The sequence below is a fragment of the Sarcophilus harrisii genome, chromosome 4 (assembly GCF_902635505.1).
Source record: "Sarcophilus harrisii chromosome 4, mSarHar1.11, whole genome shotgun sequence".
NCBI lineage: Eukaryota > Metazoa > Chordata > Mammalia > Dasyuromorphia > Dasyuridae > Sarcophilus > Sarcophilus harrisii.
In genome coordinates this window covers 115,995,571-116,067,659 of record NC_045429.1, presented here as the reverse complement: position 1 = coordinate 116,067,659, position 72,089 = coordinate 115,995,571, and the positions used below count along the sequence as shown (strand labels likewise).

The window sequence follows — 72,089 nt, the reverse complement described above, 5'->3', positions numbered from 1 at the left end:
TATGTACATTTCTAAATCAATTTACATTGATATACATATTTATATGTATATATATATAAAGCAGTGCCTCATTGCTTTATGTACATGTGCATATTTCTTGCATCCTAAATTATTGGGAATTTTCAATGCATATCTTAGAATTATACACAAAAAATACAAAACACAAAAACTTCAAGGGATATCAAAAATCATCTAAATGAAACTGACTGCAGATAAAGAAACAGGGTCAGGGGAGATTAAGTCAGTTGGACATAGTTACATAGATGGTGAGTGGAATTAAAATTAATCTTTCCTGTTTTTAGAACTGTGATGTAGACGATAAAGTGTTGAACCTAAGGTCAGAAGATCTGAGTTTAAATCTAGCCTTAGATACTTACTAGCTCTGTGACCTTGGGAAAATCATTTAACTTCTCTTGCCTCAGTTCTTCATCTATAAAATGAAGACATCTCAACTATCTCACAGGGTTGCTTAGGCCATCAAATGAGAAAAAAGTTGTAAATCACATTGTGAATGTTAAAATGCTATGTAAATCTAGTTGTTTTTATTATTACTATACTGCCTTTCTAATATGTCTAAACAAGAAGACAGATTAAGAAATTAGAAGGCAACATCAAGATTAGTTTTCATCAGCCATTTTCATTCTTTTTCTTTTCTTTTTCTTTCTTCCTTTCTCTCTCTTATTCTTGCCTTTCTCTCTTTCTCTATCTCCCTCTTCTTCCCCCTTTCACATCTCCCCCTCCTCTCTTCCCTCTCTTGTTGAGCACTATATTCTACTAAAACTTCTAAGTTTTTAATACAGCAACTATAAGCTTACTAGTAACATTTCTCCCCATCTTGTACTGACATTGATTTTTCAAATCTAAGTGTAAGATTTTACTTTTATCCCCTAATAAATTTTGCCTTAAAATGGTAGGGTCATAGATTTAGAATGTAAAAAGACTGTAGGAGTTTTTTTCAATGCCCTCACTTTATAGATGGAGAAACTGAAACTCAGAGAGTTTACATTACATGCAAGAATGCATGAAACTTATGTCAAGGGTGAGATTTGAACTCAGGTTCTCTGCTGAGCAAATGCTCAATTCAACCCAATGTGTTTAGATCTATTTATGTCCCAACTCTGGCATCCAGTGTATAAGGAATCATTTATAAATTTGATTATCAAACTATCTTTATATGGGTAAAATTAGGAAGTCTTTGTCATTGAATCTCCAAACAGGACTTAGAAACAATACATATAGTCTGGATATACACTCTTCATGGTCAGCACTTAATTATTCCCTCTTGGGAATTGTATCTTCCCTAATTAGACCATAAGCATCTTGAACTTGGATGCCATGTGTTAGATAATACTTCTCTATAAGCTATGGCACCTGGAATACATTATTGGGAAGATAGAATGTATCTCATTATACTCTTAAGTTAAGTGATTGACAAAAAATACTTACTCTTACCCACAGCATCATGGATTCATTAATAGATCAGCTTTAAAGTGTTCTTCAAAGAATTAATCAATGTCTTTGATATTGAACTTTTGGATCATTTAAGCAATGATATGTGACACTTCATGACTACTAAAAAACATGTTTGCCAAAAATAGGTTATTTTGATGATATCCCTTTCTCCATCCTTCTCTCTCTCTCTCTCTGTCTCTGTCTCTCTCTGTCTCTCTGTCTCTCTGTCTCTCTGTCTCTCTCTCTCTCTCTCTTTCTCTCTTTCTCTCTCTCTTCTCTCTGTCTCTCTCTCTTCTCTCTCTCTTCTCTCTGTCTCTCTCTCTCTCTCTCTCTCTCTCTCTCTCTCTCTCTGCCCCATCTGTCTCTATTTCTGTCTATCTGTCTGTCTCTGTCTCTCTTTTTTTCCCCCTCAGCCATCCTTGTTCAGTGTTCCACCCCATTAAGGTTAATCTTCCTCTTTAGAGAACAGGAAGCCTACAGTTGGCTCCTTGTCCTGGCCACAGTATGAGAACCCTACCCTTTACTTTAGTTTTTCAATTTCTCCAACCTATCCATTCTGCCATAGGGTAATTTCTGTTAAGACATCTGTTTGCAGATGTTTTCAAGATGTGAAGTCCCTGGTGACACCCATTATTACCTGCACATTATCTGTTCTATGTGTATACTTAATTTATTCTCCTGGAAAACTCCTTGCTAATGTAACCAAATAGCATAAATCTCTCCACAAATGTCATTAGTTTGGGTGAAGTTCAGGACTAGAAGACTATAGGGACTGTGTTAGCTCCACCAGATTGCTCTGTTTACTCTTTGTGCCAACCCAGTCAGCAGTAAGTGCATCAGAGCTTCAACAGTATCTTTCAGACTTTCTAGCTAGAATCTTGGACCAAAACAAGCCAATGAAGTTTTGTTCATATTCACCCTTGCAGAGAGACTACTAAATGGGCAGAACATGAGAAAATACGAGGGGAGTTCTCCCAGAGAAGCATTTCACCCAAAGGCAACAGGAGGTGACTTCCCAGCAATATTTTGGCATTCTATTTCAAAACAGCACAACACTGAAGAAGCCAAAGCCTTTCTCAAGGAACCCAAAATGTGTCATTGCTCAAATTAGACAAAAGGTGGCAGTAAGCATCCACCATTCAGTTCCTCTCAGCTCAGAATACCTTTGCAATGTTCTGTTCCTTCAATTTGCCTGCTCCTAATACAGTGTTACCCTACCACTCCTCTGATAAATCACAAGGGTAAAATTGGTTTTACTCTTTGTGGTGATCCTTTAAAAAGAGTGGGTTTTAGATGATGTATGGTGTCACACATCCCTCTGGTCAACAACAGTCTGTCAGGTGGATTATTTGGAGTTTTAGCAGAGTATAGGCCATGGCCAAGAGTGAATCTATAACAGAGAACCTTGTCCTGTGGAATCATCCCTGATGGAATCCAAGTCTTTAATTCCACTCTGGGGTTTGCTTCTCTCCATTTCATAAACCATGAAAACACAGCTGGAGTGGGTTTACGAACTCTGGAAAAACTGTGCCAGCATTTTCACTGGAGTACTAATTCAAGGATCAGGCATTGTTATTTCCTGTTTCATTGTTGTTTGTAAAACAACTGAATGGTAAGTGGATTGTTTCAAATTCACCCCCCCTAGATATTGCTGTTTACTTTTCATTTTGAGGGATGGCATGAGTTTGGGTGACACTGGGATAGCAAAGCCCTGTTGAACTAAGAAGACACACATCATTGGGAAATGAAATCAGTCATTGGGTCAGGAAGAGTGAAGATAATGTTCTGAGAACTAGGTGAGGGGATAGGGGACTGGATCTAAGAAACAAAATACTTGAACTCAGTCCTTCCATCACCACCACCATCATCACCATTATCAACACAAATAATCTTTTTGTTCCCATTTACTTGTGGCATAGTCCTAAGTCCTACTAAGTGAGAAAGAACTGTCCCTTTGAAATTTATCTTCTTGGACCAGTCCCTCAATAGATTGAACTAGAGAACCTTATGGTTCATTTTCATTTCTAAATCTATTATTCTATGATCTTCTTGGTAAAGGATAAATGTACTGGGCCTAATCTAGGCCAGACACCTTTGTTTTTTAATGCTTATCTGACAAAAAGAGGATAGCAGGAAATAGGAGAGATTTCATGATACTTTTAATACTGGGACAGTTGAGTATGAAATATGATCTCTGAAGTGGGTTGGGGTCCCTTTTAGAAACTGTATTTCCTATTGATCTGTGACTCCTTTCAGATTCCCAGCTCCTCCTGACTGAGGCATATCCTCCCCAGACAAAGTTGTCCTTCCTGGATGCCAGGGTCTTTGATTCACAAATCCTGGTCAAAAGCATGCCTTTGAATTCCAATAGGAGATCTGGGCTTGTCCCAGCCCCCAAAGGATTCTGAGCCAACTTGGGCTTTTCCAGCCCCCACAGGTTCTGATCTGCTCTGGTTGTCCCAGCCCCCATTCTGACTTGCTTGGGTTGCCCAGCCCCTACTGGTTCTGATTTGCTGAGGTTTCCCAGTCCCCACTAAGATAGCCAATATAATAAGTGTCCATCAACTAAAGTCTTTGCAGATGGACCTCGGTGGTGCATTCAGCTATCAGGACTTTTTGTCCACTGAGAACTGCATTCCCAGTGCAAAACTTCATTTTCCATAGATTTGCCACTATAGAAGTCAGTCTGGTTAAACTGATTTCTATCTAACAATAAATTTTCATTTTGCAACTAATATTTGGGGATGAGTGAATTCTTTCACTCCTAGAACCTGTGGCTGATTTAATGGGGATTCTTCAGAACTCTCTTATAGCCACTAACCTCTAGACCACTAGGAATCTAGACCACTCAAATAACCTCAGTCTCCAACATACTATAGAAACACTAGTTACTCTTTACCAGAAGTTTAGGCTTTCTTCTATCAGTGATATTAACTCAAATAAGAAAGGTGGGGAAGGAGAGAGGTGTTATATGAGTATCTTTTCTGGTCTGTTATCTATTGTATTTTTATTTATATTGTTAAATAATTCACAATTACATTTTCATCTGGTTTAATTGATATTTGATACCTCTTTTCCACACACTATGAAATGGATTGAAGAAGTATAAAAACCTAAACAACTGGTTATTTAGTTTTGGTGACATTACACAAATGAATCTATGACTAAAGTTGTATTAAGTAGGTTCTGACTTTTCTATGTAAACAAAGGAACTGAGATCCTAAATTGAAAGGCACAAATTCTATAGATAAGATGTGAAACCTGCAATGACCTGATCTATGTGACAGACATGGACCTCACTCCACAGGAACATCCAACATCACTCACATAGTTCTGTTCTCTACTCATATGGATACTATCCTTTTCCAGGTTCTCATTACTTCTCACTTGGACAATTGCTATGACTTTCTAATTGGTCTTCTTGTAATAAATCTTTCTTCTTGTCAATACATTTTTTTTTTTTTTTTTTTTTTTTTTGGCTAAGGCAATTAGTGTTAAATGACTTGTCCAACATCACACAGCTAGGAAGTGTTAAGTGTCTGAGATCAAAGTTGAACTCAGGTCCTCCCGCTTTCAGGGCTGGTACTCTATCCACTGCGCCACCTAGCTGCCTCAATATATTTTTAATATACTTTCTAAACCAATATTCCTAAAGTTCAGACTTTGACCATGTCACTACTCTCCTCAAGACTCATCAGTGTCTCTACATTGCCACTAGGATAAAATACACACACATATAATTGGCCTTTTCAATCTGACTATAGTTTATCTTTCCAAGTTAATTATACATTACTTCTTTTTTACAAACACTGTATCCAAAATGCCCTACCTGTAGACATTTCTAAGGGAAGCAACTTGATTCTTTGTTTTTTTTTTTTTTTTTTTTTTTTTTTTTTTTTTTTTTTAGGGATGTCTGGATGCTATTGTTTCTAATGAAAGGTCAGAGTCAGAATCTTTGTTAAATAGAATCAATTATCAGATATCTGCAGTTGAATTATCTATACAAAAGAGTCAAACTCTTCACAGTCCCTGCTAGCAATACTTCTGCACAGCAGAACCAGATTATAATGTGATTGGGAAATGTTTAACAAGATAAATAAAAAACAATATAACATAGATAATGCTAATTTATAGTTTCCTCAGTCTGTTTCTATTTGAGTTTGAAACCACTGATTTAATAATAATGGCTTCTCTTTGTCATTCAACACACCTGATTGCCTTCCACCCTTGCCATTGCTGATCCATCTTTAGAAAATGTAAACTGACTTTTGTTGTATACCAATAGTATACCACATTTATATACTCATAGTTTAACTCAATTAATATTTATTCATCATATACTATGTGATTTTAAAATGTATTAGTTGAACAAAAGGATAACTTTTTTTTTTTTCTGGCAGGAAAAGAGATGTAAATTAGTGAATAACCCATGGATTCATTTAGTATTCTCCCAATGTCCAGAGAAAGCAAAGGTAGCTCCCAGAAGGTAGGAGACTCCTCCCCACCCCCATCCATGGTCAAATGATAGAAGAACATGGTCAAGAGCAACACAGAATGGCTAGGTAGTCATTTAAACTGGTGGAAGGGAATACCCACATGATGAGATCATAAACCTATTTAGGTGTTTTGAATACAGTATATGAGAATCATGATTTGGGAGGTTTAGTGGGTAAAAAAGTACAACATAAGATAAAATCCATGAACTTGAGGAGCTTTAAAACTGGTTATGAAAGCTATTTACTAAAAAAAGATTTATAGTTCCAGATCTTGGTTTCTAAGAAAGAGAGCTTAGACACCAGCTGGCCTCAGGCACTCATTTTTATAAATGAGAAGAAGAGATGAGGAAAGGAGGCATTATTTACATAAAGCCACACTTCCAGTTAGTTAGTAGTACAATAATCTGGGTCTTCTACTGACCTAGACCATTACACTTCTTCCGACAATGAACTATCCACTATCATATGCTGTCTTTTATTGCTGGTCAAGAGTCAAATGCCAAACTAATGGTAAGTGTCTAGTATAATTAGGAATAATCTGTCCAAGCAAATTAAAAAAATCACATTTGACAATGAAATCTAAATCTAAATAATTTGATTATCCATGTCATGACTACATTTCTTGGTGAAGATAGGATAACTCTATTAGAGTATATGTTTGTCATGACTAACACTCTGATCATATTCCCTGATAGGTTTTTTAAGAAATAAAAATAAAAACACACGAAAGTTGAATTTTCCTCATTTATAGACCCATCAAAGGAACTCTGTTAAAAAAAAAAAAAAAAAAAACTTCCCTTAAGATTGCACATTTCAAACATGCTATCTTTTGTAGTTATGGCCATATATAATTCTCCAGTTGTATACTGTCCACCCATATAAACACATGTTATCAACATGCTCACCCTCCTACTACTGGTGATCATCAAGTCTTGTTTCAAACATAAATACAATAATAGGACAGGGGACACCTGTGTTAGCTTTCCTATCCTCCCTTTCTCCCTGACTGCCATCCCCAGATGATGAAAGGATTACATTTTTTGAAGGTAAAATTCTTTGTTGACCAGACAGCTCCCCTAGCACCAACCCCAAAAGATCAATTTCATGTCAACTTGTTGAGATTGATACAGAGGCCACCTGGGCATCAGCTGTCAGGAAGCCAGGGGCTTTACCTTCAACATCAGGCAGCTATCAAAATAGGGGGGGAGGGGGAGGAGAGCCTATCAGCCTTAATACGGTGCACATTAGAGAGCCAAAGAACTCTCTCAGGTCTGGTAATGTTGCCTTTACCATTTGTCAGGTGTGTAATCAACCTGGAGACCCAGAATAATGGAGCCTTTGTAAAATCCTGGATCAACATTTTGAACAATTCAACTACTGTGTGCAAGTTAGAGATCCACGCCTCCCTTAACCTCCTCCCTTTCCTTCTCAAGAAAAGGCACGTTAAGTCCTACTGTCTCCCAATACCATTACATCAATAGATACCTCTACTTTTCCCCAGATGACAGCTTGCTAAGTAATACCATGAGCGCTCCTTTAAGAGTTCATGTATAGCAACAGCTGTTGGGGAAAGATTTTTTCCGGATGGTTGAATGGTCATCTTCAATTTCAGTACCAAAACCTTGGTGGGGGCGGGGTGGGGTGGTAGGGAGAGAGAGGGGTTTTGTGAGAGTATCTTTTATGTTTGGAGCATTATATCCTTTGCTTTCCACTTACTTTGATTTCTGACTTAAAAATGTGAAAACCATGCATAATTTAAGAAATTCTAAAGCAATGACTCTCCCTATCCCCAAGAGTCCAAATCACTTTCTTTAATCACAAGTATGATTTCACCTTGAAACTACATGTGTCCCATGTGAACCTTTGAAAAAATACATTGAGAGAACAGAAGAGCTCTAATGTTTATAAAGTACGATCATTTATAAAACAAAAAGGCTTGGAATGATATTTTGGTCCCTCTATTCTATTTGATTCTATTTTTCTTTTCTTTCTATTTTTCCTAGGTTCCTCACATCTGTTCTCAACCAACCAACAGATTCTACAATATCCCTGAAAGAATTTCTTTCTTTTGCCCTCATTGGCCCTGAGGGAAAAAAAAAAAAAAGATTTCCTGCAAATAGTAAAGATTACCTGTTCAAGTGTCTGAGTCAAGGCTCTAATAACAGGTTACATTCATCTAAGATTCATTGTTACAAAATTATTTTGGTTACATTATTGTACTTGGTGCTCACAACAACCCTGTGAAGTGGGTAGAATCAGTGTTTTTATTCCATTTTTACAGTTGAGAAAATGAATCTCAGAGTGGTATAATAACATAGCTAAGATAACATAAATGAAGCATCATGGATCTAGCTACAGCATAAATGATTGCCTTGTAGTTGTATCTTTTTTCTTTTAACCCATGCTGCTATAAAACTCACCACAAGCAAAGTTCTCTGAAACATTGAGCTAATGGGACTTCAGTAGGTATCACAGAATTGAGTAATTGAATCTGACTTTAGTCTAAGATACATGTCTAAGGTACCAATATAATTTACTTTTGTTTTTTCTATGTTTATGAGAACAGTTTTGTTGAGCCCTCAACCTCTATGTAGGGAAAAAAATTATAATACATTTGAATATCATCAGGGTACAATCATTCTTTGAAACCTAAATGCTACTGCTTATTTTTTTGGTATGTAATTTGCCTCATCTCCTTTTGGACCAATGTTTCTTCATCTTTGGAATGAGGCTTAGTTTTATTTGTCTTTGCAGGAGAAAGGAGGCAAGCACCCATAGGAGCACTTATATAATGAGATTTCAAGGGTTCCTAGAAATTCTGCTTCCTTATCCATGATTAGGAATGATGATTGAGATGCAAATACCATGATGGAGGGATAAACATTAAGAGTACTAGATTTGGACTTGGAAGACCTAGATCCTAATTCCTGTTCTGTTATACCTCTCTGACCTTGGACAAGTCATTTAATCACTGTTTCCTCATCTATAAAATAGGAAAGTGCTTTTTAAACTAAAGGATTGTGTATCTAGAGATGAAAGGGACTTTAGAGGCTATTTATTCCAACCTTTTCATTTTACCAGTGTGTGAGCTGGGATCATAAAAGTTCACTTAGTTGCCCAATATCACCAAAGTAGTGTTATTAATGAGTTTGAATTCTGGTCCTGTCACTGAAATTCAGCACTTTTTTATTCTTTAGGGAATGTATGACTATTCAGTAAATTTTCTACAAGTTCAAGTTTATCTTGAGTTGGTGGTAATCATAGTCAAAGATACTTCATTTAGCATTCAGATGCAAAGCAGAGATCAGTGTAGTACTGAATAGTGAGCTGACTTTGAAGTCAGAAGAACCTACATTCTACTATTACTTCTAATACATACTGACCCTGGAACAAATCACAGCCATTAAGTAAACTTCCTAGGACTTACCTACTAAAAATCTATATAGGTTAGGGAATTTCTAGTTATTCCTTTACACCCACCTAATAAACCAACTTTTGTTATTTCATTTGTTCATAATTATGTAGCTGCCTGTTCATGGAAAGATTTCAATCTTTGTCTAATGAGACCACTCAGTCTCATTAGTTTCCCCAAGCTTCTTTTCTTCTATTTTGCTGTCTTGATCTATCTCTTGGGCATACAGACTTTGTCTCCATATCTATTTACCTATCTATCTATCTATCAGCCTATCATCTCTCTTTTTCTCCCTTTTTCATCTATGTATTCATTCATCTATCTCCATTCATTCTCCAGGCTGTGCATTTATATATATATATATATATATATATATATATATATATATATATATATTCATATGTCTATCTATCTACATATCTAAATATGTATTTGTGTATGTATATATCCAGTCATCTGACTAAGTATCTATCAATCAATCATCTTTTTATCCATTCATCTATCTCTGTCCATCCACCCACCCTTTAGTTTGTTCTTCTGTTCATCTATATATGTATCCATTCATCTATCTCTATCTATACATGTATGAATTCAGTCATCTGACTAAATACTTATCCATCTATGTCTCTCTCTCATCCATGTATACATCTATCTCTGTCCATTCATCTACCTATCAGTCTATTCATCTGTTCATCTATGTATGTTTCCATTCATTTATGTCTCTTTTTATGCATTCATGTATCTATATAGCTAGATATGTTTATATCTATATATAATAGTTATATATAGATATACATAGAACTAGGAAGATAAATATAAAATTGTTTTGAAAAGAAACCAGTTGAATTTATTAAAAGTATACTAGTATAATGTATACTGTCATTTTTTTTTTTTTTTTTTTTTTTGCTGAGGCAGTTAAAAAAATAGTCATTTGACTGAATTTAGTCATAAATACCTTGAGGAATGCAGCTATCATTAAAAAAACAATAACAGCAACAATGACTTTGTATGCTCAAAATTTGGCATAGCTTCTTATAGGGAAAAGATCCTTAATAAATATTAGTTGAAATAAATTGAATTGAAAAACAGTGTAGATATAACCACAGCATTTTAAAAATCATAGTCTTCTGATACCACTTCAAATCCATAAACCAACTTTGATAACTCAGGTGTTCATAACTATGTAGTTGCCTGTGCATATCAAGATTTAGACTTTTGTCTAACAAGACCATTCAGTCTTAGTAATTTTCTAGTAATGGAATTGGAAAAGCAGAACATTTCCAGAGATGGAAATTTGCTGGCTCTACATATATTAGTATGTGTACCAGGTACTCCATTAGGCACTGAGTATACAAACACTAGAAGAAAAATAATCCTCACCTTCAAGGTGTTTACATTTTTCTCTGATTATGGGTAGGTGGTGATTTTTAGGCAACTGGATGATACAATATAGTTAGGAAGACTCGAGTTTAAATTTGGCTTAAAATATTTACTAGCTGTGTAACCCTGGGTAAGTCATTTATCAATTTCAACTGTAAAGTGTGGATAATAATAGCATGCAGCTCTCAGGGTTGTTGTGAGGATAAAATACGATAATATTTGTAAAAATGCTCATCACATACATAGTAGGCATTTAATTAATGCTTATTTTCAAATACAAAGGAAAGTTTAATTCAAAATAGTGAAAGATGGAAAAATCATCATGGTTTTCATTAAAGGAAGTTTAAAAATAAACTCTAGGAGGTGTAAAAATCATTTGTCATGAGCTGAGAATACCTTGAATTTATGTTTATATTTTAAACATATCCATGGTGTCTTATTTGGGTTCTACTATGCATGCCCATGTGGTACAGTGGAAAAAATATCGAATTTGGAGTCATAGGACATAAGTTTTAATTCTAGTTCTGCCACCTTATCTGTATGAACTTGGTCAAATTGTATTATTTCTTTGAGGAGAAAAATAATTTATATCTGAAATGAGGAGTTTGCTTTAGGTGACTTTAAGGTCCTTTTCCAGCTCTAAATCTATAAATCTATAAACATATGAGTGTTACTGAAAAAAAAAAAAGCAGGTCAGATATGTCAAACATAGTCACCCAATAACAAATGTCTCTTGAAGTTGCTGTCAGATCCTGAAGTTCCCTAGAATAAGACATTCTGGAATGCACTTAAGCATTCATTAATCATCATAATGACTGTATTATCGTAACAATTGAACAAATTCCCCATCCCCCAAAACTAGTTTTATGGAAGGACAAAGTCCAAACTTTTTCATTTGAATAATATTGCTATTTCAGTTTAACCAGTACTAGTTGTAACACATAAAAGATTACCAGATGCCTTGCAGTTCTATTAGGAATTGTTTATCTTCTTTCAAGAGAAATGAGAGAGAAAGTGAGAGAAGAGAGTGAGAGTTAAATTAAAAAGTCAAATATTGTGTTTCTTGGGAGGCCCTTCACGGTTTATTTTCTAGGAGAAGCCAGAAAACTAACCCATCGTAAACTTTCTGTTTTCTGGCAAAAGAGACCAAAATTCTAACAAAGTTGAGGTTTCCCTGCTGACTGTGCATGTACTATAAGCATGTTTTCTAAATGTCAATATCAAATACTGTCCTATGGAAAAGAGAATTAACTCTTAATTAATAAACCAACCTGAAATTACTCTGTTCATAACCACATAGATGCTTATGGATCTATGGTAGTCTTTAGCCTTTGTCTTCTGAAAATGAGGTAACTTAATCTGCTTGGGTTTCTTACGATTTCTCTCCTATTTTCTGGCTTGAGTATTCTCTTGAGATCATGACTATGCCTTCATACTATGATGTCAATGACATCTATGCTTTGAAAAGAAACTATTGTACTTAGTGAGACAAGTGGTTATTTTGAAGATGTCAGAGAACTGAATCAAGATAGTTATAAATTATTTTTAAAAAGGATCTGTCTTTTAAAAAATACATATCTTTTTATTCTCAGGACCTGGTATAGTGTCTTGCCTGAAATAGGTGCTAAAATATTTGTTGAATCAAATAGAATTGAAAGGTAGTTTGTGTGTAGACACAGCCATAGAGCTGTATCTGTGATCTCACTTCAAATAGTCCATACTCCTGGGATGAACTCCTTGGTTCTACCTTCCCCAAGAAATTCCCTAAAGTCCTAGATTTCTGGTTAGTATTCTTAGCATCTTTATAAATTTTTTATCTCTTCTCAAACTACAGGGTGCAGAGCTGGGTGAAAATGATAAGAATGAGGAAAAGAATTTTTTTTTTGGCCTGAATCATACCTTTTAGTCTCAAAGAACTCAATGACAAATTAATATTCCAGAAGCCTGATGAGGAAGCCTGCTACCCAACTCCTACAGAGATATGATGGATTCATAGGGCAGAATAAGACATATTTTTCTGGACATGGCCAATGTAGGAATTTATTTTGCTTGCCCATGCATATCTGTTATAAGAGTTTTGTTTCTCTTTCTTTTTTCCCAGTTAAAGGTGGGGATAAAGGGAGAAAAAAAACTATCTTTATAAATTAAAAAAATAAAATATCAAACTTTAAAAATTTGACATTTCATATGATAATGACAGGTTAAAATAATGCTAATCTCTTAGCCTCTGGAAGCACATTTTGCTCTGCTTCAGAGTTGGAAGCATAATTGCTTATAATTTCTTAGGATCATAGAAGATCTGTGAGGAACTTTTAAGATCATTGTGTCTACTTCACATATAATAAAATTTAATACCACCTCAGGCAAGTGACTCGCTCAGTATCATACAGGTAAGCAAAGCAGGGGATTAAGAATAGCTGTTTTCTTATCTGACATTCAGTGCCCAGGAACTGAGTGCTGTTTTGAGAGTGGTATATTAAAACATTCCTTTCCAAAAAGCAGTAATGAAGGAGCTGAATGGTTATTTCTGGTTTACTAATTACAAGTGAAAAAAGGGATTTTGGATTAATTGTTGAGTTAGAATTTGATGTGCATTCAAAAGGAGTTAATAGGCCAGTGAGCTTCTAAGTATATTTCCTGCCTAGCTACATTCAAACCAGGAGGCAAAAAGTGTTTAAGCCTCCAGGTAGGGAGACAAAGCTAAATCCAGAAATCTACTCTTTACATTTTGGTCAATATTAAGCCATAATGCCCTTCTGTTATTTCTGCTCCTATTTTGTCTATTCTTTCCTAACTTAAGTAAAGGAGTAGTAGAATTTGGGTCCTGTTGAACCCTAGTCTGACAATGTACAGCGTTGGACCCAAGTGACTGAGACCCAGTCCAGAAGTGGATTGATCTTGTGGTCAAGGTGTCAGGTCCTACAGAAAGGAGAGATCTGTCTTTTAGTTATTATATTGTTACATTAAATAGCTATTATATAATTACATTAAAAATTAGATTTAGTGGGGGCAAATTTTGGGCAGAAACTACATGGAATTTTGAGTCTAAATGACTCCAAAGACGAAGGAAGTAGAGTGTTGTTCCCTTAGAGTTCAGAGAAAATGTTTGTTCTTATACTCTTGCTATATTTTCTCAGTAAATATCTCTTTGTAACAAATAATGAATATTAGTTGATTAGGCAAAATGAGGTCAATAATCCTTAGGGAGTATTAATGAGATAAAGGATTGACTATAACAGTCCAGCTCTAGAGAGAATGCTGGAGAAGTGCTAATATTGTGGTTCACAGAGAATGGGTAATCTTTCTTCTAGTGCACTCTCTTTTTGTGTTATTGTGCTTATCTTGTCAGCCAATTAATGTGGTTAATGTGGACATCATAGCTCTGAGCCCTCATTTAGTTGGAAAAATTCACCTGCTACCTCATTTTCTATATTTTACTGAACCTTCCTTACATGATATAAGCATAATGATGTCAGTTTCTTACTAAAACAAATAGATATGCTTAGCTATATATAGTGGTTTTTTGTTTTTGTTTGCTTTTTTGCATAAAATCAATAGAGAAAATACATAATAAAACATCAACTATGTGACTACAAAGATATTAAGTCTCCCTTCACAAGGATACAAGAAGGTTCCAAACTCAAAGGATATGATACAAAATTTCCATGTTCCACTATCCAAACAAGTATACTCAAAGAAAGAATTAACAAAATTTCCTAATGCAGCCAATGACACACTGGACTGAGCTACTGATCTCCACAAATCTGGTCTGAACTGTCTGGAAGCTGTCCAGATCTTGCCATCTTCTTAAGCCAGAGTTATCCATTGTTTCCTGTCACTGGCAAGAATTTCCAAATGCTTCTAAGCATGGTTGCCTCACCACTCATAGAACAAATGACTCAAACACAAACCCTAAAAAGAATCCTTTATCATTTCGTCTTCTAATCTCTGACCTTGAACTCATTTCTTGTGACCAGAGTTATCTCACTTCTCCCTCAATTTCTTCCAATTGGCACTTGAGATTGGCTGTTGCCTTTGGGAAAAAGAAACAAAAAAGTTGAAAGAGACTCATTTAAATGTGATCTGCATTGATGAAAAGAGTCCCCACATTTTGACAAAATCACAACTCCTTTACATGTAATAATGATCATGAAATATTGCAAAAGAATTGGAATTTCCCCTTTGAAATATGTCAACGATCTATGATGTTTCATTGAAATAGATATTCTCTTTACCAACAGAGACTGCAAACTTTCCATATTGCACATCAGCCTTTAAGTTACTAAAAATAATTTTTTTATGAGTCTCCAAATTTAATAGATTGATCCTTGAATATTAGACATGTTGTTTGAAAGTAAACCCATACCCAAGTCTTTCCATTTTGGTAAGATCTGCCAGCATTGTGGTTTGAATTCATGATCATGCTTGTAAACCAACCCTTGGTCACTTTCATTTTACAAGTACTTAGATTAAGATCTTAGTGGAGACCACCTTGCAAAAAATAAGACTTTGTAGTAGTTAAATTCTGATTCTTTACATTTTTCAGTTCTTTCTCCAGGGGTCTATTCTTTACTCTCTGGATTTTTCTACCTCTTCCCCAGTAGATCTTCTCACTTTGGAACTATCTGTGGTCCTTTTCTTGATTAGTGAGTATCTGGACCACTATTTCATGTGCTACCTGGCCATTCTCACTTCATTTTTGGCTCCATTCCTCACTCTCCTGACTCACCTTCTCAAGTAATGTTGTTCCCTTTCATGCCTCCTTTTTAGTTATTTTATATATTGTCTTCTTCCATTAGAATATATAAGAAGAATATATTAGAATATAAGCTCTTTGAGGATAGAGGATGTCTTTTTTTCTTGTATTTATATGTCCACTGCAGTACATGGCACATAGTAATGGTTTAACTAATGCTCTATCTATCTATCTATTTAGCCATGCTTCAAGAAAGTGATGTCATCAGTGTGGCTACTCCTGCAATGCTGATCACAATACAAGTCATAATGTTGCTGCTTTGGTATATAGAGCTTGTGAATATTTAAGAATGAAAACTTTCATTTTCTGACGGACAGCCCTTGGATGAGCACACAGCCAAAACAGTTCGCCAATAGCAGATATGCAGTCCATTGTCAGGCCTAGAGCTTGTTGATTGGCATAGCCTTGGAGAACCCAAGGCCATCTCCATAAGATAAAGCATTAGGATAGAATTTTATTGGAGTACTGTATTTTTCTAATATTGGCAAGGAAAATCCTTTGGCAAAGTCATGTGGCAGAGCTTTTTGGAATAAACAGAAATTTGTTATACTCCAAATACAATGGACTCAATTCTTCTATGTAGGAGGGTCTTTGCTATGTATTTTTTTTTGCAGCAAGGAGAAAAGGAGTCTCAATATGTTTCCTTCTCTTTTATCTGCTTCTTAAATTCTTAGAATAAAGTATTCTTTCCTTTGCAAAAGGATAGGATTTTTTTTTTGCTTGCCATTAGTCATAGAAAATGCAGTTTACAAATGAACATTAATGAGGAATGAATATTAATTAAGGATTTCTAATATATAACTTCTCATGCATGTAAATTTAAGGATGAAAATTCTCAATTTTTTTTTCAGCTTATCTCAACGTTTTTCACTTTAAAATTGTTTTAAATTTATGGGATGAGACAAGCATTTCTATAATGTAGTTTAATAAAAAAATGATTGCTCATGGAACTACAAATCTGTTATCTCAATATATTGAAGTTCTGTTTGACATAATTCAGAGTTTTTAGAGTGCTACTATGATATGTTAGGTATAAATGTTACATTCTTTTGATACTTATGTTCCTATTCCTTCTAATTCTCTAGTTAGTACCCTAATAAAGGTTAATTAAACTTGTACCAACTTGAGCAGTATGAATATCATAGTACAGTTATGTAATTTAGTCACAATTCTATGATATACCTTACATTAGATGAACTCATGGAAAACTGAAAGGAACCTTAGAAGCCAATACCTACCTTAACACATTTTGTCCACAAAATATCCAAGTGATATTCTAATCTTTGCTTGAAAACCAATGAGGAAGTACCTATTTAGTCCAGAGGCAGTATGCATGTAAACTTCCAGATAACTTGAGTTGTCAGGGAGTTTTTCTTTATAACCATGCAGTTTTTTCCAATTATCCGTGACCCCATTTGGGGGATAACTGGATGGTTTGCCATTTCCTTCTCCAGTTCATTTTACAGGTAAGAAAACTGAGGCAAATGTTAAGTGATTTGTCCAAGGTCACATAGCTAAGGAAGTGTCTGAGGCTAGATTTTAATTCAAGTCTTCCTGATTTCAGGCCTGGCATTCTATCCACTTTACTATTTGGGTGCCACTTTATCACTCAAATCTGTCTCCTTGAAATTTCTACCAGTGCTGTCTGTCTTTAGGATTGTGAATCCAGTATCAAAGGGAACTAGGCTAAAACCAGTTTCATTGTAATAAATAGTCCTCCAAATGATTGAAGGCAGATACTAAGCTCATCTCCACCTTCTTCAAGATGTATCTATCTATCTATCTATCTATGTGTGTGTGTGTGTGTGTGTGTGTGTATAAAAATATATGTATGTTTGTGTATATAAAATGTACACACACATATATGTAGATAGATATAGAGATATATCTATTTCTATCTATATGTATGTACTCTTATACATAGTATAAAATATTTGTTAACTACAAAGAACATATGAAGAAAGATGCTATCTGTATTCAAAGAAAGAACTTATGAATAGAAGTATGTATAGAATGATTATACACATACATTTATACTTGTGTCTAATGATAGCTATCTTTAGGGCAAGGGAGAAAAAGGAAAAGAAGAAAAAATGAAAAAAATTACCTGATAACTTTCTTATATATTTACAAAAAATAACAAGTTGTATAAAATAGATTTGCAGTTTCATGTGTAATCATCTTTTAAAAATTATATTATGGAAATTCTTGTTTTATTCCATAAATTAAAAATGTAAAAAAAAAGATCTATTCTATTGTCTTGGTTTAGCAATCCTACTTCATTTTTTACTCAAAGTGAACAATGAATAAAGGCTAATAGAAAAAAAAAGCATTTTTTAACTGTCCATTAGGGGGAAAAATAGGTAGAAGAGCCCCAACAGACCAAGTGATATTTGTTTAGTTACATTTTTTTGACACATGAAATAAAATCAAAGCTTTTCTCTTTCTAAAAGAAAGTTTTGGGTTTAGGAAAGAAGGCTATTGAATTATAAGTTACTATAGCTGTTTATGTTTAGCATTAGAACCTGTAGAGTAGAAGTCTTGATTAGCGATCTCCTCTAGGTATATTGGCTAGTTAATTAGTTATTTCCATGCATTATAGTTTTATTCCCTGATCTGGTAATTTATGGGCTCTTTATTTCAACCTTTCAAAGTTGCAGAGCAAAGATGTTTCATAAGAGCTAAAAATCAGTTTTCTGAATGACTGAATAGAACAATAAGAGTTTGTAACAACTGGGACACATCATTGCCTTCGTCAGGGGATAATGGGAGCTATAGAAAGGCCTTTTCATCTTCAAGCAAGGGTCCATTATTTCCTTGTATCTCTTCTGTGCTTTATGAAAAGGTTTGTACAGTAAATAATGACTGACTATGCAGTCGCTCTTTCTTCCTCTGCCAAGCTCTTTTTAGCTTTGGCAGCAATTTTGTTTTCCTTGTCATCATCTAATGTCTATTTATTTTGCGTTGCTACAAAGCCAGTGAAATTCCCTCATAAATCCCAGGTCGCAAAGATGAAGAAGGAACTCGATTTCTTTTTATTAAATGTCTCCAGTGTCCTCCTCTTTTTCTAATTAGGTTCAAAGTGGTCAGTGGCTTGAGGAGCCTCGGGACAGGAATTGAATTCACTGGAATGGTACATCCCCAAGGCCAGGCCACTTTTAATTAAAGGCCAGGTATTGAAAGCCAAACGCTCACTGGATGAACTCAGGGCACCACTAAAAGTTCCCTTTCCTAGCTGGGTGATTTGACTAAATTCCTACCCCTCCCTATGTATCTCCCTCCCACACACACATACAATAAGCATTAGGTATTCATCCAGAGCCTGGAGATATTACTCACCCGATGGCTGTCTGGGGCTGAAGCTTTCTTTTGTCAGCATTGCCACAGCATGAAGGTGAGAACAAAAAGCCTTGAAACTGAAGGAAAAGAGATAAAAGGAAAAGCGTACAGAAGAAGAGAGAGTCTATTAAACTCCTCTGTCAACTCTATTTCTCCCCCTACTTGGCCAAAGGCTTGTTCTAAAGATGGATCAGCCTTGGCATATGTACAGATGGTACTAGACAGCAGCTGGGCTTTGCATCTGGGTACCATTTAGTAGCAGATAAATGTTTTCAGGCTGGTGTCTCCTCCAATTGTTGAAGATCGAGAGGGAAAGTGAAAGGCCCACTGATTTTTCTTCCCTCTGAATGCTGCAAAGCTAAAACCAGCGCCTCCCCTTGCCTTTGGCTACCTGTCAAAATCTCTGCCTATTTGGAAAACAAAAAGGAGAAAAAGAGTTGGTTGGGAGGAATGGATGATCAGAGATAGTGGTACCCAAACACAAAACATCACATGGAGCGAATTAAAGGTTGGGCTTGTCCGGCACAGATTTCCCACATTGTCTTTCAGTATTCTACTTACAAACTTTCTGACTACCAGGCAAGATGTTCATCTTCTGTGTGGGTTTTGGAGATGGAGAGGAAGAAGGATTTGGGAAGAGAGTGGGTGGGGAAGATGTCAAAGGCTATGTTTGTACAAAGATAAAACAACTTTTTGAAAAGTTTAAGATTCATCAGAATGACCAATTTTAAAAAGTGTTTTTAAAGAAATCATTTTGTCTATATGTGATGCTAAAGGACCCAAATCAATTATGTTAGTCAATTCAGTTAAACAGGCAGTCAATTCTCAAAAGGAATGATAATAACAAACAATTATAGTAATGTCAGTCTGCTTAACTGATATTTTATAAACAAATTAAAAATATACTGTGCTTTTTAAAATTCATCATTTTTGAATCAATTGCTTTTGTGTTGGCTATAGCTTGATAAACTTTATATCACCCTCAGTACATAGCACAGTGTTCTGATAGTCAAATATCAAGGAACAGCTAGCTGGCACAGTGAATAGAGAATTGGCTCTGGAGTCAGGAGAACCTGAGTTCAAATGTGATTATAGACACTTAATATTTCCTAGCTGTGTGATTCTGGACAAGTCATTTGCTCCCAAATGCCTCAGCAAAAACAATCATCAAGCATTAATTACCTATCATGTGTCAGATACCATCCATAGGAAATATTTGTGGATTTAAAAAAGCCACATAGACAACAACCAAATTGATCAGGCTACTTTGGAAATTTTTTGTTTTCTATAGTCATGGTGAGTTATATAGTGGGAAGAGTACTAGAATTGGAATGGGTAGAGACCTGGGTTCAAGTTTCCATCATTTACTAGCTATAAATTTTACTAGCTGGCCACTCACTTTATTTCTCTGTGTTTTAGTTTCTACCCAAAAAGATAATTTCTACAAAATGGTAGTAATAATCCCACCTATATCTTTTTGGCTGGGTCTCTGATTTCACTGGTTCAAGGAGCTTCTCGTTGGGATTCTGTCAAAAAAGGCAGAAGCAAAGAATCTCTTTTTCAATTTAGAGTCTTAGTTTCCTAGGTGCATTTGAAGATTAAATGACTTAGCCAGAATCACATAGCCAACATGAGTCAGAGGTAAATAATTAAGAACTAAGGTCTTGCTGATTCAGAAGTCAGATTCACTATGCATGATGACAAACTGCTTCTTATTGACTTTCATTATGAAAATCTCTTTAGTTTATATATGTAAAGAGCTTGGTACACCTTAATTTTTTTTTTAAACCAAAAGGCAGAGGTTGTTTTTCACCTCCTTTTTCTCCTAGTCAGACTTGTAACTAATTCTCCTGAGCAAAATCTCTAATGATATCAATAACATAAACATTTTGTCCTCATGCTCTGAGAAGACACAGCTCTTGAATTAAATGTATCCTTCAAACCTTCATTGTCAAAGAGGTGACTTAGATTGAATAATCATTTGTAAATAGTTCTTCATATTTTTCGTGTGGAGAGGCTATGAGTTTACTTCATTCAGGGAAAATCATAATGATAGAAGTCTTTATCTACTGGGCTTCTGTTGACATTTTTTTTTTTTCATTCCAGGTGAAGGGAATGGTATTTCTCCAAAGTTAAAACCTTGAGTGTTTCAAAGGATTTGAAAGGAATTTTTTGATTGAGAAAGAGATGTCAATATCTGTGTAGTTGTTGGATCTTTTTTTCCCCTGGCAAATATAGCTCTATTGTGATTGCCAACATGGAAAATTTCCATTATTGGTTAAACCTTGCTCTTTTTCTAATTCTTTTGAATTTGTTATTTTGCTCCCCCATCCTGGGAGAAATACCAATTTTTTGTGTCTATTGGTTTGCTTCCTATAACTATGATAGAAGTCCATATAATTATGCCCTTTGCTTTACTACCCTTTAAACCAAACCATGTTGATGAATGTCTAATGTTTCTATAAATTCATCAGAATATAATCAAGCTTAATTCTCTGTCTCCTTTCTCTCTCTCTCTCTCTCTCTCTCTCTCTCTCTCTCTCTCTCTCTCTCTTTTAACTTTGTTCAGTCCCTTCAAATATCCTCCCCTCAAGCTAAATATTTACCTTGTGCTTGTAATCTGTGAATCTGTAAGCATTCCCTACCATTTAATATTTTTAAATTTTCCTCATTACATGTAAAAACAATTTTTTAACATTCTTTAAATTTCTTTTTTAACTCAAAAGTTTTTTTCTTCCCTCTTTTCCCAGTCTTCTCATTGAAAAGACAAACAATTTGATATAGGTTATGCATGTGTCTGTCAGCCTTTTCAAAGCACAATGAAAATTGTATTGAGTGTTTTAGGAGCAATGATTAGACTGAGGCTAGGTTTATATTCCAACATGCAGGGACAATATGTGGAGCGTAGGTAATGGTCCTCTCTGTGTTCAAAAAACAAACTAACAAAATCTTGGCAATTATTTCATGGGATCTGGCTATTTGGGGAAGATAGGGAGATTTTATTTCACTGAGCACTTGCTTGGTGGTCTATAGAACACTTTATGTTCATAAGTAGTAATAGTGTCAGTGACTGCTTCTCTCCATGATGAGTTGATGTTTTCAAAATTTACATAGTTTACTTTCTGGGAGGTTTCTCCCCCTCCCCCATTCATACCCCATTCTCTCCACATGCAATAGAGTGAGTTTCTGGGATAATAGAACTGGGGAAGAGGTAGGTACTGGAAAGCCACTGCCATTCTGCTGTTATATTCCCTAACTCCCTTTGGATGCCTCTGAAAGTACATTTTCTTTGCTCCTTCTTTATTTTGGTTGGTTGGTTCACTGAATGTAACTGGGTGTGTCCTCTTCTCTTTGCTAGGAGTACAGGTGAGTACAAGTGGTAAAAGTATTGTTTCTGGAGTCAGTTTCCTAGGTGCATTTGAAGATTAAATGACTTAGCCAGGATCACACAGCCAACATGAGTCAGAGGTAAATAATTAAGAACTAAGAGATAAATAAGCAAGAACTAAGGTCTTGCTGATTCAGAAGTCAGATTCATTATGCATGATGACAAACTGCTTTTTATTGACTTTCATTATGAAAATCTCTTTAGTTTATATATGTAAAGAGCTTGGTACACCTTAAATTTTTTTTTTAACCAAAAGGCAGAGGTTGTTTTTCACCTCCTTTTTCTCCTAGTCAGACTTGTAACTAATTCTCCTGAGCAAAATCTCTAATGATATCAATAACATAAACATTTTGTCCTCATGCTCTGAGAAGACACAGCTCTTGAATTAAATGTATCCTTCAAACCTTCATTGTCAAAGACGTGACTTAGATTGAATAATCATTTGTAAATAGTCCTAAATTACCTAGAATCCTGCCTTGAAAAAGACATGGGGAGATACTGAGTACAAGGCTAAATCTGCGAGGTGATACTAATGCCAAAGCAAGCAGCTCTATGTTCATGTCACCCCATCCTTTAGTGACTGGCTGAACTGTTTTTGGATGCCAGATTTTGATGTTAGATGTAAAATTTAAAGGGACCTTGGAAGTTATATAGTCTAACCCCCTCATTTCCTTAGTAGGGAAAATGAGATCCAAGAACTTCCACAGAGTGATACAAGTCATAAGTGGCAGTCCTGGGATTCAAACTAATCTTCTGGTATACAAACGAGGGCCCTTTCCATTTGGACTAAGAATGATTGTTTGTTGCCCCTTTAAAACAGATTCTATTTCTAGGATAACACATATTGCATAAGTAATTTTGATCTTGGAGTGGTTTTTGTTGTTGTTATTGGTTCCTTTTTTCTTTAGTTATTGAGAAACTTCTGAAAAATGGAATAAAGATAGCATTTTTCTTTCAAGTTAGGCAGAGCAAAATGGTGGTGATCACAGGGAAATCACAGAGATTTACAGCTTAAAGAGACATCTAATCTAAACTTCTTTTTTATAGATGAAAAACTGAGGCCCAGAAAAGTAGTAATTAGTAATTCTTCAACATAGGGCAGCTAGGTGGTAAAATCAATGGAGTATTGGGTTTGAAGTCAAGACCTAATTTTAAATCTGGCCTTAGATACTAATTATGTGGCCTTGGATAAGTTATTTAGCCCTACTTACCTCAGTTTCCTCATCTGTAAAATGAGCTGGAAAAGCACAAAGCAAACCACTACATATCTTTGCCAAGAAAGCCCCAAATGGATAATGAAGAATTGGACATGACTGAAAATAACTGAACAACAGCAACAAGTCCTTTAGCCTATGAACTGTGTTCAAGAGAATCCAAGAAAGAGAGAAATGAGTTAAATTCACCTTTTCATAGACACTGATAAGGGCGATGTATTGAGCATTTGCAAATGAAAGGGGGCAAATTCAATGGAACAGCTTAACTAGAATTGCTATTTACATTGGACCTGTGTCAGAACTGACTGTGTCATTTAATGCCAGTGGTTTGGTATCAAGTTTTATGTCCTTACTGGTGCATTTTTACATGTACCTCCTACATTTTTACTGGTTCTTCTCCCTCTGTTTCAAAAACAAAGAAGATCCTCTCTGTTTATTGTGCTAATTCCATAATCATGAACATAAGATGCATCCTAACCTTTCTACATGGATGGCTGCAAAGTTTTTCACCCTCTAGATTGCTTCATGATAGAGATGGCCTTTATTTCACACTAAAAATAGTTAGATTCACTTCAGAGGCAACATCCAAACAAATTCTGGGTGCTTCTAAATTTGCATGCAGTGTTTCTGTAGTAAGTTATAACCAATCACTACCTCTTTCCCACTCACTTCCATCCCCCCACCTCAGAAAAGCAAATGAAATAATTGTTCTTGGTGTTCAATCTTTTTAACAGTCACTGGGCTGGAATTTTTTTTTTTTTGAAAATGCATTTATAGGGTTGGAAAAAATAGTAGAGGATTATCTCTCCTATAAAAACCAACTTTTAAATCTAAAGTTGTATTTCTTCCAGACTAATACTTTAGTTTATCTTTGATCATTATAAATTCTTCTTCTTCTTCTTCTTCTTTTTTTAAGGAGCCATGGTTGAGAAAGCTTTTGGCAGTTTGTTCTATTGGAGCTTAAATGGCCTTATTTATTGAAAAATACTCAAAAGTAAAAATCTAAAGTGCTTCCCATTAAACTCGTCTGAACCCACCAAGATAGTTGCATGTAACTATGTGTGTAAAATTATGGTCAGAGTCGAGTAACCACCTCTGGCTCCAGATCTAACTTTCCATGCCTCTTTGAGCCAAATGCATTTGCTTACTCAGATTTTCACTTGAATCATAATCTTTTTTGGGTGACTCTAAATTGTGAAGAGGTGGTAGGGGGATTTTAGGGGGATGGGAATGAGAAAAGGCCAATACTGGTAGGAGGGAAGGTGGGAAGGTCTCTAACCTTTTCCATCTGGAGAAATAGATCTTCAAAAATGGATTTTTAAAAAATCTTCCAGCAGCAAATTATTCTAATCACAGTATGGAAATATTGTTTCATTATCAAGGGTAGAGACAAATTATTTTGGAACAGAAAAATGCTGTATTTTAGAGCCAATTGGTGTCCTAGGGTCTAGATGACAGGGATGCAATCATGAGAACATAAATTTTCTTGGGCTCTCTTCTCCCATAGTGGGTAGGAAGAGGCTGCATTATGGAGTCAGAACCACACTAAAGACATTTAGGGACATTGTCACTCCCAGCGCCCTCCCCAAACAGTTGCAAGTTAATTTGGTAGTTCTGTAGGAGTCTGTCACTTTTGGTGCTCAAGGCAACTGTTTCACTCAATGTGCCTAGGGCAAGCAGCACCTATGGTATCCTTAAATACTTTCTTAAGGAAAACACAGATAGAATAGGAACAGGAAACTCAGGGAGAGGATTGGTACTATGTGTGACACACAGGTCTCCATGGGCAGAGACTCTAATATACCTTAAATATGCTAGTAGGAAGGCTACTTTCAAGGTAGGGAGCAGGAAGGACTTTTCCAGAACTTCCCTTTTAACAATGATTTACTCTTTATGTATTTTTACACACCATAACTGTTTCTATGTCCTCATACTTCTATGTTATGGACCTCTACATTTTCATATGGACCATAATCATTACTAAGTTGCTGTTATTGTATAATTTCTTCATATAGTCCTGATGGCAACTCAAACAAGGCAGAAAAGTATACTGATGAGAAAAAACCAGCAAGATCCAAGCTCAATCTTTCCTCAGCCTTTGCTGGCTGTGTGACTGTGGGTAGTACATTTAATCCCTTCATATACTAGAAAACTCATTAAGGTCCTAAGTTATAGACTGATGGCCAATTTGTATTACTAAAAGAAATGTTTACTCTTGAAGTTCTTTACATCAATTAAATCATGTTCTAGTCTCCCCCCTTCCCCCCAAATAGTTACTTTATAGGGATGTTGTGAAGATCAAATGAGATACTTTATGCAAAACTCTTTGCAAAACTTAAAACAATAGGCAAATATCAGCTATTATTATTCATCTCTGGATCTTTATATGACTACTTAATTCATGTATTTCTTGGACCAGGTATCTACCTCAATATAAAAGGATCTTTATGGTCCCCCATATTGCCTTAGAAAATCACAAAATCACATTATCTATGTAGGATTGTGTTTTTACTTATTTTGTTAAACATTTCTCAGTTTCATTTAAATACATTTCTATGTTTCCCTGAATTCTACAAATTTGAACTCTATCTTGGATCTCATAGGAAATTTGGAGTCCTGATGGTACAGACCATTTTCTTTTCTTTTCTTTTTTAATGGTAGAAGTTTCATTGACCTTTTAAATTTTATTTTAATTTTTTTAATTATAGCTTTTTATTTTCAAAATATATACATGGATAATTTTTGACATTCACCCCTACAAAACTCTATGTTCTAATTTTTTTCTCTCCCTCTCTCCACCCCCACAGGCAGCATGTGATCCAATATATGTTAAACGTGCAATTCCTCTATACATATTTCCACAAATATCATGCTACACAATAAAAATCATATCAAGAAGGAAAAAAAAGAGAAGGAAAACAAAATGCAAGCAAACAACAAAAAAGAATGAAAATACTATGTTGTGGTCCATATTCCATTCCCCCGTCCTCTCTTTGGGTGCAGATGACTTTCTTCATCACAACACCATTGTAACTAGTCTAACTCACTTCATTGTTGATGGTACAGACCATTTTCAAGGTACTTTTTCTCTCCCAATTTTTCCTAACTTTCCTTTGAGGACCCAGAGGTATTCTTTTGATACATAGATTCCCAGATTGTAGGAATGTTTTCCCCCAGCACTGAGAACTCTGGCCAAATCATTTTCCAGGTTCTATTAACTTGACAACTAGAGAGCACCACATCCTCTAGAGCAGGAAGAATAGAAAAAGGTTGGGGATTGTTATTTGAAGAACCAATAAAGTTTCTTCATTTCTCTCCCATGTATTTTATGACTGAACTATTGGAACATAAAGAAGTAGGTGGAAGAACAGATCTTCTATTTAATGTTGTATTATTTTTAAGCATAAAGACTCCTCCTAAAAAGTTTGTATTGTGAAATATTAAGTGTTTGGCATTTCTTGTTATTTCACTTTATAATTTTTTTTAAAGCAGGGACAACTTCAAATTAGGTTATATAAGCTGTAAACTTTCCAGCATATCCCTCCTTTGTCCAGTCTTGGAGAAAAATGATCACAGAGGAAAACTTAGTCAGAAGCAAGATTATTTTTATCTTCAAAGGTTCTAAAGAACTGACCACAGATGAAATGGAGTGACACATTCAGTGCTTAAGACACATTTAATGCTTTCTTGGGCTCTTAGGCTGACAGGAACTCTTTCTATGGTAAAATGACTTAGGCTATATTTCCTCAGTGCTCAGCCAATCAACCAATCAATCTGTTCTTGTCAACAGAGAAATTGGTTGACTGAAATTTTCTACTTTTTGTCTGGTGACTTGATATCAAGTTGACAATTGGTGTAGAAATATGAGAAATGAGACTGTTGTCATAAGACTCCAAAACAAAAGTCATAAAGGACTAAGTCAAATGATGTTTACTTGCTTGGTTTTGAGCAGAGTTACTCAACAATGAATGAATGGAAATAACATAATAGTTGAGAGAAAGAAGGTACTGTTCTTTCCTGAACTTAACATGCCATTCATCTTGTATAGCCCTTCCTCATGCCGTATACATTAACTACTTATGTCCATCTATTATTGCATCTTATAATTTCTGGCTTTCATCAAGGCTCAACCTGAGCCCCACTTCTTACAAGAATCCATTCCTGGTTTCTACTCTCTGCATTAGTGATCTATCTATAAAATTATTTTTATTTACTTCTCTATATGCTTTAATTCTACATATACTTTACTTTGGTAGAATGTAAGCTCTTTAGGTACAGGAATTCTCCCCCCCTCCTCCCCAAACTCCCATCCCTTTCTGTCTCTGTCTCTCTTGTTTGGTTAACTTTGTATCTATCCACAGATCTAACATAGCGTCTTGTACATAGTAGATGCTTAAAAATGTTTAGTTGAGTGGAATTTGTAGGAAGCAAGATACTTGGTCTTTCTACCCAGCAATTGAAAATCAAATCATTGGTATAGTTTTCAGGAATAGCCCATAGAGGATTTATGCCAGTTTCTACTTTACTATATCTATTATATGGAAGAAATAAGATAGAAAAGTTCAATATTTAGGTAGATAGGCAAAAAAGATAGATATAATGGAAATCATTTTTGGTCTGGATGAAGTCAGTGAATTTGGTAATCAGTTGGAAAAGAAGTCCCAGTTGAATCTTGGCTACACAGCACTCAACTATATGTATTTTGGGGTAATGACCATATAATGGCCAATACTAAGCAGCTTATTCTCTAGCAAAAAAGAAAAGGCAGGTTCAGAAAACAACCATGCAACAAAATAGAAGCATTTTACTACTTGTGTGTACTTGGACATAATACTTAAACTCTTTTGGCATCAATTTCTTTAACTCTAAAAAGTACAATAACTTTATTAGATGATCTTTAAGGTCCCTTCCAACTCTATATCTATTGTATTGTTGTTGTTGTATTGTTGTATTGTATTGTATTGTAGAGTTGATATTGTGTTGATGGATTGATGTAATAAATCTTGTTTTCAAGAGGAAGAGATCATCAAGCTGTGGTTTAAGGGGAATGCTGTAGTTTGGTCGGTATAATCTAGTGGGTAATTGAAAAATTGATCTTGCATTCTGAGTTCCTTTTTCCAATCTATCTACATTAAAAGTGCAGTAGTATATTTAATTTCAGGAAAATAGAAATTTTAACATGTTAACTGAAAACTGAAAAAATGATAGGATTGTAAAAACTCGAGAAAAAATTATTAGCAGTCATCCAGGATTTTTACTATTCTTGCCTCTGCCAACTCATAAAAGCTTGAGAGCTAGGTGATTATTAAATATTCAATGTGAGCATTTATATTTCAGAAACCAATAAATACTACAAATGAGGGCTTGATCTATTGTTTTGTTGATTGTCTAGATTTTTAAAAGTGATGGAGAAAATGTTAATAATGCTGATTCAACTTAAAAAATTTTTGCAAGAAAACTATGAGTATGGTAAAATGGCCCATTTCCCAACATGCTCCATTTAGTGATCATTCAGCATTTTCATGGAAACTTCAATTAAAGAGGAACCTACTATCTCCTAAGGTAGCCCATTTTATTTTATAGATTAAAAAAAACTGAGACCCAGAAACATTTAATGACATGCCCAATGCCACACAAATAGTAGGTATCCGGGACTTCCAGAATCTGGGTCCCTTTAAAATCCTGTAGCTCTTACTCACAGCAAACAATGTAGGAATTTCATGTGATGCATCAAATAAGACACACATTTGATCAAGGAAAGTCCTTTTCCTCTATCAGAGCACCATGGCAGCTGCTCAGAAAGAGAACTAGATCCAGAGGAGAAGACCTAGGTTCAAGTCCAGATTCTATAACATATTACCTGTATGACTGTAGGGCAGTCTGGGCTTTAATTCTCTATCAGAAAAGTGAAAACATCGAACAAAATGATTTTTAGACTTCCTTCTGGCTGTAAAACTATAATCCTGATTCTATGAATGAACAATCTGCCCTGAAAGGAAGTGATTATTTGTGTGTTTTTTAAATGATTTAATTATCAAGCTTTTTAACCAAAGAAAGTTTAAATTACATGTTTATTTAGAAAACTCTAGATTGCAGGAATGGGTCAGACCACAAAAATGTATATATTTCTAAACATGGGGATGCCCAGAATGTGGAATATGTGTATTTCATTGTCTGCCATGTTGGGTGGTTTGGGTTCCTTTTTCAATCTAATCACTTTAAGTCCTATTGAAATGAAGAAAGTTCCCTGGGATGATTTATTGGCTCATAACTGCACTCATTTTTTTTCTTTAATGCAACTCTAGTTCCAATAGTTTATTTTTACTTGTGGTCAAACCATCTTTAGTATAGTTTACCATTGTGATGCTATCTTTAGTTATATTAATCCAGTATTGGGCTACCTTTTCTATTCTACCTAGGATTACTGTTATTATAACCAGGCAAGTGCCTTCTCTTACTTTAATTTTCTGCTTTCCTGTCTTAGGGCATGGAAACCAACTTCCCTTCATAGGATATAGACACAGTAAGGTATCCTTTGGAGTAAACTACAAACATAATTTCCTGTTTTCTTGATATAAAACATGAGTATAGTAAAATGATCTAGTTTGATTATTTAGAGAGGAGGGGAATCAGGATAATAATCCTCCTCCTTCTCCTTCTTACTAATGATGATGATGATGATTATATCCAGAATTTATTTAATGCTTTAGAATTTGCAAAGTTCTTAAGATTTTGTCAAATAATAATGGTTCAGGATTCACTGATAATTCAACATATTCATAAATAATTGTAATTAGAGTAATGTGCAGCTTGGGGAATTAATTTTAGGTGGCAGTGGTGGTAGTTGTAAATTCATGATCTTAAGATGGTAAAGTGACTGAACCCTTACCTGAGGACAAAAGGAGTGGCATATGACTTCTGGTCTTCTGGTACACTGCCACCTTGGCTCAGTAGGGAGTTAGTTAGTAGCCACTTACCTGGGGAAACTTACTAAGAGTAAAAAGAGTAAATGTGTTTGTAACAAGTTAGATTTTAGAACTATAAGCTCAAAAACAGTCTTTTGGCCTGGGTTTCATGACCTAGGCTACAACTGACATGGGCATTAGGGTTCCATTAGTTTGAGGGACTGGGAAAATAGATTTTGAAGGGTTGGAAAGGGCTGCTCTGGCCAACCAATTTCATGTTGATAGAATTAGAACTGTTTTATTACCTAGGCTAGGAGAAAGACTTTAAACAAGAATGAGCAAAGGAAAATAGGCAAATATCCTGCAATAATAATAATAGCAAATCTTTATGCTGCCTCCTGAATGTTATAGTTGTAAAAAGACTAAATTAAACCCTAGGAAGTATTTTAATATATGAAATATTAATCTTTAATTTCTTGGCATTCTTTTACCTCTATTCTATTTCCCTGTATTGATTAGTCAATCTCTAAACAACTGAAACTGCCATTCAGAATTTCTTCTCCAAATCCTCGATATATAGTCCCCTCTAGGGAGACCACATGGTTCCTTTTGTTCCCATTGTCAGGAAATAGTGACCTAGGGGAAATGTTATAGCCTTCTCTTTAGATGGACTTGAATTTGAGAGACTCATCTGTGCGTGGCTAAATAGAGTATACACTTGAAATCTGAAGATGATAGCAATTAAGTTTTGAGACCTAGGTTTACTGGTATGTAAAGTCTGGGCTAGCTTCCTGGAGGCCTCAGGATCAGCCAGAGTCAGGATAAGCAAAAGTCCTTGGTCTTTAGGGGGAGAAGTGAAGTAGATGGACAAAACTGCCAGGAGTTTTGCCAAGGATCCCTCCTTGATTCTAGAGTCCAGAATCTCCACACTTTTCTCCTCCTTGTCCTGCAGCCAAGTACTGTTCTCTCACTTCTCTCACCCACCCGCTAATCCTTACCTACAATTCTCTTAACCCCAAACATTGAGCCAGCATTTTTGAGAGAAGAGAAATTCCAAACATATGCTATTAGAGTTATTATCCAATAGGTAATTAGCCTTAAGTGCTCAGTTGTCTGATTCAAGAACACCTTTTAAGAGTTTCAGCCCTTTACACTGGTGGAAAAAAAAGAAAAAAATGGATTTTGGGAATAGAAGTTGGAGGGGACAAATTTGTGCAATCTTATAGTATTTTGACTAATGATTATACTATGTGTTCCAAGGATTTCAGAAACACACACACACAGGATTTGGTATCAGAAAAAGAATGGGCTTCATCGTTTGTTAACTGCATAGGCATGTCATTGGGCATCTTAGGGTAAAGATGAGTCATGATTATCATAATAAAGCTGTGTCCCTACTGTCAATGGGGAATGCAGGAAATAAGCATCTATTAAGTTCCTACTATCTTCCAGACACTGTGTTAAGTGTTTTACAAATATTATCTCATTAAATCCTCACAAAACCCTGGAAAACACGTATGAGTCTAATTTGACAGTTGAGGAAACTGAGACAAATAGATATTAAATGACTTGCCCAGGTCACACAGTAGTAATTCTAAGGCAGGATTTGAACTAGGTCTTCATGATTCCAAATCCAAAATTCTATTCACCGAGATACCTAACTACCAAGAGAGATGTTGGGTGGAGTTAAATTAAATCATTCATTCATTCATCCACTCAACAAATATTTACTTAGCTTCTACATCATACAAGACACTGTGGAGGAAAAAAAATATGAATAGAACATTATTTTTGTCCTCAAAGGCTATAGAAAAGCTCCCAAATGGTCTAGAGTAATCTTGAGTCTTTTGGAGTTTTCATTGCCTTTATATTTCTGGCCCTTTTGATTGGATTGACAGCTGTTTGATGATAATCATAAAGATTTACAAAACATTTTATTTGTCACCCAACTCCCATCTGTGGTTCCAAGAAGCTGTAGCATGTACAGAAGCCACATTCTGGTAAACTAGAGTGACAAATGAGCTAAAGCAGGTTGAAGGTAACTGACAGACCTCAGACTTGTCAGTGAGTTTGAAGGATGTCTACCCTAAGCTTGTGAAGACTTTCTCTGACAGATGAGGCAGATGAGAACAATTTGTTCTCCAGGTGAATTGTTTGCCAGGTGAAACAGGCACTGTGAAGTGCTTAGTTTTTGGTCAGACACTGAAGATACAACGGTTATCCACATATCTAGGATCCAGTTGTCTTGATTTTTGTTTTGCTACCAAACTTCAGTGGCTTTAGAAGAAAGTAAGGTTGATGCCTTTGGACAACTCTGCTTCACTTAAAACCAATTCATTTGCAAATCATGAGATCAATCTCGTGAAGTCATTGGTACTCTTCAAAAATAAAGGACAAACAACAGCAATAAAATGAGGGAATTCAATCTGATGGAACCAAGGTCCCTAAATTTATGATTATGTCAAATTGGAATAAATGATTCATAGAATTGAGGCAGTAAGAGAAATATTTCTAGTGTCTGGTGCTTGGAAATTTCCTAGCTGGACTTCATAGGCTGCCCCACAAAGGTCAAAATATTTCAAAATAATGTTACTTCTGGATTTTGACTTTTTAGCCTTCATTGATGAATGGCAAAACTTCCCCAAAGATTTGTTGATAAGTAGTATTGCCCATCATTCCAGAACACAGAAACCTAAATTTAATATTTGATGTGAGGGTGCTAAAAACCAGTTTTTTTTTTTTTTTCCAGTAAATACCATTGATTTTGTCCTAGAAAATATTGTTTGAAACATCTCTCTCTCTCTCTCTCTCTCTCTCTCTCTCTCTCTCTCTCTCTCTCTCTCACACACACACACACACACACACACACACACTGCCAAAGCAAAGGCATCCCAGCCATATCTGTATGATAAAGAATTCCAAATTAATGAGCTTGCAGAGCTACCAAAGAGTACTGTCAGCAGTTTACAGGGTCTGGCTGGATTTTTCTCTTAGTTGGGTGGTGTATACAGTGTTTGTGCACCAGGGCTTGGCCAAAAGTAGAACTTTAGGAAGGAGTTTAAACAAAAGAAAAATCTATGTTACTATTTTTTTAACCCATCCAAACCCAGCTTTTAGAAGGGAAATAAGAAAAGAAATAGAGAACTGGGCCAAGAGAGATAGCTTTGTGGGTAGTTGGTTGATGTTTTCTTGCAACAAAAGTAAACAAAAACTAGTGAGCCCTGAGCAACTGTTTCAATAACTTTATATATAGATTTTAGATTTTAGTTTCATAGGTAGGATGGATACAATGGGATTTTACAGATAGCAGAAGAAAAGATAAATGTTTACCTATCTCCAAAATAGTAGTAAAAGGGGAATTTCTGCTTCAGGTAAAATGAAAAACTGATCAGGAAACACTAGAGATAAAGATGGAATTTGCAGAGTAACCATTAACACTAGTGTCATAACTGGCTCGTTATCTTAAATGCATAGAGGGAATAAAGTTATGCTAGAAATTCTCTTATCATTGATCAAGTAATCACCAGGATTCATGTTTGATATCTGCTAAATTCTTCATGCTCTGTCTAGTTATTTGACTTACTGTCTTAAGGAAATGGCCCCTAAATTGGAAAAATTCTCCTGTTACATGAATTGAGTTACACTTAGATTCCAAGACAATAGTTCTACCCTCCAGTGATATCAGGAACATTTTAGTTAGGGCAAAATAGAACAAACAAGGCCAACTTTATTCTGCTATACAATGATGACAGATGACAAGTGTCAACCAGAAACCTGAGATGCCACTGATTCCTGGAATGGTAACTTCTATTAGTCAACTGGATAGATCTTTATGCATTGTGTCTAGACAGGAATGGGACTATGATATTCCATGGACTTGAGTTTAAGTGAAAGTCTTCCAAAGGTTTAGCATTTCACATTCTTTGGCTAGGTGAGACTGTTCTAGAGGAAGTCAGACCATTGCCCAGTGGCCTGTAGGACAACTTGCACTTTTCCAGAGTGGAGTGTGAGCAGCACAGATTTCCATTTTTGGAAACTAAGGCCAGTGGTGGGAAATCATGAGTGCTTTGAACATCTTGCATAATCCTAGATCCTGGAATCTCTTTCAACTTGGATTGGCTGTCTTTGTTTTGGCTTCATGAATGGAAGGAGCTACAACATGGGAATCTGGGAAGACTCTACTCTTGGATTCTTACATCCATGAATATGCAGAACAGGTTGTGACTCTACAGTTTCCAAGGTTCAACAAAGATATTTCTGCTTCAAAGCTGCCAGAAGAGCCTTTGTTTTCTTTTCATTAGGAAACTCAACAAGCATTTTGGATCTCAACTCCTTGTATCCCCCCTGGCCAGCTGGAAAATACCCACTTGTTGCAAGGAAACACCAACTAATTACCCACAAAACTCATGTAAGAATTCTCTTTTGACCCAATTCTCTGTTCCTTTTCTTATTCTCTTCCTAAAAGCTGGGTTTGGATGCTTAAAAAATAGCAAAACAATTTTTGCTTTTTAAAAAACTCCTTCCTAAAGTTCCACCTTTGGTCAAGCCCTGTTGCACAAATAATGCTTACACCACCTACTTAAGAGAAAAATTCAGCCACACCAACCCCCGTGGGCTGCTGACAGTGCTCTTTAATAGGTCTGCAATCTCATTAATTTGGAATTCCTGATAATTCAGATGTAGCTGAGATAGTTTTACTTTGGCATTATTTTAAAAGAGAGAGAGAAACTGTGCAAATAATATTCTCTGAGATAAAATCAATGGTAAATTGGTTTCTACTACCCTTAAGCCTAGAGAAATCTATTTGCATACAAAAAGGAGTAAACTAACTTTCTACTTATCAGCAAATATTTTTTACAGCAGTATGAATTAACATAGAAGTAAGTTTAGATAGAGTTTTAAGAGCCTGTATAGACCAATTAACACTGACCTATTCAATAACCATATCTTCCCATCTATAGGAAAAAAAGTACTTCTGGTCACTGAGGGGAGTAGGCATTTTGCAGAAATACATGCAAACCAGCTTTCACTAATGTATAAACAATTGGAAATAAATCCTTATTATCAATCCACTTATAGGAAGTGAGTCAGCAGCATCTTCTTTATATTAATATGGCTGATGAAAACTCATAAATATAGAGTGCTCTTTTTAAAAACAATGAATTCTAATTTATTTAGGTTACCTCTCCTATTAGAATATGAGCTTCTTGAGGTTAGGAATTAAAAAAAAAAAACTTTAATGTTCAATATAGTGTCTGGCATATAGTAAGGCTTAATAAATACTTGTTGATTGATCAATTGATTAATTGATTGATTAATTAAGAAAGTGTTATCTTCACAACAACCCTATAATGTAGGCATGGTAAATAGAGAGCAAATGTAGTAGATAGGAACTAAAGGAGGACTTTTTTTCCTTCTAAGTTCTGAGTCATTACCCTTGTGATTTAGGATGAATACCTTTTATAAATTCATAAGTACAGTATTCCTGTCTTTTTAAAAATAACTTTTTTATTTTCAAAATACATGCAAAGATACTTTTCAACATTTACCCTTGCAAAACCTTGTGTTCCAAATTTTTCTTCCTCCCTTCCTTCCACCCCCATCCCAAATGGCAAGTAAGTCAATATATGTTAAACATGTACAATTATTCTATGCATATTTCTACATTTATCATACTGTTCAAGAAAAATAAGATGAAAAGGGAAAAACAAGGAGAAAGAAAAAAGCAAGCAAACAATAAAAAAGGTGAAAATACTATGTTGTGATCCATATTCAGTCCCCACAGTCCTCTTCCTGGATGCAGATGGCTCTCCATCACAAGTCTAGTGGAATTGTCCTGAATTACTTCATTGTTGAAAAGGACCAAGTCCATCCCAGTTGATCATTGCATAATCTTGTTGTTGCTGTGTATAGTGTTCTCTAGGTTCTACTCACTTTACTTAACATTAGTTCATGTAAGGCTCTTCAAGCCTTTCTGAAATCATTCTGCTGATCATTTCTTATAGAACAATAATATTTCATTACATTTATATACTGTAACTTATCAACCATTCCCCAAATGATAAGAATCCACTCAATTTCCTGTTCCTTGCCACTACTAAAAAGGCTACTATAAACATTTTTGCATATGTGGGTCCTTTCCCCTTTTTTTATAATCTTTTTGGGATACAGATCCAGTAGAGACACTGCTGGATCAAAGGATATGCACAGTTCAATAGCTTTTTGGGCAAAGTTTCAAAAAATTCTCCAGAATGATTAAATAAATTCATAACTCCACTAATAATGTATTAGTGTCCCAGTTTTCCCACATACCCATGCAACATTTATCATTATCTTTTCTTGTCATTTTAGCCAATCTGAGAAGTGTGTAGTTAGTGGTACCTCAGAATTGTCTTAATTTGCATTTCTCTAATCAATAGTGATTTGTAGCATTTTTTCATATGACTAGAAATGGTTTTAGTTTCTACATCTGAAAATTGTCTGTTTATATCCTTTGAATGTGTATAGTCTTTTAATGAGCCATGAGTCCACCTAATCACAAAGTCATCCAGACGATATTTCTTCCCTACGCCTATTATAATGAGAAACTTCGCATGAGAAAAATTACCACTTTTGTTTATTGGATTTTCAAGAGTATTACTAGTCCAAATATCTACTCTGAAACTCTCCTTGCTCTGACTGTTAACTTCATCCATGGCTCATTAGAGATTTTAGATATTTTCATATATAATCTGCAGTATTTGAACATATGATGTGTCTGTGATTATGAACTGGGGTAACTTCCACTGTGGGAAATCTCTTTAGTAGATTAGTCTTAGGAAGCTGTCAGGACAGTAAGTTCAGAGATTTGCTTAGGATCATAGAATTAATCAGAATAATCAGGGTTTAAATTAAATTCTTCCTGATTCTAAGCTAATGACTCTATAGTTATTTATGATAGCACTTCATTATATTTAATAAGGGTTTTTAAATTTATGTATGGAAGGATTTATTTTTTTTGTTATAATATTCATTGTGATATTAAGAAGAAAGGGATCTGATAGGAAACCTGTCCCTTAATCATACTATGTTACTATGTGAGCAATGGATTTTAAAACAGGAAATAGTATCAAGGCTCTTGAAACCATGACCATTGATTCTTTCCAATATGTGATAAAAGCTTATTAAAGTTCTTGAATAAAATAAAGCTAAATTTCTTAAAATAATAAGATAGCAGCATTATAATTGGGAAAGAACCCTTCATTTGGACTCAGACTTGGATTTAAAACTTAGTTCTACTACGTATTACCTGTGGGATTTAGGACAAGTCGCTTACCATGCTTCTCATTTGCAAAATGAGGAATTTTGGCTGGATCCCATACAGGATCTAAGTTCCCTTCCATCTATAAAATATCATAAATTTATAACTCTAGCTTTCAGACTTTTCATTTTTTCATGCTGGATCTTCAGTTAAGTTGTCTGAATTTAGAAAACTTGTCTGGATGCTAAGGCAGGGAGGAAGGTATTACAGTATATGCATGTCTAATGTGGAATAGGATTAGCACATTAAAATGATATAGGAAAAAAGTAACTATTTCCCGGGCAATAGTGATGACAGGCAAGACAGTTTCAATAGATGACTCATTTGGGAAGCTCCATTGGTTCAACTGCTTGTCAGTCTTCCAGTGGGCTGGCCTGTACAGCTAAGGTCTTTGTTGTATAATTATATGGCTATTTCAAAGAAATGGAAACTTTTGGATAAAATGAGTATATTTCTGAGGCTATATAATAATTTACATATGACTTACTTTGAATAGCTATCAATTCAGCTATATTTAGAAAGGTTTTCTTAATAATTTTGCATCTACCTGCTAAAGTTGATAAAGTTCTTAAAGATGAAGAACTATAGCCAAATAGTAAGGGGAAAATATGAAAGATAGGAGATAAACTGATCAAATAAACACCAATTTGATGTGCAGTAGTCTATTGAAAGGAATGCTGGATCTGAGGACTTGAGTTCTTCTGGCTCTCTTCCTAACTTTGTAAGTTCTTGAGAAAAATCACATGATCTCTCTGTGTCTGTTTCTTCATATATGGTTGTTATTTTTCATTCTTGAAGAGAAGCAAAAAGATATTGCTATGTTGGGATCAAGCTACTGTCTGACTATGAGTGATCAGATCAACATGAGCTTGGAAGGCTCTACTACATAGTCCGTATGAACATTTGGATTAGAGTTGTCTCTAAATTTGTACGTCTCACATTTCTTTTGGACTATAGCAATTCTGCTTCACTTATAGAGCACAATGAATGTGGGCATCCACTGCTAGGTGATGCCAGTGTCTTCCTTGTCTCATAATCAATTATAAAGTTCTTCAGAGAGATCTTGAGAATGTCCTTGTATCACTTCTTCTGACCTCCATGTTGAGCAGTTGCCTTGTATGAGTTTTTGATAAAATAACCTTTTAGGCAAAAGTACTTTTGGCATTTGAATGGGGTCTACTGAAGTTGTGTTCTCTGCTGTAGAGTTTGAATGCTTGATAATTTAGATTGAGAAAGGATTTTAATTTCAAATATCTTATCTTGCCAGGTGATCTTCAGAATTTTCCTGAGACAATTTAAATGGAAGCAATTCAGTTTTCTGGCATGGTTCTAGTATACTGTCCAGGTTTTATAGGCATAAAGTTAGTGCAACAACTCTGTAAACCTTCAGTTTGGTAGGCAGCCTAATACCTCTCTTCTTCCACACTTTCTTTTAGGGCCTCTGAAATATTGAGTCAGTTCTGGCAATTTGTGTATCAACCTTATCATTTATGTATGCATACTTGAAAATGCCAAGATAAGCAAACTTATCCCTAGCATTTAAATTTCTCCATTTGCAACAACTAACGGTCCAACATATGGATCTCATGGTGCTGGCTGGTAGAGAATCTGTTTTCTTTGTGTTAATTGTTAGACCAAAATTAGCATAAGCATCAGAGAATTAATTCATACTTTGTTGCATCGCAGCTTCAGAAGATACATTGAGTCATCTTTAAACAAAAAGTCACCTGGGAACAAAAAATTATATACTAACTCTTCCTTTATTTTATCTTGGGTAGTCTTTTCAAGTTAAATGATTTATCTGTCAGTATAGTAGCTGGTTTTGATGCTGTTTTCATCTTCGTTGAAAGTATCTGACAATATAATAGCTGAATACATCATGCTAAAAAAGATGGGAGCAAACACATAGTCCTGCTTGCTGCATTGAAAGGGTTGTACTATATGATTTCTAAGATCCTCTCCAACTCAACATTCTACTATTGGGGTGTGTGTGTGTATGTATGTGTGTGTGTGTATGTGTGTGTGTGTGTGTGAAGAGTATCAAACTTGGGCCAGAAGTCTTGGGTTGAAATCTCAGTTTTACCATTTGCTATTTGTATGTCCTTGTGCAAATCACCTTATTTCTTAGAATCAAAGTTTCTTCATCTGTAAAAAAAAAATGAGAGCTGGGTTTGATTATCTCTAGACCAATGATACTGTGATCCCATCTTATGCAGCCCACTATCTGGAGAAAATAACCTAAATTATTGTTAGAAATCAAGCGAAAAGCTAAAATACAGTATTTCAATGAATTAGTCATACTACATGACATGTAGTAGCTGTGAAGCCATTGATATCACATGCCATTTCCTCTTTTTCTTTCTCCTTATACTCTGTAATGATTTCTCTCTTCCCTTTTTCTTGTCCTACTCTGTCTATTCACCTCTTTCTTCTTGTTACCTCCTTCCTTCCTCATAATTAGCTACGTGGTAGGGTAGTTAGAGCATTGGTCCTTGGAATCAAGAACTGACTTCCATCCTTACCTTAGGCACTTAAAAGTTCTATGACACTGATTGTCACTTAATCTTTTTCAGCCTTAATTTCCCTATCTGCAAAATAGGAATAAAAATAGTAGCTATTTTATGGAATTGCTGTGAAGTCAAATGAGATAACATATGTAAATTGCTTGTAAATTTTAAAGTCCCATACAGATAATACAGATATTAACTGCTAATGTGACACATAATTATTATTGCCAAGTGAAACTGATGATCCACATTATCTTCATTTTATTAAGAATCAATAGATCTCTCTGATTTTGGCCTCAGAAACTTCTCTATGTATTATTTTGTTTCTCAGAAAACCTATTTTTCTTTCACACAATTTCCCCTCTTCCCCTCCCCTCCCCAGAGTAATAGTGAGAAAGGAGGCTCTTTCAACCATTAGAAGTTTGAAATATCTGGTTGTATCAGCATACAGCATCTCCAACAGTGGTGGGTTTTCCAAGAATGAAATCACTATTACACCAAAGAAAGCCAGTTGGGTGTGTTTGTATTCAAAGCACTTGTGCCTATTAGTTTCATCAGTTCATTTATGGGTGAAATTTACAAAGATTTCTTGCTATAGGTATTTATATATATTTTAAAATCCATCAAAATTTCACAGAACTAATAAATCTAAGGTATACTGTATGGTTTGTGAAGTAATGAATAGTTCTCCTTGAAAACTTTTCCTAGTTTTATAAGCAATCTAAAGAGGTCAAACCCTGTCCAGCAGTCTTATGCAGAAGATCAGGGTGACATAGGGACAATACTTTGCTTTGAAGAAGAACAGACCAGTTTGTTGTATGATTAATGTTCTGTCCCAGCAAAGGGAGATCTCCAACCCAAATGGTTCATTTTGTTATATGAGGTGTTGAAATAAAGAAGGGGAAAGATCCCTTGGTCTGATAACACCAATCACATAGACATGACTCCAAAGCCCTTGGGGGCTACCAGGAGTTGAATGAGTAAGGTTATGGACTACAATTTGTTTGTAACTCTATTCTCCCATGTGGTGAAGTGCCAATGCCTCATTGTGGTGTAGAGGTGACCCTGGGCTCTTGGAGGCTGTTCCAACAGAATGAAGCCTCTGGCAGGTCCCACCTGGAAAGAAACTTTCACTCTGTACTCAGACTGTTTCTGCTGTCCAAAGACCAACCTTGTGAATATGAAGAGTTGTATCAACAATATGCTGGCTGCTAGGTGATGAGTTATTTGGGCACAATAACCCATGAGAGAAAAAAAAAACTTGGCATTAAAATTAACAAGGAAGTATTATTTAAGTACCTACTATGTGCAAGATGAAAGAAATTCTCCCCCTTCATATTTATTTATTTATTTAACATTTTCCCCCAATGTTACATTAAAAACCCCAAAATTGTTTTTACATTTGTTTTAAAATTTTTTGAGTTTTAAGTTTTCTCTCTTATCTCCACCACAATTAAGAAATCACATGTGAAGTTATGCAAAGCATTTCTATAATCAAATTGTGAAAGAAACAGATTTCCCACCCTAATGAAAATAAAAATCCTCAAGAAAAATTAACTTAAAAGAAAGAGAGATAGAGAGAGAAAGAGAGAATGCTTCAATCCCTATTCAGACACAATCAGTTCCTTCTCTGGGTATGGATAGAATTTTTCATCACAAGTCCTTCAGAACACTTGTGGATGATTGTACTACTGAGAATAGCAGTCATTTACAACTGGTCATCCCAGAACATAATTATTCCTTTGTATACAGTACATTTCACTTTGCTTGAATTTATGGAGAACTTACCAGGTTTTTTCTTTATGAGAGCATCCTGCTGATAATTTCCCACAGAACAATAAAATTCCAACACAAACATATACTACAACTTATCGAGCCATTCCCCAAATGATGGGCATTCCCGCAATTTTCATTTATTTTTTCCCTGAGAAGAGAACTGCTATGAATATTTTTTGTACATATAGGTCATTTTCTTTTTTTTAAAATCCATTTTAGTATTTATGCTTAATAGTGGTGCTGTTAAATCAAAGGAAATGCATGAATTTATAGCACTTTCATGGAAGAGATTCTTAACTGTCATATTACCTAGGCAATATTAGTTGCTACTTCTTAGACTTAGTCCCAGATTTATTTTTAAAGTACATAAAGTACTTTTTGATATAACTTCCACTTTTTCAATAATTTCTTATTTATTTATTTTCTACCACTTTCTTTTCTTTTCTCTTTTTGAACTTGGGAACATAAAGCTTTCTCTTTTATGTTAAAATGTATGTTAAATTTAATATATGTATACATATTTATACAGTTATCTTGCTGCACAAGAAAAATCAGATATAGAAAGAAAGAAAGAAAAAAAGCCTGAGTAGGAAAACAAAAATGCAAGCAAACAATAACAGAAAGAGTAAAAATGTTATGTTGTGGTCCACATTCAGTTTCCATAATCCTCTCCTGGAGGTAGATGGCTCGTTTCATTACTGAACAATTGGAACTAGTTTGAATCATCTCATTGTTGAAGAGAGCCACGTCCATCAGAATTGATCATCGTATATAGTCTTGTTGTTACTGTGTACAATGATCTCCTCGTTCTGTTCATTTCACTTAGCATCAATTCATGTAAATCTCTCTAGGCCTCTCTGAAATCATGCTGTTGATCATTTCTTACAGAATAATAATATTTCATAACATTCATATACCATAAGTTATTCAGCCATTCTTCAATTGATGGACATCTATTCAGATTCCAGTTTCTAGCCACTACAAAAAGGGCTGCCACAAACATTTTTGCACATGTGAGTCCCTTTCCCTCCTTTAGGATCTCTTTGGAATATAACCCTAGCAGCAGTAGGTCAAAGGGTATGCACAGTTTGATAACTTTTTGAGCATAGTTCCAAATTGCTCTCTAGAATGGTTGGATTTGTTCACAGTTCTACCAACAATGTATCAAGGTCCCAGGTTTCCCACATGCCCTCCAACATTCATCATTATCTTTTCCTGTCATCTTAGCCAATCTGACAGTTGTATAGTGATATGTCAGACTTGTTCTAATTTGTATTTTTCTGATCAATAATGATTTGGAACACCTTTTCATATGACTAGAAATAGTTTCAATTTCTTCATCTGAAAATTGTCTGTTCATATCCTTTGACCATTTATCAATTGGAGATTGGTTTGATTTCTTATAAATTTGAGTCAATTCTTTGTATATTTTGGAAATGAGGCCTTTATCAGAATCTTTGATAGATAGAACCTTTATCAGAACATTGTAAAAATGTTTTCCCAGTTTATTGCTTCCATTCTAATTTTGTCTGCATTAGTTTTGTTTGTAAAGAAACTTTTAAACTTAATATAATCAAAATTATCTATTTTGAAATCAATAATGATCTCTAGTTCTTTGGTCACAAACTCCTTCCTCCTCCACAGATCTGAGAGATAAACTATCCTATGTTCTTCTAATTTGTTTATAGTATCTTTCTTTATGTCTAGATCATGAACCCATTTTGACCTTATCTTGCTATACAGTGTTAAGTGTGTGTCAATGCCTAGTTTCTGCCATACTAGTTTCCAATTTTCCCAGCAGTTTTTGTCAAATGGTGAGTTCTTAACCCAAAAGCTAGGGTCTTTGGGTTTGTCAAAGTAAATTTTTATAATTTCTTTTTAAATATTCTCTTTTTCAGTTGTACTGCTCTACTAATTCTTTCCTAGATATGATCTCCTTTGCATATGGGCCCAGTTTTTCACCCCTTACACTCCCATTACATTCTAATTTTACCTTCACATTATAGAACTCCTACTTGCCTTCACAATACAGTTCAAGAGCTTTATGAAAGCGTGTCTTTCCCCTCAATAGAAAATGAGGTCCTTGTGGGCAAAGACTGTATTTTTGCCTCTTTTGGCATATCCGGTATTTAACATGTATGCCAGGAATATTATATGGTACTTCATAAATGCTTGTTGACCAAATGATTTCTCTTTCTTTTCCCCACATTTCTTGTTGAAAATATTTTAAATATGCAATTTCCTTATCTGTGTACAAGTTTTATTCCCTTAAAAGATATAAACTGCTTGAAACAAGGAATGATTTTTTAAAAAATTTTCAGTTTTTAGTATCTAATTCAGTGCTGGGTACATAGTAGGACTTTAAATATTTTTTAGAATTTAGTTGAATTTCATTGAATAATCATTTTTTGACTATTGAAAAACTTATAACTTAGAATTACTTTGGAAAAATTAGAATTTGTACACTTTCATTTAATGAGTAATTGATTTTTGTATGTTCATTTTTTCTCCCAAGTAGATTTTCTTAAGAAGCTATTCTGTCAATTTTTTCCTTTTGCATTAGGTACAGTGCTGGACACACAAAACACTCCTAACATGTTCATTATTGGCTGATTGATTGCTGGCATGATTGTCCATGAAAGCTGAGGGTTTTCATTCCAATGTGTTGGGAGAGGCAGTACTCATTGTGGGCAGGTTCCTGGATCTCTGAACATATATCTATAGCCAACAGTATCTCTTACTCTGAAGGGGATGAAAAAAAGTCCATGGAAAGGGAACAATTGCAAGGCAAGTTTTGACCACTGTAAGGCAGAACTTCCCCTGAGAAATGTCATTAATATATTATTTTTTATAGGTGGGCTTTGGGCAATGGAAAAATGGGCTTACAAGCACAGTGAGAGGTAGGTGAATCCCAAGTAATTTCTCCCTCCTTATTTCCATGAAAACCTGGAAATATGTCATCCCTTTGCTCCATCTGTCTTTTCCACATCGATACTGGCAAATCCCAGATGAGAGAGCCACATGCCAATCCCAAAGGTTATATGTGGCTATTTCCCTTCTTCATAAGGAAGTGGTTCAGCCAATCATTGGAGCTGAACTGCTTCTAAAAATCACCTTCACTAAGAAGAGTGTCAGCAAATGACTAGAATAGGAATGGAAACTCTAAAAATCAAATGTAGAACAGACACAGCAATCCCCACCCCACCCCCTTTTTTTCTCTGAGAATAACAAATGTTTGGAACAGACTTCCAAGTCTAACTGTAAGCAGCACAGAAGCAATTAGATGCTGTCCTAGGAGAAAGAGCTTATTGGAAAGGAATGGCCTCAGTGGACTAAATTGACCTTCTCTTGTTCCTAGTGTTTCTTACATTCATATGAATAATGAGTGAATTTGAAACCACTATACACCAGGGCATTACTCTCTCTGGTCTTTATGTTCTTCATTTGTTGCTTCCATATGCTAGAGTAATTCTCCACAACATTCAGTCCTGGTATATTAACTGCCCATTCTGGGTGGGAGGGGAATGTTGGACTTATAAAACAACCGATAAAACAGTCTTACTCTGTAGTTTGACACAATGCACTCTTCCAAAATTGACCCTAGCAAATAGGATTACGTATGTAACCTCTAGCTTAAAGACAAAGGCTTTTGAATCACCAGTTATGTTCAGGAGCTGGCCGATGTACAAACCTCACAATAAACAACATGTTCATTTCTAACTTACTATGCCAGCTGCTTTTGAATATTTCTCACTCAGTTAGGGATTAGTCTATGAGGAATCTTCCCACATCTTGAGAGGAAGCATGGTGTCATGGAAAGAGCATTGAATTGGGAGTCCAGAGAGACCTGGGTACAAATCTTGTTGCCAAAAATGTTTTAACTATATATCCATAGACAAGTCATGTAAGCTTTAAACTTAGTTTCCTAGTTTGTAAAATAAAATTGTGGCACCTATCCACAGAGGTGTCTTTGTTGTGAAGATCAAATAAGTTAATGTATCTAAAAGTGATTTGCATGCTACATAAATATTAGCTATTATTATCATCTCAGGAGTAATAAATTAGATGATAGGACATATTAATTTACTGTAGGGTTGAATAACCTCCATAGAACAGACAAAGTTAATCTCCATAATGCTAGGTTGTTACACAAAAGCTAAATCTATAAGTTTATGATTTATAGTCAAATTGTTTTTTAAAATTTGTTTCTAAAGACTGGTTCTAACTAACTTGTTTAAGCTGGAAGTTTAGGGACTACTCATGGTCTGATTCCATATTGATTGTTGTTACAGTTCTGACCTGGACCAGTATGACCCTCCTTAGAAAATATGGTGTTTACTTGCTTTTAAGGGCTCCCCATATTAATGCTGAGCTTAGTGTGATCATCCAATTGGCTTATCCCACTAAATACCTCGATGATAATGTTGGGGGGATGTTGTGAGAAGATATTCACATTAATGCATTGAAATCTCTGAATTGTTCCAACTCTTATAGAAAAACAATTTGGATGCTTGCAAGAAAAGACATGAAACTGTTAACACCTTGATGTTCAATTATCATATTACTGTGCATATACTTAAAGAAGTTCAAGATAGAAGCAATTTATAGACATAACAAAATATTTCTAGACTTCATTTTTAGGGGACAAGAGAGGATCTAAAACTGGAAATAAAGGGGGTAGATACTCAGTAGCACTTACTGAATAAGTATTATATTATTGTAACTTGTGATGAGTTGTATATTTTCTATTGATTATTTACATAATCTTCATTGATCCTTAAGAATATTCTTATCATTAGATGAGGATAATCCTTCTGTAATTTCTGGTAATTTTATTTCAGCTAATTTTATTAGCTGGCTCCATATTGGCATCACAAATCCCTCTATTAAAAAAAAATCCACATACTTCAGCCATTTCTGTAATACTTCTGTGTCAACATATTGTTGACCAAGTTCATATGGATACTTTCTGTGAAATGACACTCAATTCTACTCTTGGATCTCAGCCATCTCACTGGCTCTGTCTTATTTACATTAGACATAATGTTTGATATCTGTAGATAACCTTTACTACTGCTTTGTGAAGTCTGTTTATTCTAAAAGTATTTAAGTAATTTTGAAACCTATTTATCATGTGCTCAGAAAACATCTATAAATCTTTTTCTGCTTTTTGTTAAAGTTTTAACTTTTCAGATGCTGTTAGGATCACAAACTTTGTATTTTATTTATGTAGTTTGAGTTCTTATTTAGACACTTCCTGGGTCCATTGTTGTCCATTTTGCCATTAGAAATGCATATATTAAGTCTGATATTATTCAGATGGTAACTGATGTAAATGTGATTTTTTCTGTTAAGCTTTGACTTCAGGATTCCAGTCAGACTCAACATACAAAGCTTCAATTTTATTTTGATAGTCTTAAACACAATTTGTCTTTCAAGGGGAAGAAGAAGGCATTTTAAAGTATCACCTTCATTTATTGGTTCAATGAACTTTAAGTTCAAATTCAGTCTTCAGTTTTTCTTTCTCCTTGATATATATTAAGAAGTTTTCACTTACCTAACTTAAATAATATTTTGGTATCAATGAATAAAGATTCTGCAATATGAAAAAGTTAGTTAATGTGTCTTCATGTATGCACACCAAATGATTAGTGTAGCATTTTATTTTGGCTCAGTTTTTGACTTGAAAGTAACATTTAACTTTATTTATTGATTAATTTCAACATTATGTGTTGAAACCATGGAACAAATCATGTGTTGTGGCATGTTTAAATAGAGAACAGTTTTCCATATGGATATCTGTTGAAATCTTTACAAATTGTTAAGCCATTAGAGTTGATAGAGACAATTTAGCATGGTTCAATATGATTGATTTGATCTTAAAAGGAGATATTTTGGGCCAGAACTTGAAACAAGGTATTAAGTACAACTGATAGAAACAATGCTTCTGTTCACACCTTTAGAGAGCTCATAGAAGCAAGAAATATTTAAGTACTCATTGGAGTTCACATGTTTGGGAGATTTCAGGGTTTAGAAAGAGATATCTGAATTCACACCTCCCTTAATTCCTGCCTCCAGAAGGCGGAGTCAGCCTTTTACACTCAGCAAAAATACAGCTCCAGGGAGCCACTCGAGAGAGTTACTTGGGAATATTCCCAGGGGTTGGAGAGGAGCACTCTGGGAGGAAGTCCACAAGCCTTCTGTCCGAGGCAAGAAAAAGTCATTACAACTTTCACCTTGGTACTGGCTGGAGGCTGAAGAAAGCAGAGGCAGGAGCAAAGGACAAAGCTGCAAGAGCTCTTAGAACCAAGCAGAGAGATAGGCCTCTGAGCTAACTGGGCTGTATTGAAGGACACAATAAAAGATCTGAACTTTTATCAGCTGGCTGCGATTTTGGGTGATTATTTACTTGTAACTGAAACTAAGGCTGCCTCCAGAAAACCTCCCCGAGAAACCTGCTTTCTCCCAGAGAGAACGATCATCTTCTTATATTTTAAAGAACAAAAACACCAACAGATATATATGGATATATACAATGTTCCTTCAATGTGTGCATCTATTTTATACATATGGAGCATGTTCAATCCTAGGATTATAAATCAGTGCAGAGCTGAGTCAAAAACTTTGTGATAATCTATAAGGGCTATATCAGTGTAGAATAATATGTATATAAACATATAAATCATAATATGTATTATGTACAAAATATGTAGATAGTCTATAAACAAGCCACTTAAAGGTGGTTTATTTTAAATAATCATTGAATCAGTAAGAAGTTGCTCTTTATATCTTTGGTACATTTTGGAATTTTTTTGCTCCCCATAAAAATGTTGCTTTCTTCATAGTAGTTCTAGTATTAGTGTTGGTAGTTTTTTCAGTGGTAAGTCATGGTTATTTTATACAAAGTACATAAATAGGTAATTAATCTACATTTGAAAGAGAGGAAGGGAAAAGAATAAGAACTTATTAAGTATCCAGTGCCTATTAAATGCTAGGAGCTATGCTAAGTATAATACAAAAAATTTTTTTTATCCTCTAAACATTAATAGTATGTGAAAGATATGCTATTAATATCCTATTTTAGAGTTGAGGAAACTGAGACAGAGGTTATGTGACTTGCCCAGGGGAACAGAGTTAGTAAGTATCTGTAGCCATATTTGAAGTTAGGTCTTCCTGATTCCAAGTCCAATGCTCTATTCGTTGCATCACCTACATATGTCCCAAAATAACAGACATATTTATTATGTGCTAGACATTATGCTAAACATGTTACACATATCATCTCACTTGATAATGTAATAATGTATGTTTGATAAAAGAGTTATTTCATGCTCTCATCTTTTGGTTTAAAGGTATATGCTGCCATCTGTTAGAAGCAGGATTGGTATCAATATAGTCCCACTCTTTTCCAGTTTTAAGGAGTATTTAGAATTTCACTTTTCTTTCTTTCAATGACTTCTATCTTTCTATGTTGCTTTTGATCTGATTTGTGCTTGCATTGTGTTGGATGTGTTTTGACCAGAGACCATCAGAAATTATATCACATGATCCTTTTTTGGGGGGGAGTTTTTTGTCCTAATTTTTTTTGCTGCTGTAATCTCTGCAGTATAATTTTTTAAAATAGATAATGAATTATTTGATTAATTTTTAAAACTTTACTCCTTATATTATTTTAATCTTTTGCTTTTAATTCTTGATTAATACTTTCAAGAATTTTTGATCTATATCTATATCTATATCTATAGGTATGTCTATATCTATATCTATTTGTTTTCTGGATTCCATTGTGAAATACTCTTTGTCTTTGCCTTTAATCAAGTAATCTATTATTTAATTTTCTACTTCATATTCCAGTTAAATATTGATATAATCTTATAATATCTTTTTATTGATCTTTAATAATTTACTTATCCTGCTTCTTCCATTTTGATATTTGATGTCTGTTCTTAGGAACATTCTTAGGTAGTATAACTTTTCCTCTATCATCCTTGCCATGGTAATGACACAGTTTTTATACTATTGTATGATGGTCTTGGTAAGTTTTCATACTCTATCAAATATTGTAGGAAAATACATTCATGGTAGTTTTAATAGATTCTAACATTTTTTGAATTCCTGTTTTTGTATAGTTGGTTCTTTTAAAAATTTGCAATAATTCAATTTATTTTTCATAAACTTATCAAAGTGAAGTAGCATTAAGGAATTAAAAAATGTCTTAAATAAAGAGGATTTTTTGAAACCCCCAATCTAAATTTGCTCATCTCCTTTTCAAAGTCATTTAAGACATCAACCATTCATTAGTCAATAGATTTTGTCATCCACTTAATTCTATAGTTAGCTCTTCTGCAGCTGTGCTAATTAAATGTAGATTTCAATGACTTCTAGTTTTTCCTCTAATTCCTCTATATTTTTTCTTCCTAGTAATCTATGTGAACAACACTTCAATTTTTATTTCCTTTTTTGTGTGTTATATGGCATTAAGTATGAAGCTATCTAATTACAATTCCCCTGGATTGATTCCTCATACATATGTTATATGACTTGGAATTGAGGAAATTATTGTGAAAAAGTAATAGAAATTCCATGTTTATAATTGGTAAAATCCATTTTATATGACATGATACTGTTGCAAAAACAACATTTTGTTGGGAAAAAAAATCATAACTTTAGTTTTTTTCATACATACTTTTCATTTACTAGCTTTTAATCAATGCAATTGGTACCAAAACTTTTTCAGCAGGTGAACAATTTTTATGTCTTATTTATTTTGATTTATCTTGTTTTTTTGTGGTACCATAACACAAAGGTACCGTAACATTTATTCTGCTGACCTTCATGTTAAGGTGATATTGAGGATAGTTCTGAGCAGGGCTAGCTTCTAACCTACTATCATCCTATTTCTTAGATTCATAGAAACAATCACATCATACTAAATTGGATGCTAAGCCAGTCAGTAGCATTGCCAGACCTTCATTGATCACTATTTCGACATTCAAGTTGCGTCTTTACAACTTCTGTAGCAGACTCAGGATACACAGAAATTTCAACATACAGCACTTTTGGCTTTCTCTTTGTTTTGCCATTGCTCTTTTCCTCTCTTGTGAGATAGATGATGGATTGAATTTAGAGACTATTATTATTATTATTATGCCTCTGCCAGGAAACAAGTGGATTGCTACACATTGGTAATTACTTTTTTTTTCTTTTTTAAAAAAAAAATCAATATTTATCACATGCCATTGGTAAGCCCATGAGGGGATATTTAACACAGAAGAGATTTTAAGATGTATGACTTGTTTAAAATTTGTTGGAAATAAATATTGGTATTATCTAGTGTGCTTGAAGAATGGACATTCTCAATTATTCATCACCTGAATATAGTGAAATTGACTTGGAAAAGTAACTTTTGCATGTGAAGAGTCATCCAGATTAGTCTCGATGTACATTTAAATATATAATCTTTTAACCATTTGTTTAATTTAGTAACCCATCAAATTAGTTTTCTTCATCTTATTTCTTTCAAAGATTTACCTTCTTTCTTTATATCCTTACAGATCCCAGAAATCCTTTAAGTCTTTGTTTTTATACTACCATGACCAGACTTAAAATACAAATCCTCTTTATTTTAATAGAAACTTCTAACACAACTTAACTTTAATATAAACTTCTAAGACAACACTCACAAAGACGCACACACGTGCACACACACACACACACAATGATAATCTTATTTGAGAGTGCATAATACATCATCTAATAAATTAAATTAACATAATTTACACAAATCAAGAAACTTGTGAAAATGTTAGTCAATCAAAAGTTATTACTCAAAAATCTTTATAATTTAATCTCTACATTGTAAAAGCATTTGAAGGCATGCTACATATATCTGCTGTATCATTACTTGAAATTTTCATGGTAGGAATGCTGACATATCAACTATCATGATACTTATCTCCAAATTTAATAAGGCACTTCTGATTAAGTCACATAGAAATGCTAAATACTTAGGTGTGTGATCTAAATACTGTTTCCTGAATTAAAAAATACTGATATCGGAGTAAAAAATCAAAATTTGTTATCTTAATGCTATCTATATGTTTCTTGAAAACAGTGGTCCAAAAATATTTGCAAATGAACTTCATGGTATCTAATTCATCCTTGAACCTTGCAATGAACTTTGTAAAACTTTCTATTAATCTCTGTCAGACTCTAAAACTAAAGACTATTTTCTTCCTCCCTATGATTCATGGACTTGTAGATGCAGGTCATCATTTTGTTGTGGAAAAGAAAGTAGAGAGCCTCACTTGCCATTTCCTGCTTCTTCTTTCAGGCTCTAGAGTAGGGGGAGGTCAGGACTTGAGCCTGGGCTGAGGCAATGCCCAGTCTAGTGAGTGGCTGGGGTATGGAGGGTTTGACTGTATCCTCCTAGCTTCATGCACCCAGCTCATGCCCAGGCCTACACATTGGTAGTTTCCACTAGATATAACAGTTTTGAAAGAATGGAGTTACAGAGAGATTGGTGACTGTTTTATCTTTAAGATTTGTTACCTATATCTATATTATTGCTGAGATTACCCAAATTTGTATCTTAACCAAGTCACAAAGATTGACTTCCTTGGTTAGTTGTTATTTTCTGGGAATAGCTTCTGCACAAGCCAAGTCTTTATTTACAAAGCAAGTTTGACACAAGGGGAAAATTTATTACCAAATAATAAAGGTGCTGATTGCACTAGGATTTGGGAAGCCCTTTTATTCCTGAAATCTTGGCTGGACAAAGCATCTGGGGACATGAAAACTTCTTCCCACCCTTCTTCCTACTCCCAAGTGCTTCCTCTATGAGAAGGGTGGAGGAGAATTTGGTCATTCTGTTGGAAGCTCTTATGCTCAGGCAAAAAATATGAATAGATGACCAAAGAGATGTTTTCCATATCTCATTTAGTCAGGCCTGGCTTTCTGTTATGTTTTATTCAATAGTGGCTGGTGAGTTTAATGGGTATCTCTCCTTAATTTCCTATTATCTATTCTCTCCCCATTCCAAGCTCTCTCCCTAGTGACTTACCAATTATTTTTTAGTTCTGATTTTCAAACTTGTTTTTCAAGCTTGGGCAGAATGGGAAAAGCATTCTCTTCTTCATTATGCTATTTACTGTGTGTTATAGATATGAGGTTAAATTTTTATCTACACAGATCTCTGCAGTTTGGATTATTGCTGCCATATTGGTTTGTGATTAGTAATGGGATGTGGATGACTAAAAAAGGTTAGGAGTGAAAATCTAGCTAAGCAAGCAGGATTAGACAGATGATGTAGAGTTAAGTAGGTTCTTAGAGCTTGGTTAATAATAAAAGAAGCAAGCAACTATCATAGATTTAGTCAGTCATGCAAACAGGGACCACAATCTGGGAGGAAGAAGACAACAGCAGCACAAATGGGCAAAGATGACAAATCTTGACCATAGGGTAGAGACTGAATCATCTCTGTTCTGTATTATATTGGCTGTTAGATGTGGGTAAAGCTGAGACTTTAAGGATTGAACATAGACCAAAAAGAATCATAATCTCAGAGCCTAAATGGATGGATTCACATAATTCTAGATCCAAAAGAGAACCGAGAAGCATCTGGTACAAGCCATAGTAAAACAAGAATCCCATTTATAAAATCCCTGACAAAGCAGTACCCAGTCTCTAGATCCTAAAGATGTCTAGATATGGAAAACTCATTAGCTTCCAGGGCTGCCTGTTCCATATTTGAACAATTTAATAATTAAGAAGTATTTTTAAATATCAAAGTTAAGGTGACTCTAACTCATTGCTTGTTTTTTTCCAAAGTCCATGCCAACGCCCACTCCATAACTGCTTTTTAAAAATTAATTTTTTAAATCAACATACATTCATTTCTCTTCTTTTGTATGTCCCCCACCTGTCCCCCTTTAAAAAGAAAAAGAAAAAGAAAAAAACAAAATCCTTGTAACCAATATGCACAGCCAAGCAAAACAATTCCCCATATTGGCCAAAACATAATTTCTTTTCTGCATGATTGTTTTTCAGTTACTTGAAGGGCAACTATTATCTACTCAACATTTTTCCATCTTGTCTCCAAGGATATTGTAAGGACAACCAGAGGACAATAAAAAACTGGAAATGAATCTTATTCCTGATTGAGGCAAGGACAAAGATATAAGGATTGCCTTTTTACTTGGACTTTGAGATTTCAAAGTTAGTAAAGATATTGCTATTTAAAAAAAAATTCTATTTCCTTTAAAGTTGTTAAATGATTCTTAGTAATTTAGTACTGAAATCCAAATGGTCTACCAGTAAAAAGTTATGGTCTTTGAGTAAGAAGACCTGAATTTTTGTTGTTGTAGACTGATGGGACTATGTGACCTTGGGCAAATTAACATATAGAGTACTGTACTGTGTGTCTATGGGCAAATTAGCATTTCTGGATCTTGGTCTTCTCATCTGTTTTATTCCCAGACTTATATTTGATTGGTGTAAATAATTACTCAAAAGAAACTCCCTCTATTAATTTAAATCCACAATTGTATTGGGATTTAAAGTCTTAGAAAGTTGCTTGGGCAGTAAGAGGTTAGTTAAATGGTTTGCCAAATATTTTATGCTTGATTCAGAAAAACCAAGTAGATGGTTCCAGTAAATAGAGCTCTGGAGCTGAAGCCAGGAGAGACCTGAGTTCAAATTCAATCTCAGATACTAGTTTTGTAACCTTGGGAAAGCTACTTATCTGTCAGCCTCAGTTTTTTATGTAAAATGGAGATGATAATAACACTTATCTCTTATGTTTCATTTGATCAAATCAAATTATATAATATTAATAAAGAATTCTCAAAACAATGAGTTATATAAATGATATCAATGATCAATAATTACTTGTAATTAAAATTAATTTCCAATTTATAAAATAATGGTTTAATATTGATAATGTTAGTTAACAATTGGTATTATTAGTTATTAATAATAGCCTAACAGGTTTTTCTAATTCTAAAAACCATCTCTTTATTCATTATCCAATGCTGATTAATTATATTCAACCTTTCTAATAATCAGAGTGATTATATAAGGACATATGGAGATATGTTATGAGGGATAATAGGTGTCAAAGCCCCAAGAAGAGAACATGAATGGTCAAATATAACAACTGTTAAGCATAATTTTAAAACAAAGATTAGTAGATTAATCTGATATCATGATACAAAAAGCAATCACTCTTCACTTCCTCTTCCTATCTTGATTTCCCTTGGTGGAGACAAGGGCCCAATTCTCTCCTACAATTATTAAAATATGCTTTTTCTCTAGTCATAGCTTATTCATATGATCCATTGTGTTTTGATTGAAGGAAGGGAGGATTCAGAGTATCCCTTTTATATGTCTGGACCCTAACTTTCAATTCTAAGTTTTCAAATTTTAAAGGAGAAAATAAAATAAAGTCACACTGTAATGGGGAAGAAGACTTCTTCAGCTCAGACAGATGGTGAAGAAGGCTTCAGCTGTGGTGGGGAGGGATTCTTAAGTGATTCAGGAAATAGACAAGAGAGCCCCCAGGGGAGGTGGGTGGGGAACCTTGTGAGAAAGGAAGTGCTTTTCACATTAAAAAAAATTTATTTCAACACATAGCAGGGGTTTCCATGAAGTCTTCTTTGTAATTTGTTTCAGCTCACTTTCTGGCACCCAGTTAATTCTTCCTCCCCCTCTCCTGGGGCTGGAAAACATTACAGTTACTGAAATGCACAGGGAGTCTCTTTGGAGTCAGCCTTAAAATCCTCTCCTGGTAAAAGAGACAAATATGAAATGATTTTCTGGCCAACTTCTCAAAGATGATCATAGAACTGGGGTGGGAGGGCCCTCAAAAGCCATGTAACCCACCCCATTTATTTTACAGATGAAGAAACTAAGGACTGAGCCAATTTAAGTAATGTACCCAGATCACCTAGGGAGGAAATGTCAGAGGTAAGATATGTAGGCTAGGTCCTTAGACTCTGTAGAACATATTTTGTGCTGTATCATGAAGTACATTTCAAAGATATCTAAATATTTCCTTCATTTCATGCTTGTTTTCTTATATTGGGAGTCTGAGAGATAGTAATGCTGGAAGAGATACCCCATTTATTATTGGAGCTATTAGATCCAGCTATTTTAGATATCACAGAACAATAAAAATTACCTTGTTTTATAGAACATCATTAGAATGGAAGGGACCTTAGATATGAAAGAGGTCAACTCCCTCTCTTTATAGTTGTTAGATCAGAAAGCATTTATTAAGTTCTTACTATTGACTAGGAATTGTGCTGATCAGTGGGAACACAAATACAAACAAATAAAAGGTTTCTGTTTAGAATGAGTTTACATTCTAATGGGGGAAGATAAATCCATAAAGGGGGGTGGGGGGCGGGGAGAAGGAGAAGATACCTATGTAGGGGAATGGTGGAAAATTCCAAGGAGTCAGGAGCAAAGTTCAGAGAAGAATGGAGGTGTGAGCTTGGCTGGCCTGGGTATTTTTTAAAAAGGACATTTCTGGGAGGAACTCGATTGGAAGAGAGAGCTATAGAAGTGGAGGAATTTTCCAGGGGTAAAAAAGCTACTGGGGATCTCCTGAGAAATCCAAAGAGTGAGGAGAAGTTCCAAGAGAAGATTAGAGGAATGATAAGGACACTGAGTTCAGACTATAGTTGGAAGAATGAATTAATTTGGAGTTGGAGACCTGAGTTTGAGTTCTGTCTCTGCTACTTAAACTTCTTGGATTTATTTCCTTATCTGGCTTCTCTTCTTAAGTTTTCTCATCTTAAAAAGTATAAGGGTTGGATTAGATGTCCCTCAAGATTCCTTCCATTTCTAAATATATGATCCTGTGATTCTTTTCTCAAAAGCACATAGGGGTAAGGAAGTGGTGATGGGCAGAAATGATATTATAACCTGGATCTCCTTGATGAGGTGAAGTCTAGTTTTTGGGGCTCCCGGTATGGGAACCAAAAATATGATGAGGTTTAGGTTTTGGGGTTCCCTTTTGTAGGGAACCAAATGATAAGGTCTAGATTTAGGGAACCAAAATGAGATTAGGGTTTTTGGTGGTCAGGGAGTTAAGGTCTAGTGGCAGGTTTGGAGTTCCAGGAACCAAATGGAGAGGTTTGGCTCCCCTGGAATTCCTTGGGATTTGGCACAAGGGTAGGGAATTTTGGGGAACTCCCTTCTGGTGGTGTTGAGGTGTAGATCAAATGTTGAGGTCTAGATTTGGGGTACCTAAATGAAATTAGGGTTTAGTTAAGGTCTAGTGGCAGGTTTGGGGTACAGGGAGTCAAACAGAGTTCCTCTGCAACCCCCTTGGATTCGGGACAAGGATACGGCGGTATATGTGGTCTAGTAGCGGTGCGAATTCCCAATAAAAGCATTTATTGGCCCAGAGAGCTAGATTGATAAAAGAGGTTTATTAATGAGTTTAGAAGTAGGAGATAGGTGAAGGTAGAGACAAGGAGAGCACTGGACAGAGGGTCCAGTGGACAGAGGGTCCTCATGTTTGGCTACCATGTTTGGAATCTGCAAAGAGGTGTTCCCAGTGTGATCCTTTTAAGTCAGAGACTTAGCTCGAGGGGCTTTTGGGTGTAGCCCCAAAGTTGGGTCAGATCCGGGTGGGGCTGGGACAGGTCCAGATCTTCTACTGGAATTCAAAGGGACCAGGATTTGTGAGTCAAAGGGTAATTTACATTAACTGTGGGGGGTGGGGAGGTGAGGGGGTTGGGAATCAAAGATTGGAATCTTTCTGGCATCAGTGGCACAGGGATTCTCTGTAAAGGAATCTACAAACCCGAAAACCTAGCCTGATAAAAGAGGTTTATTATATAGATTGGGAAGTAAGGTTAGAAATCTTGACAGAGAGGCATAAAGTCTCTTTAGGGGAATAGGTGAGGAGAAAGAGAGGGTAACATTGGAAAAGAATATTATTCCAGTGGGCAGAGGCTTCTTTGGCATAGCATGGCATAGCCTAGCATAGCATAGCAGGCATGTTTGGAACCTTTGCAAAGAGAAGATTTTAGATTGGCTCTTTTATAGGAGCTTTGGCTGGAAGCTGCCGGGGACTAGTGGGTGGAGTCCCAGGTTGGCTCATCTACTAGCTGGGTTTCAGCTTGAGCTGGAATTTGAATAGAATTGAATGAATTTCTTTAATTCAATAGGGTTGGAATTCTTTTGCTCAGGACTGAACCAACCCCATCTAGATAGCAGAATGAAACTGTTTGCCTTTTTTCCCTCAGGTAGGGTCCCTCACTGAGGCAGAGTTGAAGATTTTCTCCTTCAAGGAGATTTAGAGTTATGGGGTCCCTTCTTCATCCTAATTGCCAATCCTATGCTCTCCATTGAATTTATGATATAAATGGTATTGGAAACTCCAAGTAGCCAACTTAGAGCTTCTAAATCCCATTAGATACATTCCTATTGACAAAGTCTATTATTATTGTCTGCCTTTACATGAATGTAAGAACTGAGCCCTATTTTTGTGCATTAAACTCCCAATCAAATCACGCTATCTCATAATCTGAGTACTATTTGAAATTTCTTTTCAGGACTGATTTTGAATACCAAAATAGACTAGAATACTTAATGAATGGCTTGCAATAACTGAAAATAAATAAAAATGGGAGCAAGGTAGAGAAAGGGTGGATAAATTTAATTTTCAGTCTTGAGTTCCTTACCTTTAATTCTCTAACTCCAGAGACATGTCTTATTTATTTTCATACCCTCCCCTTTGCCCTCAAATCCTGTCTAGACTCAGTTACCTATTCCATTTAACCTGACCATAGGTAGTTATCAAGCTATAAACTATTAAAATCCTAAATTTGGGACCTGGAAGAGAGCTTAGAGTTCATTTAGCTCAATTCATTTATGAGATAGAGGAAATGATTTGCTCAATACCACATAGAATCTATTCAGCATCTAGTCATTCTTTCTGATGATCTCACTATGGTTTAATGATCTAAATTTCAGTGATGAAGAAGTTTCATGTTCTTGTCACCTAATCTTCTGCCCCAGCCCCACACATTCACTGTGTATATATCTACATGTCCATCATCTGGCCCTTCTGCAAAGTCTTTGAGTGGAGGTGTTCTATCAACACAGCATTTCTGAACAGATACTACAATATTTCTTGGGAGTGATAGAAGTAGACATTCATTAATGTTAATTTTCTGGATCTGATTAGAGAGGTATGGGGTATAGTAGAAAGAACATTGGACCTTCGGGGTACCTGAGTTTGAATTTAGGTTCCTCTGTTTCCTAGTTCTGTGGCCAAAGGCAAGTCACATGATCTTTCTGAAACTCAGTTTTTTCATCTATAAAATGAGGATAATAAAACATATACTACTTATCTCACAGGGTTGTTATGGGGAAAATGCTACAGAAACTTGAGTTATTATTTTTAATAAGTATACTATCTTTCAAAATGTAACTTTCTAAATTATGGACACACATGCCATCAGCCCATATAACCTTTCTTGATGCTCTACTGCAAATGTGGGCCACAAATCAAATTTACTTGGATTGAATCTTGTACATTGTAGAGCCAATCTGGCCACAGGGCACACATCAACGTTGCATGCTGCCTCTTGTCATATTGATCTGTCTAGAAAATGCTGACTACTACAGTGAGTGTGGGCTAAAAGAGCTCACCCATGTGGAAGACACAAGCCTAGTCTTTAACCACTTTTCCTTTTGCTAAGCCTTATTCTCTAAGAGGCCACGAGTACAGCATGTTAATTCAAACATTTCATAACCATGAAACCACTGAATATCTCAATATCCGAATATGCATTCTCATTTGCCTACCCTATGTTAACAGAGAAACATTTGGTTTTAAACAAGACTTTATTTGGGGGGAAAAGTATATAGAATTACATCTGAAAATGTAATTATTGAAAAGATAAACCATATGTCATTTTTGTGTTGAGTTCCTGTTCACCATGACTGTTTTGAAAAGTTCATTTGGAGGTGTTTGGAATTTCTAATTCTTTTGTTACTAGGCTGGATAAGTTGAATATATCTTAACTCACCAGTCATGTGTGTTCTTGTTTTGATGTAGCTCCTGCCAAAGCATCTAGAAGTCCCAGTGGTATAATTTTACTACAAAAAAAGAGCCGAAGTTGTTGACTCAGAAATCCTGAGCCTGAATCTGCTCACCCATTTCTCCACCATGAAGAAGGTTTGTCATGAAAAAGAAATTATCATAAACATGCAGAGGCAGTTCTTGGGATGAGGGGGAGGAAGGTAAATGACTGGAGGAGAAACAGGGCCCTTGTTATGATGTAGGTGACTCAAATGCTGCTTCCTCTCTTTTGAGCAGGTGCAGTATAATATAGGGTACCTTCACCCATCATTTCTGCTTTTCCCAGAAACCCTCAGGGTCTTTCCCTCTCAGATTTTTTTATTTAGAATTTTTTTTGGGGGGGAGGATTCTTTGCTTCTATTGCCACTTAGCCTTAATCACTGAATGGGTGTGGCTTCAGTCAAACTGAGACCTATTAAAGATCTTTGTCATCCTGATCTATATCTTGTCACTGGACTCAGAAGGCTCTGGAGCGGACAGTGAGCCAGGTGACCTTGCACAGTCCTCCCTCACTTAAATCCAATCATTTGCATGTCATGACATTAGCTCCCTGATGTCATGGTCCTCTTCAAGAATGAAAGACAAGCAGCAACAACAATCTTTTCCATCCATTTGCACATAATGACATGGAACCCACCCCAGTGCAGACAATCATTAAAGGACATTTAAATCTCTTGAGGATATTGATTCTGATACAAGGTCAGAGGAGTATGGAATTCAAAACTGGAAATTTTATTAGATCTTCTTTACTTTAATTCTCGTTTTATATATGAGGAGACTGAGGAAAGATAAAGTGACCTGCTCAAAGTCATATTGAAATCTAAAAGAGTAAATAAACCTGTATACATGTAAAAACTGGTTCTGTTACTTTTCAAAGTCACTGGGTAAAATTAGAATTTTTGGTGTTATCCTTGAGAACTCTTCTTATATTTTGCCTTTCCAAATTTGTTTCTCCAGCACCTAGCACAGTACTTGGGACATAGTAGGTCCTTAATAGCTAATAATAAATGTTTTAAATAATAATAAGATAATAAATTTTACTAAATAATACTATTTGACTAACTAAAATTCTCAATTTATCTTTAGACCATCTACTAAGTTTGCTGTTTTAGGGAAGGTATCAGTGCAGTGGAAAAAACATTATATTTGGACTCCAGATTTCAGTACTGACTCTGCCATTTGCTATATGTATGACCTTGGACAATACACTTCCTAATGCATCTCGGTTTCCTTATTTATTAATGGAAAATAAGGCTTAACTACATTTCTGAAGCCTTTTCTAGCTCCTAATCAGTGAATTCTAGGATTACTGATGTAACACTAGAAGGGATCTTTGAGATCAACTAGTTCAACACCATAACTTTACACTTGAAAAAACTGAGTCCCACAGAGAGGAAGTAAATTACCAACGATCACATGAACATTGCATGCTTCCTCTTGCTATATTGTCCTGCCTAGAAAAATGATAACTCTTAAAGTGAGTGTGGGTTAAAAGGCTCATCCATGTGGAAGACACAAACCTAGTCTTCAATCACTTTTCCCTTTGCTAAGCTTTATTCTCAAGGCCACAAGTGCAGCATCTTAATTCAAACATTTCATAGCCATGAAACCACTGAATATCTCAATATACAAATATACATTCTCATAGTCAAGTCTAGTACTTCAATGACTCTTAATTTTGACCTTTGAGGCCCAAAAGAACAAGTCTAATTCTTCTAGGCTAAAGCCCTTCAAATACTTGCAAGACAATGATTTCTGTAGGATATCCCTAAGTAATTTCTTCTCCAGGTTAAACATACCAGTTCCTTTTACTCTGATATGTTTTGAAATATCTTTGTTTTCCTCCTCCGGATGATGCATATGCAGGAACTGCTTAATTCATGTTTGTTGAATTACAAAGAATTGAGAATGTATTGTAATGATTGTTGCCAATGCACATGGCACTTTTAGGTATTCATGTCAAAAAATTAATGAAAAGCAAATTGTTGTGTTTTGGGAAATGTCACCATAGGTGGAAGACTAAGAACTAAAACTGTCCTTAAAGTTTATAACTGAGTTATAAAAAATGAACAAATAAATAAGCATCTTGGACCCTATTACTATTACCTAAGAGGCATCATGCTATTTAAAATCTAACCTTGTACATCATCATAATTTAGATCAGTGCATGCCAGAATGATGTAACTGCAGCTTCTATGAATTTTAGTGAAAAGGTGTTTGGCCTCAAATTAAAACTCAAAAGAAGGATTTCCAATAACAGGATTTAAAATATCCAGTCATCATATCAATACCTTTTGGGAATGAAGGAGTAATGATTAAAAGCCCAAGGCAGCCCTTATCAGCAGTCAGTCATGTTTCATTTTTCAGGGCCTTCCTTTCGTTTTTAAAAGGTTTTTTTCTGTCACTGGGAGATGGAATTTTGCTGCCTTTTGGGAGATGAAAAGACTTACTTGCTCAAACTCTAACTAAGCCAGTTATGTCCAAGGATGCTAAAAAAAAGGTGAAACTGAAATATCAAAGAATTCTTTGACTTATGCAAGGATAAACAGGGTAAAACTATAAATATAATTTTAACTATATTTATATATATATAGTATACATATATAGTATAGTATAACATATATACTATAAATAAGAATATTATAATAAAACTATAAATAAGAAACAAAAACATGAAAAAGTATTTTTCCTTTCCGCTTTGTATGTGCTAATAATTTAGCTTACTGTGTTTGATGCAACAGAAAATTTTAAAATAATATTATGGTGCCAGTTAAATTGCATTATTATCCTGAAACCAGTCATTAGAATTTAAAGAAAAAGGAACTAAATATTTTCAACATGGAGGTAATAAAGTCTTTAAAAGCTAAAAATTGTTTGCTAAAGACATTCATACTAAAAATGAAAAAGCTATTGAAACATCTCTAACAAAGAAAGTTATATTGTTATGGCTGGAGAAATGAACACAATAGCTACGATGCTAATAAAGCCTTGTGCAGTTGGCATAATGCCAATAGCTCTTTGATGAAAAGTTACTAAGAGAAATCTTGTCAGTGGCACGTTCTAATGATATAATAATGTACTGTTGCAGATTTTGCTACGTGCATGTATTAAACTAAGATTTTGTTGCAGAATTGTATTATTGTCTTACAAATGGATGACTCTACACATATGATTGTACTTAAAATTTTGCTTATATTCTTCTGTCTGGTATCAGTACTAACTAATCATGTAAGGTCTTTTATGCAAATATTTGCAAGAAACATAAGTGATGCTGAAATATTCACAGTATTTAATAACTTTTTGAATCTCATGGTTTGTTCGAACAGCTAACTATGTTGACATTTGTACTGATAGTGCAAAAGCAATGATGGGTAAAGGTAGTGCTTCAAGTCTCTCCATCCTCTAATTCATTCTCCAATCAGTCACAAAAATAATTTTCTTAAAGCACTGGTCTCACCATGCCATTCACCTATTCAAGGAATACTGGTATTTCCCGATATATTTAGTGGCAAATACACAACCCTCCACTTGGCATTCAAACCTTTCATAACCTGACCCTCTTCTCTGCCTTTCCAATTTTCTTTCACCTCACACTGGCCTTTTTTTCTATTCCACAAACAAGACACGCCATCTCTCAGTTCTAAGCATTTTTTTTCCTGGCTCTCCCCCATACCGCGAATGCTCTCCTTTCCTTTATCTGCCTTCTAGTTTCCTTTAAGCCCCCATCTGTTACAAGAAGCCTTTCCAAAGCCCTTTTATTTCTAGTACCTTTTCTCTACTAATTATTTCCTGTTTATTCTGCATATGGATTGTTTGAATATATTTGTTTACATGTTGTCTACCTCCATTACTTTGTATATTCCTTAATGATCAAAACTGTCTTTTGTCTCCTTTTTATACTTAGCACTTACAGTGCCTGAAATATACTAAGTTCTCCATAGAAATCAAGACAATGACACCAGTGACAATGTATTAATAGTCATTGTATTCTTTACTAGCAAATATATGCAATAAAAAATTAGTTCACTTAACAATGTAAGATGAACTAATAAAAAATTTATTTTATTAAATCTCCCTTGAATGAGAGAAAAAATAACCATGTATTAAGCAATTACTATGTTCCAGACATTGTATTAAGCCAAAATAATATCTTATTTGATCTTTACAATAACCCTGAGGTAGATGCTATTTATTATCTTCACCATACAGTGAGGAAACTGAGGCAGACAGAGATTAAGGGACCTGTTCAGAGTCACACAACTAGCAAATGTTTAAGGTCAGATATGAATTTTACTCTTTCTAACTCCAGACCTAGCACTTTGTTCATTATACTCCCTAGCTCCCTTTAGTATACTGATTTTTAATTTTCAGTGTGATGAATTGGAAAGTATTCAGAAAACACATATTTATAGAGAAGCATGATGGTTGTCTTGAGGAAAAATCCTTGTATGATTGTTTCAGTTGTGAACTGAACTAGTTATTTTTTTCATGGAAACCATTTTTCTTGAAAGAATGACTGACAGTCTATATTTATTTAGGCTTAGGCATTTTACAGATATTCACGAAAATGAAAAAAATTGAGCCTGTTACTTCAAGGAAAATAACTGACATATTTATTACCAATGACAAAAACTTTAGGTTTTAAACAAAAATTAGAATTGGAACATTTGTATCTAATACTGTGAGCTTAACAGTTTTCCAAATATTAAAGACTTTCCTAATGAGATCAACAATGCAATAAACAAATATGATTTTTTGATATTGTATAATGAAATATGTCAACATTTGAAAGATCTGCCTAAGTCATGAACTAATATTTCCTAAATTATCCTTGCAATATGTTCCAAAATCATGGATGAACAAAATATTAATTCAATGTGCAAGAGAGCAATGGGTTTTAATGTGACAAAGCAACATAATTATTAATATAGTTTCATGTTCCATTTTTCAAAACTGTTAAGAAATGGTCACTTGTTGACTTTTGGTGTGGTATCCCTGAAGAACATTTTTAATTCTCTGAAAAGACTATTAACTTCTTTATTCCAGCCACTTATCTGTGTGAAGCCAGATTTTCTTTATATAGTTCATCCAAAATAATGTACCACAAAAGACTGAATACAAAAGATGTGAAAATCCAGCTGTCTTCTATTAAGATAGACAAAAAAGAATTTTTCAAAAATATGTGAAATAATGCTACTTTTCTCACTAATATTTTTATTTGGGAAAATTTAGTTATTTTTCATAAAAGTATGTTATTTACATTAACATTTAATAAGCTTTTATTGTTATTTTAAAATGAACCAAATACATATTTTAAATGTGTATCCATTTTAATTTCAAATATGATAAATATTAATGTTAAAAATTTCATTTGCATCCTCAATAATTTTATTAAGTATAAAGTAGTCCTTAGTCCAAAAAGTTTGAGAACCTATGTACTACATAATGCCACTCTCATGGTTATTATAGATGTTTAATGTGCACAGTGATTTTGATGTTTATGTGATCACATAAAACTCTGACCCTTACTAAGTACAAAGTATTTTGGTAGTTTATCAAACACTCATCAAATTGTTTACAAAGCCTACAAAAGTTTGACTTTTAAGAGCAAATCAATTCTCAAACTGATGGTCATGTGCATATCTTCATCTGTGTTTTGTATATAGCACCAGAGTAGCTCTCTTATTCTCCATTACTCTGCAATGGTACCTCATCAACTATGCAATCAAGATGTTATGAACATTTGTATTATAGCAGCACAAATTTCAGACTGTTTAAAACCCATGACCTTTGGATATGCTCATTACAAGCCAACTTGATACCATCATGGAGTATAATAAATGTTCTGCAAAAACTAATTGTCTTTTGCTGCAATATTATGGTTGTTTTCTGATTTAAACTTATCCCATGGACATCTGAGTAGTACAGTGAAAAGACTCTCAGATTTGGAGTCAAAAAGATTCATTGCCTGAATTCTTATCTGGTCTCAGACACTTATTAGCTATATAATCACCCAGGACAAGTAATTTAACCATGTTTGCCTCAGTTTCCCTATCTATAAAATAAGTAGGAGAAGGAAGTGGTAAATAACTCTAGTGTCTTTGCCAGAAAAATTCTATATGGGATCTCAGAAAGTCAGATATCAATGAAATGACTGAACAACAATGAAAACAAAACAAAAGAACAATTTATGTTTTATTCTATCTGGTGGATTTTCAAAAGAACTGGTCAGAAAAACTGGTCATTCATTCCATAATGTGTATGTAAGAGTGGGGTATAGCTAGCATTCCAGTGGTAGAAAAGAAGGAAGTCATGACTCTAGAGATTCTTTTCTTACTAAGATTAGTTTTTCTATAAACATTGTTAAAAATGAAGCAATATATATATATATATATATATATATATATACATATATATATATATAAAATTAAACTTCAAGTAGGCTTATAATTTAACATATTGCTTATTATTAGGCAGTAGAGAAATATATTCTTTCTATCATAACTATATTTTTATTTTCATTGGTTGGTTAGATGACTAATAGCAAAGAATTTTCATCTCTCAGAAAGAGAGCATGTAAATTTTTCTCCCATTTCCCATCATGTATTTCCTATCATGAAAATCCCAACATTTTCATTTTATTCTTACCTTAAATAAAATACAGAAAGAAATTTGACATGGAATCAGAGTTAAGACTGTCTTTGTTACTGAGACAAATATTACAAATCTTTGTTCAAATAAGTCTAATGTAGAAATTCTGATTTTATATGATTATTAAATTATGCCGAATATCTTCAAAATTATGTTATTTTGTTAAAATTTATTTGTATTAAACAAAATTCATAAAATAAGGAAACAATATGAAGTGTTGCAGAAAATAGTGAGCATTTGAGGTTTTGCTGGAATATTCCTTTTTATTATTACGGAACATCTCACATTAAATGTTTGTGTTTTTATAATTAGAATTTTATAATTTATATTTAGTTTCATAATTATTGGTAGAATAAAATTATACGTTTTATTGTTGTAATTTTATAATATAAGTTTTAGTCTAGAGCTTTTGGGGGCCATAAGTATTGTAGGTAATGTAAGCACTTAATGAACAAATCAATTAAAATATTATTTACTTTAAACATTCTTGTTTTTTTTAAATTTTGAGTTATTTTTTCCCATCCCTCAAACACACACTGAGAAGGCAAACAATATATCAATTATACATGTGAAATCATACAAAGTATGTTTCCATATTACTCATAGCACACACATAGATACAAAAGAAAAAAAGGAAAAAAATATATTTCAATTTGCACTCAGAGTTCATTTGTTCTTTCTCTTGAGGTGGATATCAGTTTTTCTTTAAGTCCTTAGATAATATATTGATAATGATAATCAAGTCTGTCACAGCTGATCTTCATTATAACATTGTTGTTACTATGCACAATGATCTCCTATTTCCTCTCAATCCTCTTTGTATCATTTCATATAGATCTTGACTTTTTTTTTTTTACTGAAAGCACCATTTTCTGAGAGTACAACATTATTTCATCATAATCATATACTATGACTTAGTCATCCCCCAATTGATGGATATCCTCTCAATTTTCAATTCTTTGCTACCACAAAAAGAGCTTCTTTACAAATTTTGTACATATAGTTCGATTTCCTTTTTTGGATCTCTTTGGGGAACAGAACCACTAGTGCTATTGCTGGATCAAAAGGTTTGCATAGATTGTTCTTCAGAATGATTGGATCAGTTTACCATTCTACTAATAGTTCATTAATATACTCATTTTCCTTAATCTCCTTTAGCATTTGTCATTTTAGATACATATCTAATACATGGTATTTTAGAGTTGTTTAAATTTGCATTTCCCTAATCAATAGTCCTACCAAAGGATATTATGGGTAGTATATATAATTACCTTTAGGGTTCATCACATGTTTTTGTTGTTAGTGCTGTAGTTGAAAGGGATTTGCGGAACAAAAAAATATTGTGAATATTAGAGAGCTAGCTTCAAACCCAGTAATGTAATGGTTTAAACCTCTGATCTACAGTGGCTATATGATTCTGGTAAGTCACTTAATCTTTCTCTTTTTACCTCTAAAAGAAAGACTATCAGTTGCCAACTTAGGTAAAGAGTTTCTTCATGTGAGAGTTTCCTATACCATTCTCAAATCCTATTCCTTTCCCTTCAATCTAACTCTAGCTGTATAAATTTGAACTGAGACCATTTGTAAATATTAGAATTTGTTTTCAACTTACTTGAAAACCTGGCAATTTCTCCTCGTGCTTGATATAATGAAGTTGAAAGGCTTGTTATATAACCACAACTTTGAATCTAATTTTATATGAAAGAAGGGACAAACACACACACACATGAAATGATGAATTGTATAGTCACTGTTTAAGAATGAGCCACACTAAGTTTAGGAGGCTCCTCCACAGGTTGGTTGCTAATTGATAAATCTTTTATATTCTGAGATTTCCAAAGGCCATCACAGGGGTCCTCCAACTTTTTAAATAGGGGGCCAGTTCACTGTCCCTCAGACTGTTAGAGGGCTGGACTATAGTAAAAACAAAAACTTTGTTTTGTGGGCCTTTAAATAAAGAAACTTCATAGCCCTGGGTGAGGGGGATCATTGTCCTCAGCTGCTGCATCTGACCCGCTGGCCGTAGTTTCAGGACCCCTCTACTAACATATAGTTATCTGTATCAGTGGAGGGGGTACCCACAGCAATGTAATCTCCTAAATTTAAAGGACTAAAGTATAGATGACTTTATTCTAGAAAAGGCAGTGTAGAATAGTGGATAAAGAACTAAAGCCAATTGGGGGAAGAGTAAAGTGAACTCATTCTTTCCAAGGACTTGTCCATTAGGAAAGAACATATAATATTCTATAGTTTATGTCTTTGTTCTACATAGTTATAACTAGCTTTGTATTTGGTTATTTGCTATTTGTTGCAAATGGAAACTGTCTACCAAGAAGGTGATAATGAATGGATTTCACTAACTTTACTATATACTTATAGTAATAGTATATAGTACTTATATAGTACTATAGCTGTACTTATCACAAGATGGTGGTGTGGAATAGTTTTATGCTTGATTTGTTCTCATTTTCTATGGACTAAATTCTTGAATATATTTACTATTGTTTGTATAATGATGCTGATTCTCCTTTCCATTTTTCCTTCTTTAGCTCTTTCATTTCCCCTCTGTTTCATTTCTTTTATATACTCTTACAATCCTTATGGTCAAGAAATTCTTTTCTCTAAGAAACTTCGATTAATTAAGGAGTTATTCTCTTCTTTTCTCTTGGACTTATCTCAGTCCAAGATATTTCTTCATTATCTTCAGTATTTTATTCTATTTATTCATATCTCTAGATTCAGTTTCTGAACTGGGGTTTTGTGTTTGACTTAAACTATGTTTAAGTCCTGGATAATGTGTTTAGACCCACTTGATCTAAATTTATAATTAAGAATAGGCTCTAAATTTTGCAGTAATTTTCTAACCTTCCCTGATGATGCCTAGACCCCTAGACTGCCTTAATGCTGGGTCAGTTTGGTGCTCACTGGATGCTGCTTTAGACTTGTTTCCTGCTGTTTCAAACTTTGTCTTCCTCATGCTAAAGCTTGTTTCTGTTCTGTGCTTTTGTAAGATTGTGTGTGTGTGTGTGTGTGTGTGTGTGTGTGTGTGTGTGTGTGTGTAGAGGCTAGGACCAAAAGGAGAACTTTACTGGGTTATTTGTGGGAGATCTGAACTCTTCTATTTGTTAATACCTTCCCATATTCCCATAATTCTAAAATAGTTTTTAAAACACATATGCATGGACTGATGCATTTATGGCACTTCTTTGTAATAATGGCCTACAATTAGCTTCTCAGGATACAGTTTTACAATCCTTATATTTGATTTTTTAAAAATCCAATATTTTTACCATTGCTGGGGACTAATTACAAAACTGACAGCTGTGATCAGTAGGTTCATTGAGGGAAATTTAGGTTTTTATAAAAGAAATATAATAAAACATTACCTTTGGGAAGATGAATGATAAAAATACTCTTCTCTTTGCACTGTAGGAAGCTTTGAAATTGGGTGAGTAAAGCCAACTGGGGGAAGAGTAAAGTGAACTCATTCTTTCCAATGACTAGTCCATCAAGAAAGAAACCATAAGGGATATGTCTTCATTTTTAAATATGATCTGATAAACACAGGAAAAGGTAAAACATTCATTTTGTTTAATATCCCATGAAGGTATTTGAACTGGGCTATATTTTATTGTCTAAGAACATAACAAATATCTGTCATATCCCAGTAATGAAACATGTCAAGAAATGATCATTACTTGGAAAAGCACAGTTTAAAGAACATGCTTTCTCTAATAAATCATAGTATGTAACATAATATGGTGTGGCTATGTTAAACAAATAATTACATCCCTTTGTGGAATCTAAGCCAAGTGGGAACTTTAAACTCTCCCTCTTGAAACCAAGACTCAAAGATAAGTGAGATGTATTATTACATGGCCTGAAGAATGACTGGGACATTATTGTAAAGGAATTTGAGTATTTTATTAATCAATCAGTATTTATTAAGTACTTACCATGAGGCAGGCATTATAGGCTGTGGGGATACAATCCCTGCTTGCAATGTGCTTGCATTCTATTGGGAGAGACAACAAAGACATATAGATATACAGGATAAATATATCAAAGCAATTTGAAAATTGAAAAACTAAGAGTTAAATTGTCAACTTTTGGACTGCGATTGCTCATCAAATGAGCAAGTATGGTTTAACAGATAGAGCTTCTTATTCTGCATATGCTTAGAATGGTTTAGTATATAGTCAGGAGAATTTAAGTTCAAATCTTACCTCAGACTCTTATTAGCAATTCTTTTCTGGGCAAGTCACTTAATCCCTCTCAGTCTCAGTTTACTTGTTTGTAATATGGGATAATAAATATAATGCTTATATCTCAGAGTTTTGGGAAAGAACAATTGAAGTAAAAGAGTGATCATGTCAAATGGTGTCTTTTTTTATGACTTCTTTTCTTGCAGACCCTAAGAATCTGCTTGTGAAAATCTGTATCTTGAGAGAGTTTGAGAAAAGTCCTAGCAGAGAAAAAATAAAACAATGAAAATTGAAGTTGGAATTGTTAGGATCAGAGGACCACTTTATTGACTGACAACCTCTCAAGCAATTTGGTTCACAAATCTTTCAAATCAGTTCCCTAAGTTTAGAATGAAGTTAGCAAACAAGAGGAATAATTTAAGGTTTTATGAATAAGGAACTATAGCTGGCTGCACCAAATAAATGTCCTTTTGATCATAACTCATATCTCTATGATTAGGAAGAGGCCACAGGGACTTCAACATATATGTTGTTGTCCCTTCAACCACACTGGCTTCCTATTTCATTAGCCTCTCAACTCTCATGATCTACAATTTTATTCCAACTCATCCAAACACAAGAATATCTATATCCTTATTCATCATTATTTATCTCCATTGTCCAGAGCTCCCAAATTCCTCTATTTGACTGCAATCTCCTGTCCTTGAAGTAATTTTGGAAGTGGAAGAAATAAGATCAGTACTTGTACCATTTTTATTCCAAGTAAATAGCTAGTCTTGGCAAAGTGTTGTTCACAGAAACTGACTCCAGTCTGACACTTCTTCAAGAGTTCTTCCATTCCCTTTACTACATTAGTTTTTTCCATTTCATTCATTTTGAACTTCCTGTAATTCAAGGTTCAAGTTTTGAATATTTGCATAAGACTTTTCTCAGTTGTTCAGAGAATATTAATACTGCATTGCTTTGTGAGTCAGTTAATAAACATTTTAAAAATACCTATTACATCAAGTACTATGCAAAATGTTGTACTCATGAAGTCAAACTTAGATTTGCATAAGTCTGCCCTCATTGGTGGAGAGGTACAAAATGTTGTGAAATGTTATGAGAAAGATAATTTGTCTTTGCTCTCAAAGAACTCACAGTCTAATGCAGTGGTTCTCAAAGTCTGGTCCAGAGCATCCTGAGAATCTCTGAAATCCTTTTAT

General features: G+C 34.7%; 1 pseudogene; it reads right to left on the bottom strand.

Moving 5' to 3' along the window:
* Positions 1–51,769: 51,769 nt before the first annotated feature.
* LOC111720438 lies at positions 51,770–52,239 on the bottom strand (annotated as a pseudogene).
* Positions 52,240–72,089: the final 19,850 nt, after the last annotated feature.